Raw genomic sequence first — 72,089 nt, forward strand, 5'->3', positions numbered from 1 at the left:
AAAAGTGGAACATAGGTGAATACTCAAATTATAACATCACATTGTCATACATGTTGGTGGGAAGAAGACTGCAACTAACGTGTCAGCAATTTCTTCATGCACCAGATGCGAGGCAGATCCTGCTTCATTTCTGCCTTCAGCATGCACCTGTGGTAATTCAGAAGTTAGATTATCAATACTATTGTGTTGTTAATCGTGGTTATGTCGGAGTAAGTGCAGCTGGACAGCTGCACAATCGATTCATGAAGCTTGCTATTTTTATATCTGAACCTCGGCTTACCTTTTTGCTCTCGTTTTTTGCCTTGATCCTTCCTGGCACGTTAAAAATTTGCGTGTCGGGCACCCCAGGTTTTCACCAGACGATTTCGTGCCGAGATCCCAAATTGCCTCTGGAGTGGCGCGTAACCTATCATAACATTCGTGGATGAAATCCTTGGAGTGGAGCTTAGGAGACACCGCAGTCGCTGTCAGCCAAGAGCTTCGCACTGCTTCGCACTTTGGCAGCTTATAATAGGTAACACTTGAATGCTCCGACGCAATGTTCTAACAGCGTAGCACCGTCGCATTTTCGACAACTTCGCCGTGGCATATCACGTATCATAATGCTCCAGCCCATAAAAGGCAAGGTCAGAACAAGGAAGTGCACTTTCCAAACGACACCGTGCCACAAAAATATTCACATGCTTTGTTTCCGGCTTAGCAATAGCATAACAGCTGTTCGCTTATGTACGATTCACAGAGGACGAAACGAAAGAAGCCAAGCGGTCAAGCCAAGAGCTCATGCCAAGCCAAAGACAGATAAACCGAGAACAGTGACGTCCGTGCGCCAGTGCGCAGGGTTTGCCGACGGTTTGACTTGCTGGCGTGGGAACTAAAAAAAACTGTTTTCTAAAAAACTACGAACAGTTGGACCAAGATATTTCGCACACATATTCAGTGTTCGCTAATGAACACACAGCGCGAGTATCGCTCGGTTCCGCAGCACTTCAAAATCGGCATATCTGTCCTTTAACGTAAGTTAATCCAATGTAAGTTAAGCTAATGACAGTTTTTGTTACTTCTTCTTGAGGCTGTAATAAAGAATGCACCTCCAGCAATGAGCCACTTGGTAGCACTTCCCAGTACATAATTTTTTTAGCGCACACCCAGTGCAGTATTAAAGGACAACGGAAGCGAAATTTGTCCATTGCAAAAAAAGGGACCGAACAAGGTGTCAATATTACGTAGAATTATGGTGCCACTAGTATTTTGCGAGTACGTTGTACGGATGGGCATATTTTTGACGATTACGAGCGCGCTGGGTCGCCCACTCGACACGATCGCCCATGGAGCGCGCCCGCTGCCGCCAACCATTGCGGGAAAATCTGAGGAGTGCGTGACGTCAAATATCTCTCGCGCTCCATGTGCGGCTGCCCGGTGAACGGGATAAACACGGCGAATTCCGAATAACGCCTGAAGATGTTCGATTCGGAGATCTCGTGGAAGTCTGAAGGCGATATATCCTATGAGAGATGGGTTCGTGTGATGTTCCTAGGAAGTGAGGTTCCTAGAATAACTAAATGGGCTCTCCAGATGTGCCCATCGAGCAGGCCAGTCGTATACTTCTACGAGCATCTTCTTTGTGTGCGTATGAGCACCCCTGGAGAGACAACGGCCGTTTGAATGAATGGACAGCACGACATTGTTTGAACGCCCCCACCCAGAGCTAGGTCAACTGTTGACGAACCAACGTCTAGCACCAAGATATAGTGCGGAGAAAACTCTCTTTTTAGCAATTTCCCTGTTTTCCCGACTCTTCCCAAAGCAGGAAATAGCCGTGGCCTGCGGAGGCTAGCAGGGCACGTAAACTGAAGCGACAGATGGGAAGAGGGAAGGCGATCACGACTTCACACGAAACCGCCGATTCCAGGAAGCCGTTTCATTACTTGGCCGGCTTTTCCCTAAGCAAGGGATGTGAGTGGGAACGGCGATAGTAGAGTCTATAAAAGGGGAGCAGCTCCATAACTGGGGAAAAAAAAGAGAAGTGAGGGCGGACGACCACGATTCGTCACAGAACCGCCGGGAGCAACAAGTCATCGCTCGGACGGGGAACCCGGAACAACTGGTGTCGCAGGGCCCGACACGGACTTCAGACTGTGCAACCTCTCAACAAGCAGCTCGACAGCGTCCATCAACACTGTGCCGTCACAGATTGTGCCCCAAGGACAACGTCCAATTGTGGTGAGCCGGCAGCCTGTGCATAGATCTCTTGTGTTAGATTAAATCGTGTGCCCATTATTTACTGGTGTTGGCCTCGTTCCTTCCACAAACTACCCCAAAGGTACCCCTATCTCGTGTGCTGTCGTTCCTACCGGGAGCGGTCATCACATTCGTACATGCTTCTTCGTCTCCGTTCTTTCCCCGTAGCGGGAATCAGACGTATGCCGAAACGCCATGTGGAGGTAAAGATTTGTGCCTTCCGTTTTCGTGAAAATACAGAAGGGGCCGCTCCTTCTTTCAGCCTGATGTACTTCCTTGAGAAGCCGAGGCTAATGAGCACCTCTGGATCAGTTTTGAACCATTCGTCAACAATAGGTCTGCGCACTCCTTGTCTCGTTTCACCTGTCTAGAAGTAGGCATAGACGGATTCGCGGCGAGAATAAGATCCCTATCTTTCGGAAACAATTGAAACATGACAGTCCTAAAAAAAACTCAGACATCGGCGGAATTTGAGCTTCGCATCTCTCCATTGTCAGTCGAGCGCGCGAATGGCCAATACGGCCACGGAAACAACCCCAGACCGGTTGAGCATGTTTGTTCTGAAACATATCCCGGCCGAACGCAAGCTAAGGCAGCTAGCAATGTAAGCAGCATAGCTCTCACCCCTAGAGAGAATGAGATAACCTTCCTTCGTATGGATTTTGGGGGCCAGCCTCGGTAGTGTTGTCTTTGTAATAAACACCAGTCGATGTTTGAAGCTATGTTTGTGCTGTCTATCCGTGTGTCGCTCGTGCAAGGAGTTCGTGCAAGCATGTACAATTTTTCTTGTCGCGAAAATCAACCTCCGACCGCAACACAACCGCGAAATAGAAGGAACTCCAACAGGAGAGACAACGTGCGTCACTTCCGTGGTCTGCTATGGCGGCGCGCCGACGCTCACCATGGGCTCAGAGTGCTCCGCAGCCGAATTTTAAATCGCGATTGTGGCAGTATTTCAACTAATATACGTAAATCTAAGTCGAATTCCGGATTGTTTTGGTACACATCGCAATATGAGCTTATGCAATATGAGCTTTGCAGCTTATTTTCGCTTCCGTCGTCCTTTAACGAAACTGTTTCAAAAGTTCTTGCTATACTCAGCTACATATATTGTCAGTCAGTACTTCACTCTCAGTCGCTGCGGCATAATAGACAGACGTCATCTGTTCGTCTCGCAACGGCGAATGAAAGGTTTGCACGTAAATAAGAATGCAGATGTGGACATGTCCCCAAATAAGCGCCACTGGCGAAAATCAGTGCAACATTAGAGAGACCGAAGGCCCTATGAAATGGGAAACGCGCGGCGGCGTGCCACTCGAAAGTGGAGTCAGAGTGCAAGGCCGCAACGGCGAGACATGGGCACAGAAAAAAATTCGCTGCGTATACCCTACTAAAATAGTGCAACATATTTTTGCTGCTGGATTTAGGGGATTCGTTGGCCTTTCAGTTACCGCAAAATTATTGGAATAAGTATTGCAGCGGCTGGGGTATGCCATACCAAACATCGTCAATTTTCTGGTCTCGCCTAACTTTACTGACATCTCTTTCGGCAACCAAAACGGGTCAGAAAGGTTTTCTATATATTGAACGATAGAGGAACGATTGCACCATAAAAGCATACTTCATTTACGAATATCTGACCTGCCGTCGAGTAGCTATGAGCGCAAAATATGTGCAATTTTTGTCATATCTTCTGAATTTGGCATTTTTTTCTTCAGCGTCCCTTTAAGGTGACACCGTTTTCACTCCGTACAGGTATACTAGAGTGCCCGGAGTTTACGTGTGCTCGCGATCGGGGCTGTGACGCGCATTAATCAGTATGAATCAGTGAATCAGTAAGGCCGCAAAGTCGCGAGAAAAAATCACGTCGCGAAGACGGCGCCACCTTATCCCCTCTCCATCTGTGGCTGGTTGATCGTAGGAAGCTCCGGGAACCTGCTTTCGTCTTCGCTTGAAGCCGTTTCCAACATATATTATTTTCACTGAAATCAAAAAATGTCATCGGCGGACCCTGGTCGATTTAAAATGGAATTACCCTTCTCTTGCAGACACTTCGCTTTGTGTGAAAACCTGCTCTTTTGCGTATGCATGCTACCTGGAGCACAATGGGACTTCGGTCCTTATTGTGAAGGGGCTTATTATTTCATTCCCCACATCACCATTAGCAAAGGGGTAGAGTATCGCCCCTGGCGATGAAACTCCCCATTCATGATCTTTAGATAAAGTTGTTGTTATTACCTGAACCACTTGCTTTCTTTAAAGAAGGTAAGGTTTCTTCTACTACATTACGCCTTGTATTTCCGAGCTCCATGATGAAACTTGTTTATCTGAGATCCCAAGCGCGGGATGGGGTGGGGGAGGGGGGAGAGACGGTTGCGAACAATCGAGCTCATACACCGCTCTGGTCAGGACACTTCACTGATCCCCGTGGGATCAGTGCTAGGAACTAGGAACCAGCTAGGAACAGCTAGGAATCAGCTAGGAACACATCCAACAATGTGTTCCATCAATCGATGGAAACTGGCGGGTGAATTAGACAGAGCGAGAGGCATACGTACAAATTCAAACAGACCTCTATCACAAGTAAAGGCAGTTTTTGGGACATCCTCCCGGGCAACTTGGACTTCCAAAAATCCTCTACTACAGTCAAGCGTTTGAAACACAGTTGCATTGCATTGGGGTAAGTGCCCCTTACTGTTACTGCGTTAAGTCGACGGTAGTCGACGCATAACTTTGCCGTACCATCATGTTTCGGAGCCAGGACAACAGGAAATGCCCAAGGGCTCTCAGACCTTTGTACTGCACCGCTTTGGAGCATTTCGTCAAGAGCAGCGTCCAATAAGGCACGCTTATGAACACTCAATGGTCGTAGATTACAACGCCAGGGCCTAGTGTTACCGGTGTCTATGCTATGCTGTAACACAGTCGACTTACCCGGTTTTTCCGTAAAGATTCCGTCAAACTGCAGTAGTACTTGTTCAAGCTCACGGCGTTGCTCCTTAGGAACATCTAATGACCCCAAGGCCACGACAGTCGGCAGCCCAGACGTTTCAACCGACACTGCCACGGCTTGCTGTGCTGTGCAGTGGTCCCGTGCTGCGGCGAAGCGGAAATATCCCGACGAGCCGTGGTACAGACACATATCCTCCATTGGGCAGGTCCAACGCCAACTTCTGCCGGATAATGTAGTCTCTGCCTATGATAACAGGAACCACAAGGCCAGGGAGGTGCACGAAGCGCTGCTTTCGTCGTCTCCCGTCAAAACGAATCCTGAGCACAACTGCAGCCTGTGCTGGAACCGCGTCATTGCAAGCAAGAGGAAGAGTGACATGGATTGCAATTCCACATGCCGTGATACGTAATGCTCGTAAACACTGTCGCCGATAAGGGAAAGCGTATATAGCTCCCGTGTCGATAAGGGCGATGTAATCTCTACCCAATATTCGAAATGCCATGTTTGGTTTCTTGTCCTCGATGAAATCTGGGACAGAAAAAGCAAGAGGAGCCAAAGCATCTCTTTGCGTTATCCTACTGCTTGCAAAGCTAGTTTTTGACTGATCAAGGCCACGGGTGGCACATTACGGGGCCTTGGTCGTTGGCGCCGGCATTCTCGACGAAAATAGTCAGGGCTGCCGCAGTTCCAACAGCCGTTGGGCGTTTGTGGCTGCGGGGGCGCTTGATGATGCCGCTCCCGCTGCCGTGTGGTTTCGCTAGCTGGAAGGCCAGGTTGACCGCGAGTTCGGGGCGGAACGGGTCTGTCAAGGCTCGTTCCTGCAGGGATCGACCTCTGGTCGTAGAGGAAGGGATCTAGGGCTCGGTGGGATGACTCCGAATTGCAGGAATTACGGGGGCTGTCACCCAAACCTGCTGCATGCAGGAGTTCGGCCGAGGTGGCTCCTTCCGACCATGCACAGCGCACAGGAGGGTCGGTATTCGAGCTCTGCCAGTAGGTAACCCTGAATTGGACGAGCTTCTTGGGCCAGTGCCCCAAAGGTAGCAAAGCGATAGGCTCTTAAATAGGGCCGGAAGCGCGGGTGGCACTGACGGATAGCCCGTGCGACGCGCTGCTTTTCCGTAGCAGTGGGATCCGCTCTGCTGTACAGATCTAGCAGTGCCCGAACGAATTCGGATAACCTTTCCTAAGGATGTTGAGTACGCTTATGCAATTCCTCTAGGACACTGTAATCGTAATCCGGGGGAAAAAACTCGTTTTTGAACCGACGCTGGAAGTCCTGAAAGGACGTAAACTACGCTCGCAACCGAAGCCAGCGAGCGGCGTTTCCGACCAAAGCAACCTGCAGGATGGGTTGGATTAGATTCGCATACCCGTCTGATAGACGGTAAGGGCATCCAGAAAATCGGCAACAGACTTCTTATAGGTTTACCCCGAGAAGGTAGGCACCGGTACGTTAAGTCGCAGGGGTGCTTGTGTCTGCGGTTGCGAAACAGACCCGGCATCAAGGCATTGAACCACTATCGAACACAACTCCGTCATGCGTGACAGGAGTTTCGCCGTTGCAATGGCGTCTGACTGCGGCCCTGGTACTTCCGCCTTGTCATTCATTATCTCCGAGGGCACGTCCACTGGGTGGGAGCTGAAAGATTCAAAGAAACACAAAAACACACACGCAAACACGAAAAAGCTAATAGCAACGGAATGCTAACTACAAACTAAAACAACTACTATAAACTACGCAAAAACAAACAGTGCTGGGTGTTCCCCGCCGCGGAACAGGCGAGCTTGAACCCCAAACGTTGGGCGCCAGTTGTGGAAACCTAAGTTCCCACAACCCCGGGGCGTAAGCTCTTCCGTTCCGCGCGCTAAGGAACAAGCAATACAACAGATTCAATCAAACAACATGGGTTTATTTTACCTTCTATAAAAGCGTCCTGCGACAGGCGGTTCCTCCGGAACACCGTGCCGGAACGTAGAGGCTTCGTGCCTATGTATAGGCTACTGTCACGCCCCCCCCCCCCCTCCACCCCCGGTGGGCTGCCGCCTGAAGGACAGTCTTACCAGTCCTACAAAGTTTTACAGGCATCCATTACATCGGCGATGTAGACAGTCAGGGGGCGGTATATTAGACTGCCTTTAATCCGCGATGCCTTTGGTGACGATATTTATATGTTCCTGCCTTGATATATTGCGGTCTGCGCTTTCGCAAAGGGATCGCTTTTCGAGGTATTCGCGTTATGGGTCGTTGGCTTGCCCAGCAAGTCCAAGAATCGCTTTTTGTTGAACTAAATGTTGTGCGCGCATCGTACCATCACGAATTTCTTATAGTAAAAAAAATTACGTTTTGCGAATCATAGGTACGTCTTTGTGTCAATAAACTAGCAGATGTAAGAGTGCATAGGACCACATACAATACCAGACACGATCATCATTGGCATATACCAGCAATTAGAACGGAATACGGAAGGCAAATGTTGACATACAATGTCCCCCGTGTTTTAAACGATTAATTTTCCCTAGACTCACCACAATCCAAAATGTCAGGCTCTGGACTAAAAAAAATATTTTTGTAAGTACTTTTAGCAAATTCTAATACATAAAATCGTAAAACTGTATTACCCATCTATATATTTATGCAATATGTTCTTCAATATATTCTCTTTTTTTTGTTTCTGTGTAACTATTATCAATCCGGATGTGTATGTTCCTCTTTCCTGGTTGCTGTCACATTTGTATTGAGGGGGGTACGGACTCCCTCAAGCTACATTTTGTAGCTTTTTTTTTTCGTACCTCCCATTTCGTACGAAATGAACAATAAAGAAAGAAGAAAAAAAATACTATGGAAGGCGGTCCAGTTTTCCGGACTGTCATTCGTGGTTTTCCTGCCTTCCAGCCAGTGATCAATGTCTATGTTTCCTGCTCTCGAGAATACTGGGAGATCCCGTTGACAGGGGGTAGGTGGGTGATTTCATCTCAACTCAGGCAAGTTGGTCCGGACACCATGAGTGATTTTTATTGAAAAAATATATGTTGTAGCCTGACTGAGACTGAGAGTGGGACAGCAAGTATTTTTCTCTAGTCTCCGTAGTTGCCGAGAAAAAAAAAAATCCAGAAGAATATGGCGGGTCTGGCGCGCTCTCAGGCATAGCGATTTTGGCGTTCAATATCTGTCCAACGAACGCATTCACGGCTTTGATTTTTTTTCCACGCACTGTCAGCTATATTGGATTCAAGTGATTGGGTTCTGTTCTGGCGGGGATTTTGTTATTTTGCAGCTAAAAATACGCAAAGTTGGTGGTGACGACGAAAATCGTTCATATTCTTGCGGCTATTGAGGCACTTGTATACATCCCAGTGAAACTAGAAAGCCATCTCCATGTAGCGGAGACTGAGCTCTATAATTTGATATCAAATTTAGGAGTCTAGGCCAGGTTGGTGTCACCCATGGAGGCGTCTGCAACACGTGATATTTGAAAAAAATGTGGTTTTTGAGCGCTCATATCTAAAAAAATCCCACCTCGAAAATTCTTCAAACTTCGTAGGCACATCCTTCCGTACATGACGTTTGAGTGTGCAGAAAGTTGAATGCTTTTTCCTTGCACAATAAAAGTTAGAGCGTGCCAAAATGTCAGTGTCCGACTGTCGTGCGTGTAACAACCATGGAAGCGCTGCGAGAAGTTAACTGGTCGATAGTCACGTTTTTCTTGTGACAGCCGCCCGTGCTGCTCGTGCTGCTACTTGAGAACCCAAGGAGTCGAATATGTATTCTCCCAGGACGCCGAAGCAGCACGACGGTTTCACAAGGACACTACAGAGAAATGTAGATTGAGCGTATGTGTCACTGTTTGGGGGGGGGGGGGGGGGCGTACGTGCATGAAAATTCGATGTTTACTTCCAGCACTCTAGACCATGCTGGTAAAGATGAGTCACTATTTATTGACATTTGATTGATTACATTAGCAGTTGTGGCAAAGATAATCAGACTCGTGGACGTTACAATACTGTTCAGGCGTCAGAACGTTTGTCATCAACGCATCGTCCAACGAAGATACACGGGCGAAGTTCCTTTGAAAATTTATCTTCAGGCTCTGCCTGTTCATGTAGTTCGTGCAGTAGACACGGCCATTACTTAATTTCATGTTCATGGCGAAGGTACAGACGGCAAAGCGACGGCGAGTCGAAACAGTGTCAAAACACATCTGTTATAAACGAAATCACTGCCGGCAACAGCTAGAGGAACCACTCACTCTCGCAATGACACACCACTAACTTGCGTTTTGTATTTGAAGTCGGATACGGCTCCAGTGCCGGTGGTGCTAATCCTGTTATTCCTGTGCTTGCTGTTCATTAGCAGCGGCGACGGCTCCTGTCAACCGATGGACGTCTCCTTGGGCAGACGACAGGTGGGTAGTTTCATTTTAAATCGAACAACGTGTGAAAGTCGTATTTTTTAATTCGCCTAGAAAAAATATATGTTAGATGACAGCTCAAACGACGCAAATCGCGCCACGTGCGACGCTCGTGCGTGGTGTAGTTTGCGCGTGGGAGAGGAGGAAAGTCTGAGGCTGCTTGAGCGCGCCTTCTTCTGGACCGACTTTGACGGGATCTAGCACCGCTGATTTTTTGCCTAGGAACTGGAGGTTTTTTGTGATTTTAGGCTGCACCATAGACACTGTCGACAGCCACCCACAGAATTCTGAGGGCCACAGATTTTCTGTTAAAAAATGCCAAACTTCGCGTAAACGTTCAAAAAGGTCAAACTTTGTTAACAATTTACTTCATGACGGAACGTCTGAGGACATCGAGCTTAGTGCCATTCAATAGGACGTTGAAAGAACTTTCGTGCTGTATAAAGTTCATTTTTCTCAGTCCAGCGCTTTCTGTGTTATTAGCTTGAGAATCGCATATGGTAGGCGAAAATTGCCAATGTTGCATCTCAATGTTGCTTCTCAAAAATGCCAACTTTGATTTCCTAAGTGAGACAATCCCAAGTGAGACAATCTTTTATTTTTACCTGAGAGACGCCCAGCGATTTTTGTGGTCAGGCATGGTCCACGAGACTGCAGCCTTGCACGCCCCATCCACGAGCACGCGACCTTCAACCTCTTCTTTGCTACAGGTCTCCCGCTGACGGAGTAATCAATGACCACACTTCGTGAGCTTGCTGTAGTGTCCCCAGAGCATCACTTTACGTTTACCCAATGGTCTCCCAGTTCCGTCAGGCTCATTCAAACCGTGGGAGAGTACATGAGTTGCCTGTGCGCCCTTGACGAGAAGCCCCAGTCCGCGAAGATACCGACAAAGTAGTGAGAAGAAACGAAGCGCTTTGTAAAGATCTTTATCCAGTGGTAACATCGTAGCTTTTGTTTCAGGTTGCCGCCAGTCCCCCAGGCAGTGTGAAATTCACATTCTTTTCATTCGTAAAAGAACGTTATGGAAGTTTCGAAACACGTAAAATGTGCCCATTGCGAGACCCCTGCAGGTGACGGCTGCCACCATTGGATTAGTATCATCCGAAAGCTTTACAGGACCTTCCACGTGATATAAAGTGACTGGGTTCAAGCGCATTTTTCGTCCGCCTAGTATCGCAAAACCACGAGTGGTACGCGAAAATTTTGCATGTTCGATCTTAATTATTTCTAAAACGCCAGAATATTTTTCAGGATTAATTTCACAGGGGCAGAATTAAGCTTGTACTTTGCGCTGCTGGTAAGGTAGGTACCTTTTCTCTTTTTGATTGAGACGCTGGGCTACCTTTCTGTGGAGCGATTTTTCCACACAAAGGCGCTCCTCGTATGTTTACGAGCGCGCTTTGCTTTGTAGTCTTTGCTTTGTAATTCATTGCCCAGATGTTGCATTCCGTACTTATTTTGCACTTATGGTACGTATGTTTATTTTTTCCTTTGAGACGCTGGGCAATAGATTCGTGGGCGAGTTGAACTTGCTATTACGCCCTTTCATGGGAGTCGCACGCACGACGTGTGCGTATGCACGTGCGCATATTCACTATTCTCCTGCACATGTGCTTGAGGCAATGCACATACGCACGCTATGAGGCTGTCGTGCGAGTTAATATTAGGAATGCAGAACTACGGCCACAGGGGACAGAAAGTTACAACACGTGAGAATACAAATTTGTGGCCGCCTGGTTGCAGCCGTCTCTTAGCTTGGGCGCAATAAGTAATAGTTCCGAAGCTCTCCATGCTACCTTTAGTTAGTTTTATGGCCCCGTAGCGTTATTTCGGAACCACGACGAGTACTATATACAAAGCCCGTAAGACCGCTGCGATGACAGTATGTTGCTGCTCACAAGTATAACACGTTCGCCACCCACGAGCTGTGTCAGTGCCACCGTGGAATCAAAATTTCCGACAGAACAACGCACAACTAAAATCCCTCGTTTCCAGTAGCCGTAGGTACCTTAAACCCTCGGTGTGGTCTTCAGTAATCGTTTTGGCATCCATGCGCTTGAACCCAGTCACTTTATATCATGTGAAAGGTCATATCTAAACCTATCGGATGATGCTAATCCAATGGTTGCATCCATCACCTGCAGGGGTCTCGCAATGGGAACATTTTACGTTTTGCGAAACTTCCACAACGTTCTTTTGCCAATGAAAAGGATGTGACTTTCACACTGCTTGAGGGACTGGTGGCAACCTGAAACAAAAGCTACGATGTTACCACTGGATAAAGATCTCTACGAAGCGCATCGTTTCTTCTCACTACTTTGTCGGTATGTTCGAGGACTTCTCGTCAAGGGCGCAGGCAACTCATGCACTCTCCCACAGTTTGAATGAGCATGACGGACTGGGAGACCATTGGGTAAACGTAAAGTGATGCTCTGGGGACACTACAACAAGCTCACGAAGTGCGGTCATTGATTACTGCGTCAGCTGGAGACCTGTAGCAAAGAAGAGATTGAAGGTCGCGTGCTCGTACGTGGGGCGCGCAAGGCCGCAGCCTCGTGGACCCTGCCTGACAAAAAAAATCGCTGCGCATCTCTCGGATAAAAATAAAAGATTGTCTCACTTGGCGTCTAAAGTAGAGGCATGACGCCACCTTTTCAAAAATAATCAAAGAAATCGAAGATGGCATTTTCGAGAAAATTGAGATGCAACATTGGCAATTTTCGCCTACCATGTGCGATTCTCAAGCTAGTAACACAGAAAGCACTGGATTGAGAAAAATGAATACAGCACGAAAGGTCTTTCAACGTCCTATCGAATGGCACTAAGCTCGATGTCCTCAGACGTTCTGTCATGAAGCAAATTGGTAACACAATTTGGCCTTTTTGAACGTTCACGCCAAGTTTGGCATTTTTTAACAGAAACTCTGTGGCCCTCAGAGTTCTGTGGGTGGCTGTCGACAGTGTCTATGGTGCAGCCTATGATCACAAAAAACCTCCAGTTCCTAGGCATAAAATCAGCGGTGCTAGATCCCGCCAAAGTCAGTCCACAAGAAAGCGCGCCCAAGCAGCCTCAGACTTTCCTCCTCTTCCTCGCGGAAACTACCCCACGCACGAGCGTCGCACATGGTGCGATTTGCTTCGTTTCAGCTGTCATCTAACATATATTTTTTTCTGGGCGAATTAAAAAATACGACTTTCATCCGTTGTTCGATTTAAAATGAAACTACCCAGGTGCCACAGCCCGCTATCTCAAGGAGAACTCGAATATCGACCAGTGAACTTGTCGCAGCGCTTCCATCGTCATTACAGGCACCACAGTCCGACACTGATACTTTGGCGCGCTCTAACTTTTATCGTGCAAGGAAAAATACCTTCGAGTTTCTGTGCAGGCAAATATCATACACGGAAGCATGTGCCTACGAAGTTTGAAGAATTTTCGAGGAGGGGTTTTTTAGATATGAGCGCTCAAAAACCGCATTTTTTCAAATGTCACGTGTTGTAGACGCCGCCATGCGTGACAGCAACCTGGCCTAGACCCCTAAATTTGATACCAAATTATAGAGCTCAGTCTCCGCTACATGGAGATGCCTTTCTCGTTTCACTGGCATGTTCACAAGTGCCGATATAGCCGGAAGAATATGAGCAATTTTCGTCGTCGCCACCAACTTTGTATATTTTTAGCTGCAAAATAACAAAATCCCCGCCGGAACCGAAACAAAGCATTGGGAGCCAACATAGCTGACAGTGCGTGTAAAAAATTCAAAGCCGTGAACGCGTTTGTTGGACAGATACTGAACGCCGAAATCGCTATGCCTGAAAGCGCGCAAGACCTGCCATATTCTTCCGGATTTTTTTTCTCGGGAACTACGGAGACTAGAGAAAAAATACTTGCTGTCCCATTCTCAGTCTGAGTCAGGCTACAACATGTATTTTTTTCAATAAAAATCACTCATGGTGTCCGGACCACCTTGCCTGAGTTGAGATGGAATCACCCAGGTATAGTGGAGCTTCGAGGCGTACCGAACAGTCGTGGTGAGGTGGAGTTTACTTGGATCGATACCCCCTCCAATCCGATCCGATTACGTCGATCCCCCTCCCCACTTGTGGTGTTGGCTGTGTCTTCTGGAATGCTGAGATGTTGCTTGCCGGAATCTGAGCTCCATCGTGACACTGGCGATGCGCTGCCAAATGTTACGGAATAGATAACCAGCAGGTACAGGGGATCAGAGCACAGCTCCACCAAACTGATGAGTGGAGAAACTGATGAGCTTGAGAGATAGGTTTTAATCGGATGAACGTTCGCCGAAGTATGATTCCGCGACGAATGTGGGTGAATATGACGTAAGGTGACGAGTATGATAACTTGATAGCGACGATGATGGTGAATACGAGGCCATTTGGTCCAAACGATCCATTTTTATAGTTACAACCAAGTACCAGATGTACATATATGTTAAATGATGTCTGAGTACTCGGTGCTCTACCCTAAATAAATTGGTTTGTGAGTGTTCGCTATAGTCATGTCTATATTTTGTTGGTGTTTTTCCGATCGTTTTTCATTCCGATTTAAATTGCATTCGAAATGTCTTGCTCGTGTCTGTAGACCTGCGCATCCCACATCTAAGTCATATGACATTGTCTGTGTTGCAGTGCTACGCATTCCCATCAACCTACTACGGCTACCAGAACAATTTCCAATCTGATGATGTCTGCTACATTAACAAGGTGTACGGTGTTGAAAACAAACGTGCAATCATTGATTTCGCGTTCTTGAGAAATGGTTACATGTGAGTATTAGACCAATGTATGGGGGAAACCTTGTAGTTTTGCAGTGTGTATACAGATAGCTTCATCTTCTGACGTTGAGTATAAAATCGTGCAGACCATATGCTCACGAAATTCCGAAATATAAATAGAGCTGATCCTTACAAAGCGGAATTAGTGCTCGTATCAAAGTATTCCCGGACAGCCGTAGAAATCTCACGGAGACAGGCTTAAAAGGAAAGGCGGGGAGGAGGAGAGCAAAGAAAATGAATGGGGCTCTTCCCTCTTCCAATGAAGGCGCTCGGAGGAGGCGATATTGAATCAGCCGAGGGAATGTCACATATTTTTAGCCCATGAAAGCAGACGTAATTCCGAAAACTGTTGGTAACACTTTCTCCGCTGCCTCCGTTGGCTACGGATTTCGTAACTGCCCGCCCCTATCCAGGCATGTAGCCAAGGCTGGTCGGACAGGTCGAGGCAGCTGTAGTGGAGTGGAATGAGTGCTGTGCTGGGCGAAGGCTTCCGCGCCACCGGGCCCGCCGACAGTACGCGATTGAATTGCCTCTCACGGATTTCTGCCCAACTACTGGCCACGTGATAGCTCCAGTTCCGTTAGCCGAAGAGCATACATTTCACCCTTCTTGCATGCACTGCGTGACACCTTGATCAGCGCACAGAGCAAAGCGATGCCACATGTGGATCCGGTTTCTGAAATATGTACCCAAGCAGCACAATGTACTGAAAGTCGAGTGCAATAGGGGTGGACGGTATGTGTCTTATCAATGTTCTTTAGTTTCACGAGTCTGTTCAAGGCCTTCCACCTACCCGTCCACCCCTATTGCACTCGACTTTCAGTACATTTTGCTGCTTGGGTAATCTGTGCGTTATCTTAACGTTATCTCAGCCAGCAAGTTGACGTTGTGAAGGGCGCGTTTCAAGGTTTATCAAGCCAACTTAGATGTTTCGCAGTTTGCCGGTCGGGAGCCGGTAGTTTCATTTCTTTATCTTCTTTACGCTGCGTGATAAAGAGACATGCATTGTGTGAATGTGGTCTCCACATATATGGGAACACAAGCATGATTTCAATCCATGTTACACATTATTTATTACATTCTTTAACAAAGTTTTGTTTAACACTACGTGACTTATTCCAACAACTATCACCATATTTGCAGGTGAGATAATTTTTTCATTATCCCATCCTAAAAACAAGCTCTTAACCGCTGACAGCTGTGACTGCATGTGTGCTGTGTGTAACTTTAAGAACGATCACGTGGTATGTGTTGGTAGTTGACAGAAATATTTTGCAGCGGTTAACCACGTCGGCACTTTTCGTATACGTAACGTATATTGTAGGATTTCCCGTGCCATCGTAATGTAAACCCAAAAACTAAAAAAAAAAAAAAAAAAAAAACGCTCGTCGCTACAATAGACCTATACCTGTTTGTAAGCAAATGACGTCATAATGTTCGACAGCGCGTTCTAGCGAGTTCTAGCGAGTAGAACTACGTTCAAAGCTATTGGCGAACAAGGTCGCGCACGAAAGCCACGGTCTTGAGGGCATTACGATGGTCTCTGAAAAGGACGCGACCTTCGGTCCTACTTTTCTTTCAATAAGAGGCAGCCGAACAATTGCCCATTCGTGGAACCCAGCATTCCCCTTCCGATCTGTTTTGGTTTCGGTGTGTCTACCAACGTCATGATGACGTTTCTCGGATTTTTCTCGAACCAAGCACAGCTCAGATATTTGCGTCTACTAAATTTTGCGAATACTGAACTATAATTTGCCGCTGAATGACAGGAACCGTGACAAGCCGAGTACTTGTACCTACAGCATCTAATAAAAATATCAGTGAGGTGTAATCGACGCTTTTGTGCTTTTCCTTAAAACGCAATAGATGTTAATCCTGTAACAGTTACGATCCTGTGTTTGCAACCAAATTCTTCCATATTAAAGTAGTTTAGTCCTATGTTCAACGCGGCAACGTGAACGTTTTGAAGGTTGAAAGATCGAAGTCACTGAAAAGAAAAAAGTGTGAAATGTGTTCCAGACTCAGAACATCAATTTCTCATGTTTTGAACGTGTTCATTAAAAGCAGGAGTAATGCACACAGACTATATACAGTTCCTTGGGGGCACTAACACGGAATAAAAAACAGACTATATACAAAAAACACAAGCGTACATTTAAAACTACGCACGAACAATTCGTTATTAACTGTATGTGTGAAAATTAGAGTTCGGGGTAACTCGTTACAAGTAACACGTTACTGTAACTAAGTTACTTTTTTTGTAACTTTTAACTCTGTATTTTGCGCCGTGATAACTTTCAGAGGAACTCGTTTCTTTTTCAGGTAACTTTGCCAAAGTAACTTAAGTTACGTTCCAAGTTACTTTTAATGCGCTTTGTACTCACGTCCAGATATTTTCTTGCTTTCTCTCCGGTTCCTTCATCGCATTTTTTGCCATAAAACGTGATATTCAATCAATGACAGTATTTTACTCACGAAGTAAGAACCGGTGCCATTGAAATGAAGCTGAACCATTGTGCGCCCACAGGGAGTAAGATGCAAAGCGTTCCAATACACCTCTACGAGAGAAACGTCAACATGACGTTGATAGACAGACTGAAACCGAAACAAATCGGAAGGAGAGTGCTGGGTTCCACGAACGCACAGTTGTTCGCTGCACCCCATTGAAAGAAAAGGAGGACCGAAGGTCGTGTCCCTTTCAGGGACCATCGTAATCCCCTCAGGACCGTGGCTTTCGTGCGCGACCTTGTTCACCTCTAGCTTCGTGCGTAGTTCAACTCTACAAAATTTGTGGCGCTGTCGAACACTATGACGTCAATTGTTTACAAACAGGGAGAAGTCGATTGTTGGGCATAAACGAAAACGATCTAAGGGCGTTGCACTCCTCCGCAGGTAGCTTAAGGTTCAACTCAACTGCTCACGCGCGCTGCACCTGCGTAATACTATTTTCTGTCCGAAGTAACCTGGAAATAACTCGCTCTTTTTTTTAAGTAACACCGTAACTGCGAGTTACATATCAGGCTGAAGAATTTCGTTATTAACTTAGTTACATTTCGTGCACGGTAACTTAACTTGTAACGAGTTCTTTTTGACGGGTAGCTTCTCAATCTATGGGTACAAGTTTCTCCGGAAAATGTGTTCTGGGAGCGACGTTGAATCTGGTATGCTCAGTGTCGAGATTTCGGCGCACGTTAAAGGACCCTCAGGTGGGCACAATTAATCCACAGACTCGACCACTGTGGCGTCCCTCATGATCACAGTTTTCTCACGACGTAAAGCCCTGAGTTATTAGCTACATTAGTCAGCAATTACATTTCGTGTGATAGCGGATAATTTGCCGACATAAAGTAATTAATATTTACATGCTTCTGGCCATTTTTTGACTGTTGATGAGCGATGTACGTTCATGCTACTGCAGTATAGCTGCATTTCATCACATGTAATGGCCTACAAAATGTAGATTTGTGTTATATCGATCGACACATGTTCACGCAGAACACACGCTTAAATTCAATTTAGTATGGACCTAATGGACGACCAGATAGACAACAAAGCAGGTTATGGGTTGGGACACATGAAAACATGGCTTAGCTTTTCCTCATTTCCAAAAAGAGAGCGAAAAAGAGCAACGGTGTAAGGAGAGCTCAGGGGTGTCCCACGTGGTTGTACCTACAGACGTCCATTTTACTTTGGGATACTTTAGCGCTGCAGTTATAGTACTCACACACGGACATCGTCAAACTAGCTAAATAAATGATTAAATTTTCAGTACTACCTCGTTTGTTTTTGTGGACTACAGATGTCATATCAAGGTACACGTGTGCAAAGGCACACGTGTGTGGCCTACGGCGCAATTTTTACTATTTTTTTTTTTCATTATTTCTGTTGCGACAGTCTGCATAGTTTTTGTTGGGTCTGTGGCATACCGGGAGAACTTCATATACATCTGTAAAAAAGTGAGGTTCGCTTTGCAATTTTCAAAGTTCAATTGAAAAACAAATTTCCCTCAATTAAAAATTGTCCAAAGCCTTCCTAAATGGTGGCGAAAGTTTCCAGAAGATAATTGCCGGTAAAAAGGTAATTCGCGAGTACGTCTCCAGTTAGAATTTTTTTATCACTTTAGGTAAAACACCCTGTATATGTTCGACACACTGAAGGTTACTTCCAGATAGCACGGGAGAGAACGAGGAAGCCAAAGTCGATAATGAAATATTGCTTGACCGAAACAGTGTGTTCTGGACATGCATGCGGAACAGTATGGAACAGTTGAGCATTACGTATCCGCCTGCCACGTCATGCCGTGCACAGTTCTAGACAAATGTTAGCGAATACGGGAACATATTCATTTTCCTACGATACCATTACCGCAAGCGGGACATGTTCAGAGGGTTGGACGAGTGCCCTGGTAGTGACTCATCGCGGTAGTTTCAGTGTCTTTGAAAAGGAGTTCTCGCCAAAGGGCAGACTTCTGTGACATAATAAGCTCGCGTCGTGTTCGAGGTCACGGTAGATTATCTAGCTCATACAAGCACCATCAGACGTGAACTGAAGTCTGCCAGTTCCATGGTCTATAGCCCCCAGTTTCAATATGGGAAACATCGCTCCTGACCCGATACAGACTTCCCTCCAATATATTTATAATTGATCACATCTCTCCTTTTGTGCAGCTTCAAGCGATACCAGCAGTTGGCAATATTGAGCTCAGACCCTGGATACAACGTCAGCAATATTAAGAATTTTCCATGTGAGTAAAGAAACCCAACAGGCAAAAATTGGAAAAGTCTAGCACTCGCAAGCGAATAAGATAAGTATGTGAAGAGATTAAAACATTTAAATAATTTATTTTACAAGCTTTCGGACGGAGTCCGTACTGAGGAAGAACGGACTCCGTCCGAAAGCTTGTAAAATAAATTATTTAAGAGTTTCAATCTCTTTGAATGCTGGTTATGTGAGTAAAGACAAGGGAATGGTTATTTCATACATGAGATTTCATGTGTGAGGTTCTGCATGCAAATATCATGGATGATTTCGCGGTGCTGCACATCGTGTGAATCCGGACGATTACCTGAACCTTGTTGCAATTAGGAGTCAATCTTATCTGAAGAGACGTATGCGATTCGTGGCATGAAAAAAAAAGGGAAACAAGTGCGCTGAAAGTGTGCAATCAATTACGGTTATTGTGCCATCATGGTCATCGTCGATCATCGATGCCAGAAAAACGCTGGTTTCTAAATGCGACTGTTGTGCTCCAGCTATCCTTGGTCTCGCTTGTGTGGAATATACATTTCTCCGTGGTACGCACCGCCACACATTGAGCATTACACTTGTGTGTTTGAAGTGATAGTTCGTTCTTAAAGCATCAATTCGTGGAATTTTGTCGCTAGTAGTATTTCACTGCGCCGCCGAATCACGGCTTTACTTTGCACTGGCTTGAGTGTTACGGTTTTTTGCTACAAGTGGGACAGTTATTGAGATTAGAAATCCTTGCAAACCACATGGACCACCACGTCCACTGAACAGATATTTGGATGCTGCATCGCTGAAATTAGTCTGAAAGATCAAGTATTGAGCGTTCTTGTAGAAAGAATTTAAGCATTATTTGAGCACATGTTGGGTGAGTTCTGTACAACTCAGTTCTCCGTGGAACTTCTGTGTCCCTTCGTTTGAATTTTTACCCACCTGTGTGCGTTAAGTGCAGCATATCTGGAAAGCATGCCACGCGAACAATGGAACGATTTCGTACGACCTCAACGTGGACCGGGACGTGAGCTGAATAAAATTAAAAAAAAGGAAAGGAAAAGTTTATTAGCGGTAATTCCTCCTGTTCTATAATTCTACAATCATATTAGTGTAACTGAATGACATTATCCAAGTAATAAATTGAGCAATGGTTGATAGTTCATTTGTAGCGACCTATTAGACCCTTTGCATGACAAGGCTGCTTCCGGCCAGATTTCGCTCAAATGTTGTATGGTTTAGAGAAGGGTTCCTGTTGAAGAGGTATGGGTCTCTAGATAGACCTTCTTTAAAGATGGTCTATTAACCGAGGAAACAAATTTGCTAAACAATTCTTTAGCAAATTTGTTTCCTCGGTTAATAACTTGCAAAGTTGAGTTTAGGATGTCCGTCATAAACACCTTCTTTCTTACTTGCGACTGCAGATCCAGGCGAAAACTATCCCTTGCGGGCCCTGTACTTCAAGTGTGGCAGTTGCGTCATTTGGAATCCCATCGTCCCAGGCCGTGAGTACCTGTCGTGTTAGTTCTAATGTGTTGTTCTGAGTAGAGCCATACACTTTTTTTTAAACAATAGAGATACCTTATCCTGCGGTGCAGATGTCGTCAGAGCTTTGAACGTGCTGAGTGACACAACAGTTCTTGTCCGAGGAAGGATCGTTGGTCCTATATCCCACGTAGGAAACACAACACAGGAAGACACACACGCCACTTGTAGATGAACCTGAGCTAAGTCTTCCTATATTGGACGAACTGAATACTAAGTATTTTAAAAGGATCCAGTGAATGGTTTAAAACTTGTTCCCCCATCCTCATGGGCACTTCGTGACGGATTGCCTTCAAAGCCCCCAATGCAAAAGCACTCGACTTAGCTCTTCCCATTATGGCCGTCAACTGTATCAAACAAACAAGGAGCAGCATAAGAGAGGGACAGGTGCAATATAGTTGACAAAAAGGAAATATCCCTCCCACAAGGGTTCCACATCCGCGAACGCCTTGGTCTGGTTATAACTGCAGTTACCCATACTATTCAGAAAATACATTTGCTGCAGGGCGGGAAGGGAATCCGCCGACAGCTTAAGGAAAGTCATCCCCGCATCGTGTACATGTTATCCTTGTCCTTTTATTCTCGCTCCCTCCCCCCGCTCCCCTCTTCTGTTTCTTGTTTTTGAACGTGTAAAACAGTGGGTGTAAAACAGTCCCAGATTTATATGTAAGTGGTAGGGCCTAACTTCGTCAACTGTGCCATATTCCTTTATAACGTCATAGGACACTGTGCAGAGATACAGCCATTTGTTGTGCCATTTGTGAAGGCAGGAATTCAAAAAGACGAAGAAGGAGCACGTGAGACAGAAGAATTGATATTCGACGTGAAAAACCTTTTTTTTTTTCTGTACTTCTAAGTCTAAAAGTGTTATCTATTTTTTTTTCTTCTACATTGCTTTTGGAGTATATCAAATTATCTTTTATTTTTCGCATTGTTCCTTCTATAATTATCCGTCACTTTTCGGTACGTAACGCAGATGATACTCTATATACAGTTATGGGAGTGGTTCTTTGATGGAATTCCCTAGTCTTTCGGTGTTTTTTTTACGTTTTGTGCAGTATTTTTCATGCGGATTTGCAGTGAATGCGGACACCTATTTTCCCGGATCACTCGCCATGGCTGCAGATTTTCCCTTCTTTTTTCCCTACTCATTTTTCATTTCGTTTTTTTTTTCTTTTTACTGCGAGAATTCTGTTCCTCGATTAGTTTCTTCTACCATCAGTAGTGTGCGGACAGATTTACTAATGAGAAATGCAAATGTATCTAAGCTTGCGTGAGCAGGCAGTTGTAATAAATAACATCCCGTCTAATCTCGCATGTGTCAAATTAGGGGTTCCACAAGGCAGCATATTAGGCCCTTTACTTTTTAATATATACATTAATAACATAGTCAGCACTCTTCCAATAATTAATGGCTCTTCCACATTGGATACTATTATATACGCAGACGATACAACATTACTTTTTTCCGGGCAATCAGTAACAGAAATTGAAGCATTAGCAAATAACGCGTTGCAGAATTTGAAAACGTGTTCGGTTTGTAATTCATTACGTATCAATAAAACCAATGCCAAAACAAAGCTTTTTCGCCCGAAAAATAAAGTTGTTAGTGATAATGTTACACTCTACTATGATAATAAAAGCTCGAGATAGCATATTCCTTAAAAACTTGAGGGGTGATATTTTCAGACAATTTGAATGGGAACACGCACGTGAAATACACTAAAAAGAAACTAGCTGGCGGGTCATTCCAGCTCAAACGTCCCAATGGCGTGGCTCGACGATCGCCGATTTTCGCGAAAAAAATATATGTCCATCTCACTGACGTACATGCGTTCTCTGTGAAATATTTCTTTCGGGATCCGCTAGGGGGCTACGAACTTCCGCTCCGAACCGAAAGGCGTAATGCGTTTGATCAGGCGCAGAGGGTGAACGGGTTTACATATCTGAAAAATTCTAACGAGACGCGCTTCCGAAAAGTTTACACTAGTTATCAAGGGATTTGCAGTCGCCGCGAGTGGAGAAATAGCGAGCTACGCTTCCGCGAAAGAGGCGCTAAATCGAACAAATTCAACGCTTTTATAAAACAAAACACCATGAGCAGAAATTGCTAAGTTACATTTTTTTATTTGTATATAGGGGCCTACCAGTATATTCCACCAAAAAAGTTTGACGCCACCAGGAAATTAAACTGTTAAACTGTAACAAAATGCGAAAGTCAGTAGTTTTAGGAAAAATTGAAAACTTTGCCGAAGAAAAGGTGGCACTGGCGGACGCGCTAAAGAAACGAAATTTCCGCAAAAATGTAACGCAGTTTCCCAGTTATAAGTACACACAATTTCTCTAGGGTGTTTTGTGTTATACGACCGCGACGAATTTTTAAGTTCACCCTGGTGCGCCTCTCGCGACGCGACGCACGGGATGGGCTTCCTGGCGGCAAATTTCAAACCGTTACTCAGCTCTGATGCACGATTAAGCATTTATGACACTGACTGGTCAGGGAATAACAATAAAGCAAACAAGCGGCTTGCGGCTTGCCCAACACCTATTTGCGGCCCCCATAAACGGGGCTTTTGCGGCTAACCAGACGTGCCCGTTACTCAAAAAAGAAAAAAAAAGTAATTGATTACAGTTACCAAATACAGGACTCCGAATGTAATTGAGTAACGAGTAGAAAAGTAACGCGTTACTCCGGTCGTTATTCTGCATTTACCCCAATTATACCACTCTTTTTCTGCCTCAGAAAAAAGAAGAAAAGAAAAGAAAAGAGAGCAGAACATCTGAAATAACACTGAAAACAAAGACGAATAGGGCACGTAAAGATCTATACCCAGGCAGCACAATGTACTGAAAGTCGAGTGCAATAGGGGTGGACGGTATGTGTCTTATCAATGTACCTTAGTTTCAAGAGTCTGTTCCAGGTCTTCCACCTACCCGTCCACCCATATTGCACTCGACTTTCAGTACATTGTGCTGCTTTGGTCTGTACGTCCGTAGTTTGGTCCGTACGTCTGCTGTCGCCCGGAAAGACGTTGACGCGATTGCATTGCGTGGAACTTCCCAATGACTCACTACACCTCCAAAGCTACCACAAAGATACCACCACACTGGTGTTGGAAGAGATTAGAGAAAGAGAGACCCTGAAATTCCAGAACAAAGGCTGGCAACGTAATGAATTACTAAGTAATCGATTACTCAGAAATGTAATTCATTACTCAAAAAACGACTTTGACATTCACATAACTGATTACCCGAAAAATTACTCAAAAACGTAATTGATTACAAGTAACGCAATTACTAGTAACGAATTAAGCGCACGTCTGCGGCTAACCCGTTCCAAAGCTGCGGAGTTAACCTTCTCATACGAAAATGAGCATGTTGCCGATTTCCGTGTCTTTTTATTTAGTTTCTCAGCCCCGAGTCAGATTACAGCTGACTAGAAAAAAGGAAGGGAAAAGAATACATAATTCACATTTCAGTGCGATTCTGCTTAGAGCAGGTGGACATCGCTTATTCACGCAAGAACCGTACAAGGGTTCCATCATTCTATCAGAGGTGTCTCAGAGTGTCTCACGTGTACCTATGGCAGAGACATCAAGCACTTATTCCGAGCTTGAGGAACGTGATGTAATGGCATTCCTGTACGTAAGTACAAGAATGTATGTATCTGACTTGGGGCTAAGAAAATAAATAAATAACAAGAAACGGAAATCAGCAACATTCTCATTTTCGTATCAGAGGGTTAACTCCGCAGCTTTGGAACGGGTTACCCGCCGAAGCCTCTTTTATAAGGGCCGCAAATGGGTGTTGGGGAAACCTTGCTTGCTTTATTATTATTCCCTGGGCAGGACAACCGTCAGTGTCACAAATGCTTAATCGTGCATCAGAGTTGAGTAACGGTTTCAAATTTGTCGAGGCCAGTGTTTCTGCACTGACTTTTGTGCGGAAAGGAGGAGGGCGCCGCAAGGAAGCCCATCCCGTGCGTCGCGTCGCGAGAGGCGCACCAGGGTGAACTTAAAAATTCAATGAAAAATGGCTAGGAAGCAAGCGAGCTGGTGAAGATGATGCATAATGTAAAACCCCGAGACTAGGCCGTTTGAAACTTCGTGTTGTGCCTGTCCTTTCGTGTTCCCTATTCTCGGGGTCTTACATTATGCTTAAAGGTACCGAAAAGTGAAAAATAACCCCCATATTTTTGCCCACTGTCGTGCACAACATCGTTGTTTGATAAGACACAGAGCGCATTACTTCTCAATTCGGCATATTTTTTTACGTATAAATATTTTGAAGATTGCCGGAACATGGACGGTGCTGCCAGCGAACGGCGAAAAAGAGCAACTTGGGTTTCGGGTCAGGGCTCCCAGGGACTGGTCAACCCTTACCACGTGAGAGTTGATTTTGTAGAGAACAAAGTTCACGCACATTATCTTACAGCTAAACGACATTTTAAAAATGACGCTCACTTCCATAGCTTTTACGTTAATAAAGCATTCAGCTACTTCGCCGCTACGACCTACGATCCGCCGCGCCATCTGCAAGGCCGTCTGTGTTATCGCGTTTATTGTTTACGTCGTGGGTGGTCGTGTTGGTCGCGCGAAGAGAAGTGAATGACATGTTCGTCGTGGTTGTGTCAATTATTCGAGAGACCTACCTGGTGTAGTTTTGGTGTTCGGGGATGCAAAAATCATGTTTGTTCACCATCGGCGGCGGGCGTCTTCTACCACAAGATTCAACAGGAGAGTGCGCGAAAGCGAATGTGGTTCGAGACACTCGGTTATGAGATGTAGCAGTCGTGTCGTGTGTGCTGTTCTCATTTTGCTGCCGATGACTACGAAGATGCCGTAGAAGGCGAATTGCGAAGACGTCCTAAGCACACTGATGCTCAGTACCCAGTGATTTTGCTTCACCGAGGTGACGAGTTCACCACAACGTCTTAGGTATGTACAGGCGTCACACATATATAAATTATAATATAGCGACAACGTATTCCATTTCACTTATGTTGTCTTACTTGTCCCGTACTCAACATTGTCAACATCAACAAATTTAATTTTAGGGGCCTTCCAGTGTTGAAGTGGCGCAAGACTGCTTCGTGTGTGTGTGATCTAGGCACTGAAGTTGACATGACAGAAATAGATGAAAGCAGGTATGCAAAGTCCACAGATGGAAACACTAGATTTGTTACGTGTTGCAGACTTTGCGACACTTTTTTTAGTCTTTGGACAGGTGCAGAACATTAGTATGACGTCAACAAGGGGAGAAGAAACCGATCAGAACTACTAGCTTGTTTGAAGGGTATAAGAATACTTCCTGTTGAGATGTAGTTATGACTTTATGACTAAGGAACGCTAATTAATTTCTAGAGATGCATCCTCTACACTGGAATGTCCAGTGAAACAGCGAACGTTCGTTGTCTTTGAAGCCCCACTACTGGAATTGTTCAATGTGTGTCAGAGCTGCAGTGAGCCATGCAAGGTTACCACATCATATTGGTCCTAAATTTGCAGAGTTCCCCTAGCTAGGACGCAACTGTCATTTCTCTTTATTGCTTTTCGATCCTACCTTCTCAGAGATTAATGTGGTTCACCATACACTGCATGGCACTGCCTTTCTCTATACTCATGCTTTCGGTTTCTTGTTCTGTTGAATAAATCTTCACTTGAGTTTGCAGCCATCATCACGCTGTCTACTGTGTTTGCCCCTCATCAATATTGATGTGCTGTAACGGTATAGCACATCAACATGGCAACAACCTACCAAACAACCTTGCCTAGTCCTACTTTTGGATGGAAACTACACGATGTGGTAACATCCACATATATAAAGTTTTAGTCGACGGAGATTTGCTGTTTTTGTACAACCTTCATTGTACATTTCTTTTGTCTCACTTAGCATGCCTGGAGAAATGTCCTGATCTTCATCAAGATGACAGGTCATTGTTCGATCTGCAGCATTATTGTTCCTGTAATCTTTTCGCCAACAGAGAATACAAAAGTGAAGAAATGGTAAAATATAACTAGCTCGTTAAATTCAAAAGGGAAAAACAAAACTGTTTATACTTCTCTTGTTTATTTTGTTGCAGGTTTTACAACTCTATCAAGTACGTCTAAACAGCAGGAAGTCCTACTCTGTTTCCTAAATCCCTGGACAATAAAAAAGAAAAATATAGTTTGAGTTGTGACAAAATGTTGCTTCTGCTCTTATATTATATTTCAATTAAATGTTACGATGCATTTGTAGTGTACACTGAAGCCAGTTTCAATTTGCAGGGCTGTCAAAAGTACTTTACAAAAGTACATCTCAATTACAGTAACAGAGAACTTATGCAATAAATTATTTAGCCATTTTGGAGTACTATGCACACCAATGGTGCATGGTTAACTTTGAACCCAGATCAAGGGTTAATAATACTTGAAGTCAGCCCTCAAGTCCTCCTTTACAAATGTTAGTTGGTGACGTGATAATGAATCAGTTACAAGTACTCCGTTTGGCAAAACAGAGTTAAGTGTTAAATCCCAATCTTGGTTCAATTATTAGTTGACATTTGGAAACGTGGTCACTAAGAAGTATACTAAAAGGTTATGAACACAGTTCAGCTGAATGACCACTGATGAAAATGATCTTACTCACTCCTCACATATACAATTGAGACATGAGTATAACCTACAAATACATCTATGCCCAGAGGTTATTTAACCCTCCAGGAACAAACTAGTAATTATAATATGCTGTGACAGCAAACAAAAAGCAATGAGAAAAACTTGCAGCAAACAAGAAATGAAAATCTGCTGATAACATTTCTACAGGTCAACGCACTGATGGGAAAGCATCCCTAATAGCATGCATGACGCAGATCGAGATCCAGTGGAGTACTTTCTATTGTATTTCCTCGGAGCACCCCATATCCTTCTTGTGAATGGCCGACAGGTGGTATAACGAAATTTCCTGCAGAAATAAGGGTTTTCCGTCCAGTTTGCCGTTCAAGTAGCGCGTAAAGACCACACGGCGCTGCCGTGTATGTTGCCATGCTCTTCGGTTTCTCGGATGTATGTAAAAGACACTTGCAGTACTTCGGCGTCAAGGCACAGTATTTCGAAATATTCGTTAGTTCTGATGCAATCGTCTGTCTGCTTTTCACACGCATACTCTACCTCTCGGCAGCAAAAACCGTAGTATCCGTCGGTTTGCATTTCACACATGAACACCTGCACGACGAAAAACCAGCGCTTGTTTCGGCTTACACAAGTGCTTCCCCCTGATACATGGAAATTTCACAAAGCAGTCCATGTTCATATATGGTTCATATGGCACGGTGAGCTACTGCTGAGGACGAATGTGACTCCGATTGATCTCTGGACGAGGAATCTTCTGCTGCGAAGAACACACTTTCCAGCACGCTAACGCACGAACAACAGTTCTGTGTGAGCGACAGTTCTCGAATGTGAAATTCATGCGCACTCATGTTCAAGAGGCTCGACATTCTCGACGTAGAAAGTGGTCACAAATGCCCACACCAGCTCGCTTGCCTACTCACCCTTATGCCATTTTCGTTTTCGCCGGATTAGCGCCCGGAAGTGCGCGTATTACATGCGTCCTCGACAGATGGCGCGGGGTCATGCATTTGTTGACAGACTGCACGGTTTCCTACTAGGTCCCTGGACATGCAATTATGGAAAATTCGGTTACAGAAAAACTACTGCGACTTCAGCGGAGTTCTTTGATATTCGAACTTTTGAAGGTTAAGCTTTTCGCTGAACATAAAGTTTCGATAGGTTTATATTCACTTTTCGGTCCCTTTAATATTCTGGCGTCAAACTTTTTGGTGGAATGTACTGGTATAGGCCTCTGCAAATAAAAAATATAACTCAGCAATTTCTGCTCATTGTGTTTTTTTTTAGAAAAAAAAATGTTGAATTCGTTCGATTTTGCGCCGTTTTTGCTGAAGCGTAGCTCGCTAGTTCTCCGCTCGCGGCGACTCTAAATCCTATGATAATTGGGTTGAACTTTTCGGAAGCGCGTCCCGCTTGAATTTTTCAGATATGGAAAGCCCTTCACCCTCTGCGCCTGCTCAAACGCATCACGGTTTTGGGTTCGGAGCGGAAGTTCGAAGCCCCCTTGCGGCGATTCCGGGCGGATCCCGAAAGAAACATTTCACACAGTACGTCTGTACGTCAGTGAGAAGGGTATACAGGGTGTCCGGTGAGAAAGTGTCGTTAAATTTCTAAAAATAGGTTTAACTTCAGAAAATTATGAAACTACTTGGAGTACACACACACGGACTTTTGCCACAGATTCAGGCCGTTTGCATTCGCGTCACACATTAATTAGGCTAATTTTGCTAATTGAAATCGATAATTAGCCAACAAAAGTTAACGTTTTTCTTGATGAATTCGGAAGCCAATGGCCATAGCACACTATTCCAACCGAAATCACAGTTTCTTTTTTTTTCTGAAGATTTGTACAAAACTTTGGCAGCCGCAAAACCGTCACTTGGCAAGGCGTGTTCCATGAAATTAGCGTTTGCGTAAATGCTGGCTCTGCCTTTATCGAGACAAAGTGGAAACAGCCACACCCGATCGAGGCCATTACCGCGGTAACCGATGTTACCAGTGTCTGGGGACTGACGGTATGCACGTTGATAAGGGCGGATGGCGTGATTATGTTCTTGTTCGCGTAGGAGGGAGGGTATTTGGATGGAGCGAAAAGTTCCGCAAACGTAAATATCAGCAAGCGCACCTCGCACGGGGACGATTTTGTGGCTGTCAAATTTTTGTACAAATCTTCAGGAAAAAAAATGTGATTTCGGTTGGGATAGTATGCTATGGCCATTGGCTCCAGAATTCATCAAGAAAAACGTTAACTTTTGTTGGCTAATTTTCGAGTTCAGTTACCAAAATTAGCTTAATTAATATGTGACGCGAACGCAAACGGCCTGAATCTGTGGCAAAAGTATGTGTTTGTGTATTCCAAGTAGTCAAACCTATTTTAAAAAATTTAATGACACTTTCTCACCGGACACCCTGTATATTTTTTTCACAAGAATCGGCGATGGTCGAGCCACGCCATTGGGACGCTTGAGGTGGAATGACCATGGTGTAAATGGAATATGAAGCAGGTATCGTTATTTCTTACGTGAAAACGCAAAACTCCAGGTATATAATTCCTTGTCTTTTTTTTTTTTTTGAGATATAACTATTGCTTCCTAGTTTGGGGCACAACTACTACCGGAAATATAAATGAAATGCAAACGGTACAAAAGAGAGCGTTGAGAGTGCTTGCTGGCATCGGTTCTTCTTTACCTAATGTAGATTTATTCAAATATTACAGTGTCATTCCTATATCCAACTTCTATAAGTATAGATTAACACTGATACACTCAGCATGTACTCGTAATAATAACTAAGCTTCTTAAAATTATGTAATTTAAATAAGCAAGTGTCTAATTATTCATTTCGTAGTGAGCAGTGGTGTACACCTTTGTGTAGAACAAACTACGGCAAACAATCGCTACAATATACGTCCGCTTCGATTTGTAATCAATATGTTAGAATTACACCGGATCCTTTATTAATTACACGAAGGAACACCACTAGCTTCATTCTAAACATGGATTAATCACTTTTTCCTCATTGTATTTAATTTTGTTGCCTCGTTACTTGATTTTGTAATCTGCTAATTTGTATATTGTTATTTTGTATTGTTACTCTGTCATTTTGTACTGTTGCTGTACGGCGTACATTGGGAGGGGAGCCCTAGTCAAACCTCCTCGGCTTTTTGCTTCCCCTTCCAGCCGAAAGGAAAATAAACATTAAATTGAAAAAAAAAATATATGGCATATTTTGGTTTGAGACGTGCCTGTGGCACAACCTTGCAATTTTGCTTCACCACAGAGAGAAATTATTGTCAAATTTTTTAATTGGAGTGCTTTTCATTGTAACTTGTAATGTTTCTGCATTCTTAGATGTGTAAATTATGCACCGTTTTTAGAATTTCCACGAGTCATTGTGGGGAATCATTTTTACCCTACACCGCATAATGTGCCATGTATGATACATATACGAAATTGGCTCACGCTCGCCTGAAAACCTCGCAGATTTGTTTAAATTTTAAATATTCTTATTTCAATGGAACAACTGCATTGACCAACCATTTTTATTGAAAAGAAAAATAAATAAACACAGGGTTAAGGGTAGACGCACCCAAGATTGCGTGGTCGTCCGCAGAAAACTCACGGGGGTAACGTGACCTCTCTTGCGAAAATATAACATCGTCGTCGTGTGTGGCGGCCTATCTGTCGCCGCCATAGACAACGGCGAAAACGACGTGGCAATCAGTCAGTAACGATGAAAGATGGAAGTCACTGAAAAGGTTCAGTCAGTAAAAAAATCAATGAGTTCTACCGGCATGGTCGTGACCTGAGGCCACGAACATCTTCTCGCTGGGACATTCCATCACCGGCGGTGAGGAATCGTGTGGAGAAAGACCATCCTCTCTCCAGTTGTTCGGTGTGTGATCGCATCTCGAGATCGACTGTGATCGCCATTGCATTATAACAACTATGTCAAGGATTGATTCAGACACATATCCAACACCACCAGACACCAAACACCAACAGACACCAAAGCCAAAATAAAGTTCTTGTTGTTGTTCAGGCACATATGACGCTGAATATCGCGTTACAATTGCGTAACCGTCGTATCCATTGCTGGTAACGTCACTTTCCAATGGCTCACCGAAAACTATCAAAGGTGACCAATATCTGACAACTTTTATTTAAACTTCTGCGACAGCGTGCATCGCTTACGCACAAGTAGAAGCACAAGAGACGAGATCGCAAAGCAGCATGCTATACTTACATTCTCATATTTCAGTTATACTGACTGCAGTTAAACTTTGCGCCGAGCTCTACTAATTTTCGCAAAGTTTGCATTCAACACAAGGGGCATAAAAGATATTCCCACGAGAACAATAACAGGAAATTGATCGCTAGTGCTTGCATGTTGGAAAACTACAGTGGTCCATCCAATATATGACGGCGGAGTAGAGTCAACACTGGGAGAAACGCCACGCATTGCTGCTTCTTATCAACAACGCCAAATGTGCCCGAGTACACCTTGTTCGGCACACAGCTGTTGAGATGGTACCTAGTGTATGTACTTCACAATAGTAATCATACATGACCGCGAACAGCAGTGTCGCAGAACGCTGATTACTTCAGGGGGCAAGACAGAGAATTGCATGCACCCCCGGCAAACCAAAAACCATAACTGTGATGAACCCCGAAACACGCAGTGGGGCGATGCGTTCGTTCCCGGTAGGAATGCCAATTCCCTAAAAAAACTCCGAAAAACGCACAACTTGAGCACCTGAGTAACGTTCCTGCAAGCTACCCGCGGATCACCCGCGCGATCAAGCTGGGATGGTACTGCGTGCGTCTCTTGAGGTATTGCAGTGAAGCATGCATGCAGCCCAGAGATCGCGGTAGCACCTCCTCCCGCTACCCGCCCACTGCCGGGGCTCGGGATGGCGAAGAGCACTGAAACTACTGCTTTCGAATATCAGCAAACCATATTTATTTCCTAAGCACAAATGGCCTTGTACACAACACGTACTACAAACGAGAGTACATAAACACTCTGTTGGAAAAACCTCTGAGACACAGTGGAGGTGCAAGGTTCTACCTATTCCCGCTTCACAAACACATTCACAAACTTCTCTCATCTCTCTCGGAAGAGAAAATAGTAAATGGGTGGGTTGAACAGCAAACTGAGAAATGTTTGTATACAGGGTGTCCTTGCGAATGTGAACCACGGTTTTAAAACAGGCGAAGCTTCTACGCGAACAGCAGCTGCTGAACCTTGTTAACAGCGTGATCTGCTTACCCGTTTTTCCCCTCAATGCTGCTAATAAATAACTAAGGGTAACAAAGCAAACTTTTTCGCTTATTATATAGGGTCGATGTGTCAACCAGAAGGTTTAGACTCCGTTGAGAAACACCTACCCCCGCGTCTCAGTCAAAGTATGCCTTTTTTTTTTCTTTTTTCAAGATAAACGCACCGCGTTACAACCTGGAAATCCACCCACAGAAAAGGTTGACATTTTTTCACCTACGCGTGGACGCTATTCTATTGAAACGCACAAAGCTCTAGTAAAACAGATTGTCACTTCTGATATAATTTATTATTGTGGTAATTGCGCGATCTTTTTGCTGCGAACATCGTCTACGCAAGGCATGCATTGGAGCAAACACATGGAATTGCGTCCCGGTGCGCCTTGTCTGCTAGAGGGTGGTTCGATGCTGGTTTGCCGAATAATTTAGGATGTTGCATGGCTGAATTACGCCGAACATGGTGTTCGTTGTTCGGCTCACCAAATGACGCGACGTGAGGAAAGGAGTCGAGGACAGGCAGCAGGAAGAATAGCCTGCCAGAAATGCGTGCCCGATGAGCTTGGCTGGTCACGAGGAGCGTGGCCTAGCATCGTCGTCAGCTACAGGTACCCCCCCCCCCCTGGACCGTAAACCGGCGAGGAATGAGACGGACAGAAGGTGGGCCGGATGCCCAATGCACCGAACCTGGCGGATGGACCGGTGCAGGCGGGCAGGGGGACGAGGCGCGAGAAAGTTCGGGCACCGGGGTGATGGCAGACAAAAAGGCAGGCTTCACACGGTCCACCGAGACCACTTCGAGCCGATGAGGAAGCCTAATGGTGTTGGTCTGCGCTTGACGAGAGTGGACGGGAAAAGGGCCGTCGTACGGGGGTTGGAGCGGTTTACGAACCGCGTCCTGCCGAAGAAACACATGTGTTGCGGAATGAAGAACCAGAGGAATGATGACGGGACGGGACGAAGAGGACCGTGTGGGCAGTGGTCGCAAGTCAGCACAGTACGACTGCAGGCGTGTGGCGTAGTCAAGAAGGTCAGGAGCGGGTTGGGCAAGAGTTGCATGGTCAAAGAATTCTCCTGGTAGTCTAAACGGCGCGCCATGTACGAGCTCAGCAGGTGAGACAGGCGCGTCTGACTTGATGGCAGCCCTGACGCCAAGGAGAATTAGGGGTAGGCGTTGCACCCAGTGGCTGGGGTCGTCATGTGCGCGCAGGCGGTCTTCAGAGTGCGGTGGAGTCCTTCCACGAGGCCGTTGGCGCAAGGGAGATAAGCCGTCGTCTGTCGATGTTGGGAACCAAGAAAACGGCACATCTCTGCGAACAGACGGGAGATGAACTGGCGGCCTCTGTCGGTGGTAATCATAGCGGGCGCGCCGAAGCGGGCCACCCAAGAAGACGCGCACCACCGTGTCAGCAGTTATGTTGGCAATGGGAATGGCCTCCGGCCAGCGGGTGAAACGGTCAATGCAGGTGAAAAGGTAGGCTTTGCCGGCAGATAGGGGAAGGGGACCCACCAAGGCCAGGTGAACATGACGGAAACGAGCATCGGGTGTAGGAAACGGTGATGGAGGCGAAAGAGCCAAACATAGGCGGGCCCAATCGCGGACGTCTCGGTTCATCGAGGGCCAGACAAGGCGAGTTGCAATGAGCTTTTGAGTGGCCTTGATTCCTGTGTGGTGCAGGGAGACGTCGAAGATGTCTCGTCGAAAATCTTGCGGAATGAGGGGGCGTGGGCTGCCGGTGGAAACGTCGCATACCAAATGGTAAGGCGTTCCAGGGAAGGGAACTTTGCGGATGGACAGAGATTGAGGGCATGCAATGAGGTCTTGGATGGCAGCATCGTGGTCTTGAGCCTGCGCAATTGAAGCGTAGTCGACAGTGGTCAGGAACGAGATGGCGGAAATCCGTGCCCGTGAGAGAGCGTCCGCCGCGACGTTGCTGGTGCCAGGGAGGTGTCGAATATCTGTGGTGAATTCGGAGATGTACGCGAGATGGCGCAACTCCCGAGGCGAATGAGATGATGAACCAGATGAGATGGCGTACGTAAAGGGCTTGTGATCAGTGTAGACCGTGAAATTGCGTCCTTCCAGAAAGTTGCGGAACTGCTTGATGGCGAGATATGTGGCAAGCAATTCACGGCCAAACGTACTATACCGGGCCTCTGCCGGCTTCAAGGGCTTTGAAAAGAAGGCGAGTGGCTGAAGCTGTTCGTCCGGGGTGACTTGATGGAGGGCACCACCAACAGTTTCCGAGGACGCGTCGACGGTAAGGATGATAGGGGCGTCGGGAATCGGGTGAGTGAGGAGCGCAGCCTCGGCGAGGGCACGCTTGATGCTGAGGAAGGCTGTGTGGCGGGAGCCACATTGCCAAGCCACATGTGCCAAGCATCTGCTGTGCTGACGTTGGCATCTAAGCAAGAGATGACATTTTTTTACGTCAAAGCACGTGATTGTTTCATGAGTACAGAATGTCAGAAATGTGTTTACAGATTTGGAAATATGTGCAACATGAATGGAATGGAAAAGAAGAAAAATTGAGATGTAGGCACTCGTTAAGGGCACCAGCTACTCACGCACAATATCTGGGAGAAAGAAAAAGAAAGACAAAGAAAGACATTAATGACAGAGGGAATCGTATGCTTGGTGTAGTACGCGTTCCTTTGTTTTTTTCTTTTCTTTTTTATGATCCTGACTACGGAATTATGATATGCAATGCATTTCTAACCTACAGGAAACTGTTCCTACCATGTGCAGGATATACACTGCTGCAGTACGGGGGAGAGGCCGCTCATCTTGTTGATTTCTGCTTGGGATACGCACAGCTGAAATGGTTTGCTTTGTTAGTTCACCATACAACAGTCAACGCATCACAATATCGCTTGGGAGCATCTCTATCGGCATACCATACTGTGAAGTTTGTACGTCTGGTTGCCTTATTGGCTGGGACTGAGACAGCTGGGGTGACTGCCTCACTGGCTGAAGTAAACGCTCATCCATTTTCCTCGTCTGCTACTGCATCGTTGCATACCTGGCGGACTGTGTGGGACTCTGTGACAATATCGAAGACGATATCAAGCGCATAAAGTGTCAATGTCATCCAGAGGTTCTGAAATTTGGATTGGATTGGCTTGCCGACCATGCCGAAAGCATCTTTAAAAACGTTTTGTACGGCTGGAAATACATAATTCTGCGTACCGCGATGGGAAATTTAGGGTCCGGATGCACAGCTTCATTCACTGCATGATGAATACCTTAATTTTACCAGCGTTAAAGTACAACACATTCAATGTAAGGCCACGAAACAGTGGAATGAATCGTACGGTGAGAATAAGGTTGCCACATAGGTGGAGGCGTACGCCACATCATGGATTGGTCGGCGCTTTTCGATGCTGCAGCAGAGACAGCGTGACAGCATTTCTCTTTTTTTCAACAAAGAGTGATCGTATTCTGTAACAGTGCCTCACTTAACATACGAGGGCCAGGTCTTTCAGAGTGGAGAAACAGTCATGGTGCAGAAGTTTGCGTGACAGAATTTTCTACAACGAACACTGTACTGACTCAACGCTTCCTAAATTGTGGTAATAAAGAGTAATTTACCTTGAACGTTGCTCAAGTCCATGTATGTCAGTGGATAGCATCCTTCAGAATTGCACTCTGACAGATCATCTGTACAAGCGCCCATGCACTTTAGTCATCGGCACTTTGCGATCGGTAACGCCTGTTCCGTACAAGCGTCGCTCAAATGAGCCGTATCTGAACCTCGCTGGTGTAACACATGTATTTCTCCTTCTGTAGCTTCAGCGGAAGCGTCTTGATAAATGTCCCTGACATGCGAACCACTTGTTTGAGAACTGCGGGATAGAAACGCGCCGTGTTCCAAGAGCACTGAACCGCTGTTACTTGTATCATCATGCCCTGACTGAGGGTACCGGCTACCCTCGTTGGCGTCACATTGTTAGTCTCGCCGCTGTACCTACGGAACGTATTGCTTGCAGGCTCTCACACACGGGGACAGTGACATTTCGTCGAAATGTGCATGATGGCATCCACATTTTTTGGCACCTCAGCGTACAGCCTGGTTCCAGAGGGGTGTCTCTTCTTCCAGCTACACTCACAAGGAGTCAAACAAATGAACATTTGCCGCTAGTAGTCATCTTAGCTCCGCACAGTGGCAAATGATGGACTTCCGAAATTCGCTCGCAATTGTAACATCACACCACAGTACCTCTAGCCTGCAACCCGGAGGAGCTTGCTAACGGTTTGAACGTTTGAACCTCGCTTCCGCTGGTCGCCTGGAAGCAGCGCAAGTCGCGTATCTTTATTAAAACTACAAAATACTGGATGTTGCTATGCGAAAACATGAAGAATGAAATTGATAAATTTTACATCGTGTTCGGTAACGATTACATTAAGGATCACGTAGTAATGTTACAAAATGCAGCCGCAGTTGCGTACCGCGCAAGCGTAGTTGGAGGCGCGGAGGGTTCGCGGCGTCTGCATTCTCGCAGGCAGCTCTCACAGGGATGAATATGGGACGATTTCCTATTGCTCGCTCTCGGAGATCCGGAGGACGACGCATGGATCAACTCATCCCGATGAGGCCGTGAGATGAAAGCGGGATGATCTGGAAATCATATGTGTTTGCTGGGGCTACAGACACAAAAATCATTTTGTCCATGACGGTGATCCCCGAAGCTCGGGAACAAAAATGACGCACACGTACACATTTTTTTTCGTTTTCTGTTACCTGCGAGGCTTATCAACACGCCGGCACGTATAAGCCAATTGTGGTTGCTCCAGCTGAAATTGACCTACGTGGTATCCCACACCGTGTTACGCGATGGCTCAAATTGGGCAAGTATAACAACTGATGACTGAATAATGACTACTCTCCGTTACTGTACGCTCTGTACTCTTAATGTTACTCTCGTTGTTATTGCAATGCGTCGAGGGGCCAGCTATAGGTAAATAGACTCTACTTCAGCAAAGTGTCATTACATATAGAAGTCCATACGAAATATCATCAATCATTTTCGTTTCTGTGTCTTTTCGACTCTTCTTTCATTTTCCTGCTGTAGAAAGAAAGAAAGAAAATTTCTTCTGTGCACGGTTGCTGGCAAAGCGTCCACCAACCCATGTAAAACCTTCCGATAGAGAACACACTTTCGGCTTGTTTTACAATTCTCGGAGATTGGCTTAACGCCAGGACGGATGATAGAAGCCGCAGCTCAACAAAAGAGCACACGTAGAGAGCACCACTGTATTACATCTGTCGATAAAATACTTATCTTGAATAACGCATAATGTACTCATAGGCGGCGAGAATGAACATGTTTGCACAAATGCGTCCATCCATCAATATATTTAACACCAGCGTACCGTGCACTAAGATCACTGAGACTGCCAAATATGAGCGTTGTCACTTGCCCCAATCCGTGTTTCTTTATTTATTTTATTTATTTACATGTACTGCAGTCTCAATGGAGACAATTGCAGGAGTGCCTGAAAGAACTGGTTAGAAGGTAGCTCGCGAGCAGAACCTTCAAGAGCATTCCAATCATCAACACACCTCGCAAAAAAGCTAAACTTGAAGCAATCAACTCTATAGGAAAAAGGAACGATATTTAACGCGTGCGCACTTCTTAGAGAGGAAGGACCAGCAAAGGAGAGATAATGATCACTCGGTATTCTTACGTTCTGATTTACGATAGCGTGAAATGTCCTCATACGAACCGCTTGGAATCTAGTCTCGAGTGGACTTAGAGAAAGCCCCGGAAGCGCAGCACTGGGTGAGAACATGGGATGATACCTGGATAAAATAAAGCGCACGGCCTTCTTCTAAACAGATTCCAGTTTTATAATGTCAGATCTACGGTACGGTCCCCACACTTCACATGCGTATTCCAGAACGGGACGAATTATGGTCTTATATGCTAGCAGTTTAGTTTCTGTGTTTGCAGACTTCAGTGATCTTCTCAAATATCCAAGTTTCTTCATTGCCTTAGAACAAACATCATCTATGTGCTCAGACCAAGAAAGCTTAGCATTCAAGGTAACCCCTAAATATTTGTAGTAATTTACTTTGCTTATCGATATCCCATCGATTTTGTACTCATATAACAATTGCGACCTGCGACAAGTGAAACTCATAGTTGCGCATTTACTGAAATTAATGGACATGCCCCATTGATCACACCACCTTTTAATTTTATTAAGAGATTCTTGAAGCAGGATTTGATCGCTGCTAGAATTAACCGTTGTATACACGACGCAGTCATCAGCGTATAATCTCATCTTTGCTGGTACCCCCTTTACAATATCGTTGATGAATAAAGAAAAAAGCAGTGGCCCCAGAACGGATCCTTGAGGTACTCCAGAAAGAACAGGCGTTTCATTAGACATACAGCCATTGTACAAGACATTCTGCGTGCGGCCAAAAAGGTAATCTTCAATCCATGCAGCAATAACATCGTTGTTAAACAAGCGTCTTAATAAATACATTAGCTTAAAGCTCAGCTACGCCGATTTTCGAGTGTTACAGAATGGAATGGTACTCACACGATGTGTTCATAAGGGAACACTGATTATGTATGCAAAATAGTTATCCAAAACTCCTCGCGGTTTTCCGAAAAAGTGAATTTTTAGTTTCACTGACATCCCGTCTTGTGGCCCGCAAACCCTGTGTCGACGACACATTCGTGGTCCGCCAGCGCTCCGGCTTGGCATGACTTTTGGCTTGGTTTCTTCCGCCAAGCCGGCCAGTTTCTTCTGCCGAGCCGTCTGCTGCGCAGATTCACATTGGGGAAGTGATAAACAGTTAGCTATTAGGGAGCCAGTATATTTCTGGACTTCACTAAACCCACGAGGAACGTGAGTTTTGCTTCCTTCGACTGCAAAGCATTTGCTAGGCCAGTACAGACTTCCTGGTGTGATTCGTGTTCTGTGCTGCGTGCCGAGAATGCGTGAGCGTTTTGCTCCCGTCTGCAAGAACACTTCAGCATGCAGTTCCAATGTTTCAAACCACAATTTTCCGAAAGGCGAAAGAGAAATCTATTGACTGCAACAATCGGTTACAACTCCGACTGGGTGCCACCTTGGAAAGCAGCGGTTTGATCTGTTTATCTGGCTCATATGAATGTTACGGAAGCAATGCGCAACTTGTTTCACAAGAAGCCGAAGATGTCTCGTCCGGGATGCTGTGCTAACCTTATCTGCAGCAGGAGATTGCAGGGGCAGGACTAGGCAGCAGATAAAGGTAAGACGCGTAATGCTAAGTCAGTCATGCGGTGCAAATTGCATCACGTAGAAGAGAAAGATACGCTATCTGTCAGTTACTGCTTCATCCTTTAGAGATTACGCCCCAGCGGGTGTATTCTCAGTACAGATTTGGAATTGCCTTATTTGTTAAATGATTTCACAGGCTTTCTGGCACCACCGAAAAGCTTGCACTCCACGTCTCAACTTTCAAGCTGATGGCTGGTCAAGCAGGTTTCAAGCTGAAGGCTGTCACCAGTGCCAACCAAACGCCCCTTCAAAGTTCCTCTGTTTTTGTTGACGGAACAGTGACACCTGGTACTGAGACATTTCATTTTCTGATTAATCAAATGCATTCCATCACTTGTGCTCGATTTTTGTGTTCGTATACCCTTGCTGTTGCTCGCTAGCTTAGAGCAACCATGCCTGAGGTGCTAGCGCTTTCAGAGTACATTTAAGCAGTATCATCGTGTCATATGCACGGCAGCACATCTTGTGTATTTTGAGTAAGGTATAAATTCAATGTTGGCTCAGCTGTTGTATTTTGGTCACAAATAAGGTGTTCTTCCAGAGCGCTCAAGGGCAGTTCAAGGAGTTTCATGTGTGCAACAGCACATACTTTTTCTCAGTTTTGACTAAGGTAAATCGAAATCTTCCAGTTGATGTCTTTCGGTCATAAATTATGTTTTTCTAGACATTCAAACAGCATCATGTGTGCAACGGTACATACTTTTTCTCAGGTGAAGTAAGGTAAATCTGTCCGCCGTGGTGTTCTGGCAGTGCAGCAGAAGCTTGTGTTGCATTCAAGTGGTATCATGTATACAAAAACTTGTTTTATGCCTTTGTGTAGCTGCTGTACTAATATTGTGAGTACAGAGACATTCCAGCTATTGTTTGTATCATCTGCAGCAGTATATTGATAATGTTAATTATTCAATGACTTCAGCTAACATTTACATTCTTACTTCCAGGTAAACCTGTCACGCAGATGCCCTACCCCTTGGTATGCATAGTTCAAGATTGTACGGAAACAATCCACCTGGAGCATTATTCTTCAATTGGCAGTGGCATTACTATCACAACACACCACATACTGCATGTCTATGGCGTGTGTACAATGCATCGAACCTATTCTCAAGTACAGGCCAGGTGGTACGCAATTACAACATGAAACAACTGACACAGAGACCGTAAAGTCATGCCTTTTCCTCCGCACCTCGGGTTTCATGTTATTATCCTCACATGCAGCTCAATCCGCCTGTGCTGTGCAGCATGAGCAAAAGCATATATTGTTTGTGGTCACATGACACGGAACATAAATACAGTGAAACCTTCCTATGTTGGACGCCCGCAGTGCAGCCGAAGCATCTCCTACATGTAGAGGTGTCAGAGTTACAGAATATGACGGCAACAAAAAGTGGAAGAGATCACAGCTGTGAGAAATGTCCCTCTTCTCAATTTAAGGTCCTTTGTGGTACCTGGTGGTGGTGCCTGGTAGTGGATACCTCTACCCACTCTTCACTGATAATTATTACTGATTTTAGTATATTCAATTCCGTTCAGATTCTACGCAATGGCATTACCTCTGGAGCTTTTCTAGCAGCAAGGACTTGTCTCTGAAGCGTCAGCCCACTTCTCATAGCTTTGGTGCAGTGCTCGTTCAAAGACTCTAGACAAACTGAAGACAAGTGCTCACATAAAGAATTACAATGTACACTGACAGCACTTGTTTTTGGACTCTAAAAACTAAAGCAACAAAATGCTGAGACCAGTATAGGGGAAAAAGGGGGCAAAAGTCAAAGCCACTGGCTCATTTTGGTGCAAAGATGGGCCGATATTGAGGTAATGTGGCCAGGGTTTTGTCAGACTTTGCAGTGAAAACCGTATCCTACTTCCAAGATAGGGAGGTGTCCAACATAGAAAATTTCGTCCCCACGTAGTTTCAATGGGAGCCTGCCCGTGCAATGAAATCATGGGGAGTTGTCCGAGGTAGGGAGGTGTCCGACTTTGGAGGTTTTACTGTACTGTAGAGCATTCTACATCATGTAATCTAACAGTTGTTCACGTTTGGATATTTTAACCATGGAATTTACCCTGCATGCACCATACCATGTCCAAACACGAACAACTGCTAGAGAGCAGCATGTATTGTTTCCGTATAGCACTTATGGCTTGCGTCCTGTGATCGGAAACAGTGGTGTCTTTTTTCTGCTATAACCAGTAAACTACAGTAAAGATTTAAAAATACTGTGTCATACCATAAAGCACTATGGGAAATGGCAGTTTGTAAAACTAGAGAAGACTATCATTAGAATGGGGGACATGTTCTACGGTGAAATTTTTTACAGTATGTGCTGTACCACGTAATGCACTGCAGGCCTATCACAGTACAGTATGGTAACACTCTGAATACTGATTTGCTCAAAAAAGGAATGTGTGCGTTTCTTGTACTAACTTCCCCTTATGCAAGGTTGTAGAAAAATGTTTTCAGCTAATGGGGAGGGAGAGGACATCATTCTGGAGTCTCGACCTACAATGTGTCGTGTGTGAACGTCATTTTGAAGAGTGTAGGTGGTACAAGACTGTGTTCCCACATTCTTGGCAGTGTTGACTAATAACCATAATAAAGTAGGGGGTACATTTGTTGCTTCATATATTTGTGTCATGGCAAAGTATGTAGAGATACATCTGTCTCAACATGCAGGTGACAAAACTGCTTTTTATGCCTAAACTATGACAAATAGTTGTCTGTTCAGCACCACTAATCATGTGCTGGCCTCCATGACATGTCTGTGACATTCCAAAGTGATTAACATGTCCCATAGATGTGTGCAATGCTGAAGATGACTGTGTACCTTCTATGGATTCTTGATTCAAGAAAAGTACTGTGTGATTTGCTAACAGCGCCTGGCTGTACCTTCACAATTCTACATAAAAATATGTAAAGTTTGCCGAAGGAAACATCATGAATGTCCATAGCGAAAAACCCTGAGACGAGGGATAGGAAGGGACATACACAATGCCTCAACATAGCGTGTTTATGTCCCTTCTTGTATCTCCTCTTCAGGTCTCGCCATCATGGACACTATCATCAGCTCGCTTGCTGTTGAACCGTTCTTTCAACGATAAGGGTCACTTTCATGGACTGGACGGCAGCCAACATGCTGTCAATAAAAATAATGGAAAGAGCTGAATATGATCCTTAGGCTGTGCGTGGTCATTGCTTTCTGACAAATGGTGACTTAGAATTTCAGGACAGTGCCTGCAGTGGTAGTATTCTTGTGTTCTCACCCTTGACGCCCATTGTGTGTCATCGGTCACCTGTAACCTGCTGATATGCACATAGCTAAAACAAAGTATATTTGTGTTTCTTTGAACACAGTTGGTACAGCACATTGTTTTTTACATGTTCTTTGGAAAATATAAATAAAAATTCTCTACTCTGCAAGTCTCCTGTCAGCTCTACAGAGCAGCTTCGAATTTCACTAGAAGCCACGTGTGAAACCTAGACCAAACTAGTGGTGAAGGTCCATATAGGTCATAGATAGATACTATTATTATTATTATATCATAGGTCAGGCTTAGGTCCTGGTTGGTAGCAACGCATTTGAACCTTATTAAAAATTGGTGCAGGAGGTGACCAACATAACTAAATACACCAACTGACTCTCACAAATTTTGTGGTGTTATACTTTTGAAACAACATTAATACGCTGCAGTGGTCTTTTCTCCTTTGTTCCTTTTAACCTAGAAATATTAGGTCTTCGGCATCACCAGCCTTAGTTGCTGAGCATGCAGTTATTTACGTTGAGCACTGCAGTTTCATATTTGTTTCTCTGGACAAGCAAGCCCGCTTCCCCATTTTGATAAGAGTCTTTCTGCTTTGACAGGGCATTTGTGGACAAGGAAAACATTTGGAGTATTGTGTATTTTGCTATGAAGGCAGAGGACACCATCAACCATTTCCACCAAGGTTATTAAATTTGTGATAAAGTACATATACCTTTTGTCACTGACTAATTTGGTGGCAAAGTTACTTGAGTGGCAGTTGTGCAATTTTAAGCACATGTTTAAAAAAAATAGGATATCGGAAGTGCTGACTGGTTGAACATGTGGAGTACCCAATATAATAATTAGGGGTTTACGTAACGAGACAACTGAGTGTGGAATACACAGCACAGTGTAATGTTCCTTATTCTGGCAATGTTAGCATGGTTCAAGAAGTGGGAAATGTTGCACTACCCTTAACGTCTGTTGGGCCCAGCAAACAGGATACACATACCCTGATCTGAAGACACTATGCCTAACTCAAAAGCAATATGAGATCGACCCGTACGTGTTTATTTGCTAAACTATTATGAATGAAATAGTGTGCACTCAAGTAAACATGCAAAAAATACGTATAAGGGCTCTCGACCTATATGCCGCGATGCGCTCTACGAGATAAACAACACACTACAAAACTACATCCAACACTTTTTGTTCAGGGCAACTCTAATGAGCACTTTCATATAGCCGACGAATGGTTCAACGAATGCAGTTCGAGTGGTCATGATACATTCCTACGTCGTTCATTGCAGTCGCGCTATGATGCTGCACAATATATGTATCTCGTGTAACAAGCCTGGCAACCGCACGATGTGCATGGGCAAAATACGGCCTTTTTTCTTTGAAGACCAGTCAAACGATCACCAAGTCTCACGTTGTTGCTCAATCGCTCCCATTCCTGCACTTGTAGTAAAAGCAGCAAACGGGTTGACGTGAATGGCAGCTGAACGGTCGAACTGCGAAGTTCTCGAGCACATAATCACAATTTCACGCCGAAAATGATGTTGAGGTGAGTTCGCGGTTGTTATTTCCATCGTTCAATAGTTCTCGGGATTACCTGGGACGAAACGCTCATCGTAGCCGGCGGCCATAACTGGATTTCCTCGCAAACGGGAGAAGACGCCAGGGAAGTCAGAGAAAGCCTCAGCTTTCATCCAATCAGACGCACGATTCTCTATCTACGTAGATGGAGCAGGTTTATCCCATCTACGCCACAAAAATGGCTGCGCCCATGGCTTGTTTTGGTTTCTTTGATGAATTAATATTCGTAATAGGAAGACAAAATTGAGAAACGAAGGTGCGTTTCGGGGGCAGTTGGATGTGCTCGTTCTGAATATCACAACCGTTTCAACACATCGGGAAATCGGCGTAGCTGACCTTTAAGGTGACAGACACGATCAAACACTTTACTAAAATCTATAAATACAACATCAGTTTGACTATTAGCGTTAATTCCGGAAGCTAAGCTATGAACAAATTCAATGATCTGGGTGACTGCGGAGTATCCTCTACGAAAACCATGTTGAGACTGAGACAAAAGAGAGTGTGATTCAAAAAAGCTAGTAATATGGTTGCACAGTATGTGTTCAAACATTTTACAGGTACAAGCACTCAACGATATCGGACGGTAATTTGTAAATAGTTGCTTATCACCACTCTTAAAAACAGGGATAACAGAAGCCTTCTTCCAAATATTAGGTACTGTGCCAGAACAAAGAGACTTGGTAAATATTATGTGTAAATATTTAGAAACCCATTCAGCATATCTCACAAAGAATGTATTCGGAATCGTGTCGGGGCCACTACTTTTCTTGCAGTCTACTTTCAATAACTGATTGCAAATGCCAGAAGCAGAGAAATAAATGTTGCTGATCTCAGGGATCGTAGACGCGTCTGAGAAATCAGGCTCATTCGCAAAACCATTCCCTCGGTTAAAAACTGAGGAGAAATATTCATTGAAGTGATTTGCAATTGCATAATCATCTGAACATGGAATGTCACCCACTATGAATGATTTAGGCGATTGCTCCTTGGGAGTGCCAGAACTTCCTGGGGTTAGATCGCAAAAAATTAGACAAAGAAGTGTTAAAGTAAAAATGTTTAGCAGCTTCCATTTTACTTTTGAGCTCCTGCACTAAAGAGATAAACAGGTCATGTGAATAATTCAGCGAACCTCTAATACGCGATCGCCTTAACCTCCCGAGGCGACGTTTAAGATGCAAGATCTCTCGTGTTATCCAAGGTTTTCCAGTAACATGCTTTTTAAACTTTACTGGGACAAAGCGAGAGATACAAGAAGCGACAATCTTCTGAAGTTCCTCATATAAGGTGTTGATATCAGATGTAGTGCTCACTGTTACAAAATTGTTTAAGGCAAAGGAGAGCTCATCTATGATCGCCGCGTCATCGGCATTGGGGAAATCCAGAACTTGGGTTACCCTTCTCTTAACTGAGGGAACTCTAAGATTGACACGCACTAAAACAGCTTGGTGGTCAGAAAGACCTTCAACGATGTCACAGGTGTAGCCCTTGACAACAATATTGGATGTAAGAAACACCAAGTCCAGAATTGATGACGTACCGAGCTGTGTACGGGTTGGGCAGTTGACAATCTGGACAAGGAATCACTGGACACCAGTGGACACCAAATCACGGCCGAGAGCCCGCATTAGACCTGTACGTTAAACAAGTAAGCAACGACATCCTTCGAGGTATTTCCCAAAGCTCGCGTGGTCACAACCTCACTAAAACACAGCGTGACATCATCAAAGCGCTAGCTGACAGAGATGATATCATTATCAAGCCCGCAGATAAGGGTGGGAGTATCGTCATCTGGCCCACAGATATATATATTTCTGAAGCTCATAGGCAACTCAACAATACGCAAACACTACCTCAAACTGGACCATGACCCAACAGAGGAGTACACGGCGCTAATAACCCATACCATACAGGACCTCCACGAACGAAAGCTCATCACACGTGATGACCTCAGATATCTCACCCCATCAAACACAGGCACAGGTCGTTTCTATTTACTGCCCAAAATCCACAAGGTACACGCCAACGAGCTCTATACGGCTGACATCCCCGGCAGGCCAATTGTATCTAATAACAACACACCAACAGAAAGGCTCTCGAAATTCCTGGACCACTATTTAAACCATATTCCGACAACACTGCCATCGCATGTACAAGACACGCCCCACCTCCTCAGAATAATCAGAGACATAAACAACACTCGAACATTTGGTAGGGACACAGTACTAGCCACGCTGGATGTGACATCACTGTATACTAACATCCCACACAACGACGGAATCACAGCCCTCTGCAATACCCTTTCTACAACAAACACCAGAAAAGACACGGAAACCATACTCGCTCTAATAGACTTGGTCCTTAAGAGGACATACCACCCCCTGTTTTCTATGTGAACTTTGCATAGGTTTTGTGGCTGAACTACGAGACAGATCGGAATGCGGAAACTTTCATCGGAAAGGTGACGTCAAGATCTCTTAACTCTGGGAACTGAAATATCGCTCTAGCGTTATAATTTTCTTTAAAAAAAGAAAAAGAAACGAATTTTGTCGCTACAGCTTCAAAAAATTCAAATAAATAAATGAAAGCAAATAAAAACAATCCGCTTCTGAGGTTAACCGGGGACATGTTTCAGGATTCAAATCACTCGTTTTTTGTGTGTTTTTAGCATTCTGTTTTTCCGAAAAAGAATTAAAAGTGAGTACAGGCATGCATCCAAGGCGTTTACCACTGATTCCGGAAGATTCCGTCCGCTCGCAGCGCCCGAACGGACTCCGCCTGTAAGCCTCCGCGTATTGCGCAGCAGTTGATGCGCAGCAGTCCGTGGTTTCGGTTCGTCCTGAAGTGACCAATTCGTGGCTAAGTTACGCGTTTTTTTTTCACTTTCTTGTCCTGTTCATTTGCTCTGTGTCCTTGTGTGTTTTTTGCGTGTTATAGTATTTACCCATTATGGCTCGAAGTCACGTCTACGGACAACGGAAACGTAAGAAGAAGGACTTTGCGAATTTACGTGGTAGAGGCAGGCATGTGACGGAGCCTGCGGATTTGAGAGATTTCAGTAATGCAGGATGCTCCAGCCGTGCTGTTCCGAGTGATCGTTGCACTTCGACGACTCCACATCGCGCAGATACCCTTGTGCTTGGTGCAAACGTTCATACAAGAACAAGTACGACGCTCTTTCTAGCTTGGTAAGTAAATATTGTTATCTACACTAAATAAAGGATTTATCTTGCACACCGCTTGGCAGACGGGATATACAGGAAGTCTCTGGCCACCATTTGTGGAAAGAACACTATGAGCATTTATTTGGAGGAAAAAGTTGACCCCTCTTGTGCTAGTAGTGGCACTGCTGTCTTTTGGTAAACACACTTACTAGAGTGGTATACATCCTGTGGCATTAGTTTGTACGATACGCGTACAGATGCATAATTCCTAGAAACATTGTCATTGGAGGTAGAGTTTTGTGGAATACAATCCTGACATTTCTTCGTTTTTGCAGGCTGTAATTGTTGGGTACCGCACAAAGAAAGTACTGTTCCTAGGCGTCCGGAACAAATTTTGTACACTGTGCGCAAGTTGCAAGCCAGGGCGAGCCCAAAAAAGCATCTGTGCTTCAAGAACTGGGACAGCAGCTCTACCAGTAAGGATATCGTCGTTGAAGGCTTCAGGCGCAGCATTGAGTTGCAGGGGGTAAAGTTCTTGCAGTTGATCGCTGACGGTGATTCGAGCACATACAAGTCAATTCTTGAAGCTGCACCGTACCAGCATCAGGTAGTTCAGAAGATAGAATGTCGCAACCACCTTCTTCGAAACTATGTAAGTCGTCTTCGAGATATTGCTTTGGCAAAGAGAACAACCCCCATTCCCGTATCGCTGAAGAAGCTACTTCTGGATAATGCTGTTCGACTAAGAGTTGGAGTTGCTAGGGCTATTCACTATCGCAAAGAGCAGGCCGAGTTCAGCAAACAAGATCAGATTCGGAACCTGGTGGCTGATATCCGTAGTGGGCGACCCCATGTGTTCGGCGACCACGCAAAATGTTCGGGTTACTTTTGCAGTGGTCCAAAAGAAGGGGAAGTCAATCACGTCCCAGAGCCCAGGAAATGTGGACTTTTCAATGAATTCCTCGTAGCGATGAGTCGTTTGGCAAACAATGGTAGCAGCTTGATCCTTGACGTTAACAATAATGCTGCAGAGCATTTCAATTCTCTCGTTGCAAAGTTTTCTGGCGGTAAAAGAATAAACTTTTCCCAGAGGGGATCATTCGGAATGCGGGCTTCAGGAGCTGTCGTGTCTTTCAACTCTAAGCAGTACCATCGTGCTGTACATAAGGCAGTGTGCAACACCAGCCCTGGGAAGTATGCAAAAAGCAGCTGCTCGTGCTGCTTGCATAAGGCATCGGAGTTCTGGGGCTGCTCGCTGTAAGCGTTCACTTGAAAGTGCGCCTTGCAAGCGTGCTTCCAGCGACAACCACTATGGTTCCATAGTGGATGCTCCAGACATGAACCACGATGACTATGTTGAAGCTGCTGCGGCGTACAAGGATTCCCTTGTGCTCTCCCAACCAGATGCAGAGCAGCTCGAGGCTGATACTCGAGGTCAAGAAGGGAGAACTTTGTGGATGCAGGGGAGGCGAAAGCGACTCACCGCTTCTAATTTTGGCAAGGTATGCAAGATGCGAGATGCAACGAGCAGTGCAAGTACTGTTCGTTCCTTGCTCTATGGTCATTTTGACACTGAGGCTCTCCGATATGGTCGCGACACTGAGCCCATTGCAAATGCTAAGCTGCAGGATGAGTTAGTGGTGACTGTTTCACCATGCGGCCTTGTTGTTGATCAGGAGTTTGCATACCTTGCTGCAACACCTGATTGGCTTGTCGGTGACGACACTGTCGTGGAAGGGAAGTGCCCTTATTCGGCTCGGTCCCTTACCCCTGTGGAGGGAGTGCGGGCAAAAAAAATTCACCTTTTGCACTATTGATAACTCTGGTAATATTTCGTTGAAGGAAAACCATGACTACCACTATCAGGTGCAGGGACAGCTCTACATCACTCGACGTCAGTTTTGCCTTTTTGTGGTATATTCTGGTGAGGAAATTTTTGTCCAGAAGATCGAGAGAAATGATGGCTTCTGGAGCAAAATGATTGGCCACCTTCAACTGTTCTACTCGCATAACCTTCTACCGGAGTTCGTTGACCCTCGTCAGTCCCGTGAGCTGCAGCTCAGAGATAACAAGAAGAGTGACCATCAGGTTGCCTCGCTCTGTGATGCCGCCAAAACAACTTCCAATCAGGGCGATTCATCCAGAAAGAGACGGAAGACTGGTAAAGATAACTAACCTGCCGCTGTTCTGTAATTATGGCTAGACTGTGGATTTACGTGCGGCTCCACCTTTGCCAAGTGTTTTAATGCTTATTCATCCATTTTGCTTCATAATTTACTGAATGTTTTTCCATATACATGTCTTCGACTTTGGCTCAGGCTGCATATCTTCACGTTTGTGTTTCATATTTAAGTTACCTTTTTCCATTTTTACTGTGCATATCTGTGCATATTTTTCAATTTTCCTAAATATTTATATTAATATATTTCTATGTATAAATCCACAGACTAGTCGTGGGATGCTTGTCATATTTTAAACATGGCGTAAGAGTGAGAAATCTGAATCCAGCCATCAGCACGTGAGGATCTAAGTATGAGAATGGTGCACAATCTCCCAACCGTAGAACCGTCTTCCCCGGCATTGTTGAAACACGTCCACACGTTGATGCTATATGTGTGAGGCCATCGTGGTATTCTGCCTTGGCTTGAGTGTATGAAAATATAGCAAAGCTGTCCCCAAACCGTCGTTCTTCCCAGGCATGGTTGAAACACGTCCACACGTTGATGCTATATGTGTGAGGCCATCGTGGTATTCTGCCTTGGCTTGAGTGCATGAAGATATAGCAAGCCTGTCCCCAAACCGTCGTTCTTCCCAGGCATGGTTGAAACACGTCCACACGTTGATGCTATATGTGTGAGGCAATCATGGTATTCTGCCTTGGCTTGAGTTTACGAAGATATAGCAAAGCTGTCCCCAAACCGTCGTTCCTCCCAGGCATGGTTGAAACACGTCCACACGTTGATGCTATATGTGTGAGGCCATCATGGTATTCTACCTTGGCTTGAGTTGAGTGTATGAAAATTGTGGAAAGAAACATGAATGGTATTCCTAGCACTTTTGAAGCTCCACCAGCCTGTTCAGATGTCGACATCCTGAGTATTAATCCATTTTGATATTTTGACAAGGTCGGTAAGTATCATAAATGTGCAGAGCTGTCTTCCAACTGTCGCCAGTTCCCCGCATTGTTGAGCACGAGCAACATCCCAACATGTCGCTCTGCGTTACGTCCTCTTGCCATCTTGCCTTTACTTGGGTGTCACTTCAACATATGAAAATTGCCTTTTCAGATTCAAGTATCCAGTACTACTGCAAATATGATGGCAGGACGCCCAAAGGTCAAACTTCCTAAGTGTTACTGTCTTTATCTGTCATTTGAAAATTTCCCACTCTCTCCCTGATTATGAAGCACCTGCCAGTGTTGTACCTGGTTCAGCATTATGTGGCCAATGATGAATGGTGCCCTGTTTGACATTTTTTTCCCATAAACACACACTCTGAGACCTTAGCTGCCAACTGACAAGCATGGCAAAAGCAGATATCAGTTGCTACTTCATTGCTCAAAAAGGAAACTCGTTGCTGAGTAACACGTTCCAAGTTTTTACTATTCCCATATTATGAATCTGGCTCTGTCCACCAGGATGCTATATGTTGATGCCGTATGTGCGAGACCTTCATGTCAAAGTGCGCCTACATGCAGCGGACTGTATGGTACTTCATTATGTGTGTATGCCACATCGCCAATGATGAAATGTGCTGTTGGATACTGTATCCACGAATGAACTTTCTGAGGCTACAAGCATGAGCTGATACGCATAAGTAATGCAGAAAACGTGACGATGTATACATGCTGCGTTCTTCAATAAAATATCTCCAATCTACCAATAGTGAACACATGCTACTGATTTCTTTTTAATCTTTCGGGTGCTGGCTGTCTAGGGTTTTCTGCTTGCAGGAATCTGTGAACCAGTGGTTACTAACAACGGCTATTGGTCACCTTGACCAGATTTCATCTGAAGAAAAACTTGAGACTGGGGGAACACTGCAAACACATCTGTACGGACCACAATACGAATTTGAGGAGAAATACATTTTTTCCCTTGAAAAGCTTGCTATGAAGCATAATATATTTTATTAACCAAAACATATCGCACGAGTTGCACCCGTAGGAAAATACCCAGCCATCTCATTCAGGCTACAGTGGGCATCAGTGACTCGCACTCATAGTGGCAAGCAACGCAGTAGTCTTTCAATTTCAAATTTCACACGCATTATCATGCACCACCTCGCTGTGTTTAGAGTTTCTGCTCCAGGAAATATCACGGGGAGGGGGGCATATGTGCCCTGGACCAACTTCTAAGGAAACTACTGGTCTCAGGGTGCCTAGGATAACGAGCAGACAGCCCAGCCGGAAGCTGGCAGACGGCATGAAGCCATTACAAAATCGCCATCGGAACGATGATAGTTGTTTACAAAATTTTATCGGACAGGTCTTGCGTAAGATGTGGGCCATTTGTACACTAATCATGGGGCAAAGTATGCGATGGCAGGAGGTACAGGTTACAAAAAGCTTTGGCTACGTTGCTGCTGCTGACAGAAGTGAGCATAGGATTGGGGATCAGATGACGTGGTTGTTATAATACAGCAGGTAATGGTGGTAACATCGTTCTGTGTCGTCATGACATGGCGGCTAAAATGGTGAGCGTTCACCACGGTGAGCGCACAGGCCTGCATGCACTCGTGGGGTGTCCCTTAGCACAACACTCTTCACGCGACTCCATTGGCTTGAGTACGATGCCACGACGCGGACCCGGTGCTTTCAGCCATGGTCCATAGCGTTTCACGAGGGCTGTGCGGAGGATGCCTGCTAGGCACGATAACCCCCGTCCCGTCGAAATGTGATAGCCATCCCGTGAAAGCATCCCCTCTTTCACCTCCTTGTTCCTGGTAAAGACCTTGTGCTGGAAAAGATATTTGAACATATATACGGAATGTTTTTACAAACAGCACTTCACAAAGACAGCAATACAAATAAACCGGAATTCCTGGTAGGCATGTGCCAGTACTTCGTACGCATTTTATTTTCGGAAAAATTGCGCGATAAAAAGCAACTGGAAACTAGCTTTGTGATACTTGAATTACAAACAGGTACCGCATGAAGACCAGCACCTGTTTGTAATTCAAAGGTAGCACCACAAAGGTAGCCCCAGTTACTTTTTGTCGCACTGTTTTTCCAAAACTAACGAGCATACTGTATAAAATACCTGCCATGACCACCAGGAAGTTCCAGAGTTAGCGTTCGAGAAGCGACTACTCACGTCAATGCTCAACACCGTAGCGTCACCGGCACGGACAGCTGGAATCGTGCGCAGCATCGCGTTATATCCCTGAATTATGTCAGAAAGTTCAGGCCGCCTTGTCAGTGGCATCAGCTTATACAGGAATATATGCTCCGCGTAGCCTTTCGCCACCTCAACGGTATCCTGTGATAGAAGGCAATTCATGGAAATGAATCTTCCCTGGCGTGTCAGAGGGAATGGGTTTTAGCAGCACAGAGATTGAAATCGTTGCAATCTGTACTTACTGAGACTTCCCGCAAAACAGCTGCGGCACTCTTCCCATCCTGGATACCATTGCCACCGATATACATGACGATCCAGTCTACTGCTAGGTGCAGTCGATGGATTTTTTCTCTCAGACGGGCCGCTGTAGCTCCGGGATAGCTAAAAGTGACGATTTCCACGTCAGCGTCCACGAACTGTCGCGCGTCATAAACTTCAGCTGGCTACTGCCAACCAACGCGCCTTTCATTGTTTATGTTTCTCTGGGATCACAATGCGTGATGCGGCGAACTGTGAAGTCAGCTGAAAATGAAATCCGCACCCAACCTGACCCGACCAGCAGGGGCTGCGGCGCCTTTGTTTACTTATTATTTGGTATGATCTTTTCTCTTCGTTGTTGTTGCTGTAGTCGTTGCTTGTTCGTGGCCGACCCGCCAGCAGTGCTTGCGCCAAAAACGCTGCCCGCAACAGTCTCGCTACCCGCGCGGGTGTCAATAATATCACCCGCAACCGACCCGCTAACCGCGGGAAACTCCAAGCCGGGATCCGCACCGCAGGATAGAGCGGGTCGTGCAGAACCCTGCACTACGCCTGAAAACTCCGCACTTCGGCTTTCCTCTTGATCAGCGTCTCACTCTGCTTCACGGAGAGAGCGGTGTCGTGTGTACGCGGTTGCTCCTCTCTGGCTTTGTTGAAGGACGCTCCTTCTGCTGTCGAAACGCGCCCACCACGCCTGTGGGCCCCAACGTGTGTGAGTGCATGTGTGTGGAATTTGGAGTAGCAGGCTGTAGCTATCTGGCTGACATCTCCTAACCCATATGAAGAAGAAGAACCGAGACCCGTTACACGAAATAGGCATGAAAATGGACACAAACATTCAGCTGTCGAGTCTCATGAAGTCTGTTGACGTACATGCCGCACCATGGTATGTGTTGTGCTGTCAAGTCCGAACCTGGCACGGGCGAAAAACGTAAAGCCCGGCCCGACAAGGCCCGCGCAATGCTCTAAAGGATGAGTGCGAAACCCTATCGAAATTTGCTAGCAGTCCTGTGCGAGCGCACCGGCCTTGAGTTCTATTATGAAATAATGCGAGCCGATTGAGGGAGCGCTTTCACGACACCAATCGACAGCAGGGAACGTCATGGTTCAACAGCGTAAATGCCACTGTCAAGAAAAGCAGGGATGTTTTGCAACGGGATGTTGCAGTGTCATATGACCGTCGACAACCCCGCGTCCTTTCTGGATACCGTTGCCTCTGACAAAAATCGCTATTCAGCTCAACTGGAGTCCCCCGATACTCTCAGGGACACGTGATCCTGTGACACCACGAAAACTGAAAACTACGATCACCATATCACGAATAGACACCTCCACGGACAGTCTCTGCGTATCGGGTGAAAAGCTTTAGCCCGCTGCTACCGATCAGAGCAATCTTCATCCACGAGAAAGCGAGGTGGTAACGGCGGTACGCGACAGTCACACGGCATGTTCGAGACAACCAAATCCACCGCGCAAAAGGAAATCGGGGAAAGGAGGAAATCGAAAAATAAAGGAAACACAACCCAGCTCATAGGTCTCCGCCTGTCACGTGGGCTTGTCGTGTCCTCCAATCAGAGACGCGATGGACTTCTTACAAAGTCGGAGGAGTGAGAAGGGCGCGTGTGGCGCCATCTATCGCAGATAAAAGTTCATTTTTGAGTTGAGACCTATGTGATATGTCCTCTTAAACTGAACTACTTCGAGTTCAATGGCGAATACTACCTACAAGTACACGGTACAAGTATGGGCACACCTGTTGCACCCACATACGCAAATATCTTCATGGGGTTCTTAGAAAACAAAGTTTCAGCGCCCTCTCATTAAAACCCACGGTGTACCTTCGATACATCGATGATATACTGATAATATGGGAACACGGGGAACATGAATTTCAAAAGTTCATAGATCTACTGAACACCGCGCATAGCAACATAAAGTTCACATCACAACAGTCAACTCACTTAATTAACTTCCTCGACACCACAATATCACTAGCAACGGCAACCTCATCACTACCCTGTACAAAAAGCCAACTGACAAACAACAATACCTTCACTTCAAGAGTCACCACCCGCGTCACTGTAAGGTTGGAATTCCTAATGGGCAGAGTGTAAGACTACGCAGAATGTGTTCAAACGACACAGATTATGCTGAGAAGCTTGACGAACTATGCAGTACACTTGCCCAAAGGGACTATCCAGACTCCCTCCTAACCGAATTCCGTCGCAAGGCACTCACACTCGATCGAGACGAGGTTCTGGAAAACCGAAAAAATCCTGACGCGTGCCAAATAAGCTTCATCACAAGATATTCCAACGCACTTCCAAACATCAAAGCCATTCCACAGAAGCACGAGCCCCTCCTCCAATGCAGTGACCGACTTAGCAATATATTCACAAATCCCATACAGGTGACATACCGACGCGCAAAAAACCTGGCAGACTCCTTGGTCAATGCCAAAATCAGCAAAACGAGCACCCCGTACACGGGAACACGACCCTGCAACCTCCCGCGCTGCAAAACATGCAAGTACGTTCAACACGCTAACTCCATCAAAAGCACTGCGAGCAATTACACCCACCCCGGTTAACCACGCATTCACATGCACAATCTCCAATATCATATACTGCATTGAATGCGGCGACTACTCTATGCAATACATTGGTGAAACCGGCCAACAAATGAACAACCGCCTTACCGGACACAGAACCGACACGTCCAACAAACTCCCCAAAGCAGTCGCCGAACACTTTAACGTTCCTGGTCACAATTCTGACAACATTAAACTGTATATTCAAGAAACCGGGTTTAGATCCACACGTGACAGACGTGATAGGGAGTCTTATCTCATATACAAGTTCAACGCTCTTCACCCGTCCGGTATCAACAAATCACAAGGCACCCTAGAAACACTTCACAAATAAAATATGATTTTCCCTTCTACCTCCATTATCATCTGCTATGTTCTGCATGGCCACTGCTTTCTACTTTCTTTGTTGTATGCCACAACTTTGTATTACAAAAAAAAAAAAAAAAAAAAAAAAACCTTTGCTGGTTCTGGAATTTTCCCCGCGTAACCACTAACCTCCTTATCTTTCGCTATGCTTGCCAATTCTTGCCTGTTGTCCCGTTTCGTCCACGTGTTCGTGAACCTTCCATTTTTCTGTAACCGGTCTGTAGCCTAGATCACTACGTTCACATAATCCCCTCCACACTCTAACAAAGCAGCCATTCACTCCGGCCGTAGAAGCCCGTACGGAACCTTTCTTCCCTCCGGGCTGTTGACCCACAATTCGCACGAACCTTTAAACACGTCACACCTAACCCTTTAAATACCATGCCAATGATGAGGACGGTGCCCAGAAGAAGAACAGTCTCTGTTCGAAATATCGGCGGCTTCTGTCCTGAGGCAACTCCCTTCCTACGTACAAGGTCTAAGGTTGTCGCAAGATCGATTAGAGACTGCCCTATGACACCATCACGTAAACCAGGTCTAAATGTGTTCCAACATATAGAAGGCAAATTAAAGTCACCCATTAAAATTAACTTGCAGCGAGACAAGTGGTTAAGATGAATATATTCAGTAATTGACTAAAACACGTCAGGGGGCGAAACTGGGGAGCGATAAATACAAGCAATGACAAGGCACAACTCTTTTGTGCGTACCTTGCACCAGACAGCATCTAAAGGCGGCAGGGGTGTAACTTGAAACGTATCTTTAATCAACAAGGCAGTTCCACCTCCACGTGTTTCTCTGTCAGATCGGAAACATGAAAAACCGTTAGGAACAAATTCGGCATCAAGTACTTCATTCGTCAACCAGTTTTCAGTAATTGCTGTTATATCTGGAGCATGCGAAAAAACTAGATGCTGCAATCCTAACCCTTTGTGTGCAATGCTTCTGGCATTTACATTCAACAATGACAAAGAATCCACACCAATGTGTCAATCACGCGAGGAAGAGCTTGAAACTTCATTACGCATGGGGCGGGACAAGACGCGCTTGTTTACAGTGTCGTCCCACATGAAACAGTTATTGTTGACATAAAGGCGGTTATATCTCAGCTTGACACTATCTCCTCTTTGCCTATCTTCCTCTGCACTAAGCCACAACTTGCCCCGAACATCACGGACACGTTTCGAGAAATCTTTTATTCGTAACGTACTGCCTTTCAACTTGTGGGAATTGCGCAATACCTCGATCGTCTCGCGGAAGTCAGCGATCTTCATAATGATAGGTCGTATGCAGCCACTTTTAACATTACCAAGACGGTGGCACCGTTCAATACCACGAACGGTCAGACCAAGCTTGCTACTGAACAACTGAATTACAGCCTCGGTCAGCGAAGACGACGACTCATCTTTAGACTTCTCAAGGCCAAACAGCAAGATATTATTTCTACGCTGTCTATTCTCTAGATCATCGACTGCCCGTTCTAAAGCAGATATACTTCTCTTAAAGTCGCGAACCATATCACTGCATCTCTGGACATCCTCAACAATACCCTTAGAGCATGCGGCAAATCTTTCTAATTCCTTTAACCTATTGTCGAAACTGTCTAACTTGGCATGAATTCGATTTTGATTTGCAGTCAAGTCATGAAGGGACGAGGACATTTCTGTTTGTCCTTGTACAAGCTTTTGTAATATATCCTGTAAATTCTCATCCAGTATGGGATCGCCTGCCTGCTGCGCTCCCTTACCCTTATGGCCAGCGTTTTCCTCTACATCACCAGCAAGTAACAGCAAATCAACAAAGGCAGAATAACACTCATGCAGATACAACACAGCAGCGTGTGGGGCTGGCAGCAGTATCAAAAAACGGTCATCTCGGTCAAGCATTGATCATATGAATGAGCATTTACCTGTAAGATAACGTAGAATTTCATGAGAGGCATGCTCGCGCTGCTGCCTAAAAGCCCACTGAAGATGTCACGCTGGAAGTGTCCTTTTAACGGTACACAGAGGGCGCTGGTGCACAGATGCCGAAGACGAGAGACCCAAATATTATCAGCCGACATCATTGGGGAACCATAAAACAAGTCAAACACTGCACATGTCTTGAACGATGCATCCTCTTCACAGTGGTCACGAAGAACTGGTTCCAGAGGAAAGTTGACTGCCTCCGAGAACTTCGGATCTGCTGTTCCCGAGTATGATAGCAGCTGTAAGATAACGTAGAATTTCATGAGAGGCATGCTCGCGCTGCTGCCTAAAAGCCCATACACAAGCCCACCCACAGTGTTCTTCGATCGACAAGCGAATAATATTCAGTTGAACCTAGGTATAAGATGCAAGCTAGCTGACCTAAATTAGGTGTGTTCCACATTACCTGGAGTCTGCGGTGCAGATGGACTAGGCGTACAGTCTCCGACGGGGGTAATATCGCGGACAGTATGCATTCTGACATATGAGCATTACAACGCATTATCTCTTCCTTAGTCTCGTTCACTCCTAGGCTCGGGATTTTTACCGTGTTGAGGCTAGTCGAGCCACAAATAGATTGAATCTATTGAAATATTTTTCTGTTCTATTCCTTCCAGCGGGTACTTGCTACCTTGATGTGGTGAATCCGGATAACGTGGACCCATGTTGCCTGGAGATGTACGACTATCTCTGTGGCCCGACCAAGACCGTCACCTACGATAGATACACGTGTTCTGAAGTTTATAGCGGAGTGGAGTAGGACGTACAAAGCTGCTGTAAAATATTTTTTAAATAAAATTGGTGATATGCGAAAACTTCATATACGGATCTAATACAGAACCCTCCCCCATTGTAATTAACCATTGTAAAACATTGTAAATTCAACGTAGAAAACACGTTGAAAATCAACCAATTGAACTTCATCATGGCGAACATTGATTCGAGCGAGGAAATGTCGCCGCGAAAACACGTTATATTAAAGGGGCACTAAAATGCAAAAACAACTTGCTCTCAAATGAAGGTCCGTGCTTCAATTAGTACAAACCAAACAGTTAGTTCACACAACGCTACCGTTTAGAAGACGCCATGCAAACAGAGCTGCCTTTGGCGGCAACGAATGGGATCTCCAGGAGGCAAAGATTGGCGACATCCAATGAGACAGCACAAGAAGCGCGCGCATACCTATCGAGCGCGTGTAGATATGGAACGGGTCCAACCATAGTGTTCTGTATATGTGCGCCATGATGCACACTGCTGCATTTTTCAATACCGATTCAATGAATCGTAGCCCACAACAGTTCTCGCAAATGTTCCACTGACAACATTTATCTTTACGTCCTTCGGACAGCGACGCTAGTCCGCTTTGCAACGCGCACTATATTTTTAACCGTGCACGCGCGTGCACGCGCATGTTAGACTAAAAACACCGATGCACGGGCTGAAGCGTCGTTCACTGTTTAGCGCCGAAGCAAGAAAGAGTCCGGCATAACTATTATTGTGGCTTCGAAACGGAATCAAAGTTTTGAATTATGATAACAAGTACGAAATTAACATAGCGTGTAACGTAATTTGAAATGAACTTGTTTTTGCATTTTAGTGCCCCTTTAAAGGCCAAAGTCCATGGAGCAAATTTTTGCAAAGAAGTTCGCGCGGCAGACTGCCACGCGCGTTCCGCCGACAGTTGTTCGCCTGCACTATCTTCGTCGGACGAAAAACTAGCGACGGCGTCGGAAAATCTTGCTCTGATGTCACTGTTGCCAGAGTACAAGGTGAAAGCTTAGTGAATTTAGTTGTTCGAAAAATGTACTTAACGTCATAAATTTTGCAACCAAGTCCAACAACTGTCTAAAAACGTGTGCCCAGTAATGTTCCGAAAGGCATATTCAAATGGCCCTCTTTTGGCGCACTCAAATCGAGAGTATGAGCGGAGCGGTCACTAAACAACGAAAAGCAACTTTGGAGCGCTACACTGCTCACTCCCTGATGCCGCTTCATGTTGTCTACTCGTGTAGTGCACCGACGGAGGACACCTTGACTTAGTTTGAAGCGACAGTAACGTTGGAAGGGACGACTATGGTTGCGAAGACATCTCCTTGTAACAGCAAATGATATACAGAAGATGGGAAGTTGTAAGAGACGTCACAAGAGCTGTTTACTGCGAAGCCATACATGCCGTGAACAAGTATGGATTAAAGCACCGCACTTCCGGAGAAGAACAGCGGATATCCGCATGGATCTTGCCCACTAATATATACAAAATACAAAAGCACGATAACAGTTTTTTGACACCCATTACAGAACGTCCACCCCTGAGCGAAGCTCGCAGCTTTTCGCTGTGCATTCGCTCCATGGAGATTGACCTTAAGACCGACCAATCAACGCATATTTAACGTAACCGAAACACGGTACATACGTTAAAGAGATCACGAAAGGATGTTCGACAAGCATACGATCATTTTCAATTTCTTCTTCTGCACTAAAGCTGCTGCTGCTGATGATTATGATGATCCGGCTTTTCCTGGCGCACGAGCGACGAAGACCGCAACTGTACTAAAGCATTCGCCCTGTAAAATATCAAATTGAAAATCGTTCAGACAGCGAAAATATGCGACATTAACCACGCGTGTGAACGGCCGCTGCTACGACTCGCATGAGAGGCAAACTGCCGATTGGCGGGCGGTATTTTGCGATCAACTTGCAAAATTTGCAAGCAAGCTTGCACACTTCGCCATGAAATATGTTGAAATTTAACCTGGAGCTAAGATCGTGTCTAATCGTTGTCGCAGAATCCTATACCAGAAGTGTAACGTAGCCCTTGATTGTCAACATGGTTACCGGAGCACGTTTTCCTGCTGAGCTTCTTCGTCAGAAAATGCTTTGTCGGTGGCCTTTTGGACCTGTGTACGGAACGTTTCCTAGACGCTGTGTGCGTCGCATAATGTCTTCCTCCATCGCTTACAATTTGTGTATCGACTTATATATCTACTGATTTGGACGGCAGGTATACGACGTCGTTGTTGTTCAAACATAAATGATGCACCAACGAGGTCTCGAGGGTGTGTGTACTCCAGGTCGTCTACACTTGGCTGAGAGAACTGGACGTTGATGACATAAGCTCGCTTCGAAAGGATATATCCGGTGGTCATGGCCCGCTATTTTTGCGTGGTAACTGCACCCCCGGGGCACTGAATACGGTTAAAAGTCCATGTGTCTATGATAGTAAGGGATCATTAAAACCTTTCCGGCAGAGTACTCGGGATTTGTGAAAATCGTTTCATGGTCCCTCTAATGCAACGCATACGAATCTTAAAAAAGTGAAAAAAAAAAAACATAAGACATACGTTTTAGTGGAAATCAGCACATTTCGGCGTGTTTTCCTTTCTTTTACTTTCAGCTTCTTCGACCACACGTCATTTCATTCTGCTTCTGCTTTTTTGTGTGCCAACACCCACAGCGGAATACGCCCACAACGTTTTCAAAAAAGAAAAAAAGCGAGACAGAATCCTCGAATGCTGTTTGTCTGTGCATCAAGTTGAAGGGTGATGTGTCTATGTTTAATTTAATTCCACAGGCAAACAACACGGAAGCGAAGAATTGCTTGGAGTGTGAAGTCAGCATTAACATGACGTCTGTGTTTCTTACTGCCCAGTCAACACACTATTGTAAATTCGACCTAGAAAGGACGTTGGATATCAACAGAATGAATGATGAATGAACGATGAAAGTGAACGTGAAATCATGATGTCACATGTCCGCACGGAAACCCATTAATTTAACAAGTACCGAACAAGTGCACCCAACGTATATAAAATGCAATTTATGTGTGGATACAACACACCAGACTGCACGACATGAGAGCATAACTGCGCTAGACAACGTTTCTCCAACGCTCTCATGACGATACAAATTACACGATCAATGTAATTTTACATTTATTTTAGTATTTCCCATTAAAGGGGAACAACACAGGTCGAGGAACATTATCCGATCATTATGCTCAATTAAAGAACGTAGCTCACGATATCCAAATGACAAATTCTTTTGCTTCTATCGAGCGTCTTTAACGCGAAACAATAGATTTCAAAGAGCATAATGCGTGTGAGTATCTCCTTATCCTTGGAATCGGATCACTTCATCATGTTCCAACGTATTCGCCGCGAGATCAACCACAGTTGCACTCATGCGGCGAAACGAAGAAAGCGGCCTTACTGTGGACTGCGCCCGATTTCGTCTGCTCAGTGCGCATGATGATGCATTGAGTTGCCTGCCGGCGAAGATGGAAAGCGTGAGGGGCGGTTTTGTTGACGGTAAGTAGCAGTGTTGTCATATTGTCTCTGAGTCCTAAGATGTGTATATAACTTTGTAACTGATGTATAAATCCGTGGGATATGCGGCCAGCGACAGTTCGGTGGAAAGGAGCCAGCTGAAGAGTCGACGAGATACTCCAAAAAACCGCGAGGCGTGGAGCACACAGATGTGCGAGGCGCTATCATAATAATGCGCTTAATGTCCAGGAAGGCCGATACAACGATCCGCCGATGAGCACAAGCATGTTGGACTGTAAGACTAGGTCGAGAACTGCATCCATGGAACTTCGGTAGCGACGAAATCCAGCCATTTCTTGAGGGAACGCACCTTTTTTTTTGTTTTTTTTTATGCCACAAGTCGAGGCGATGCAAAACCATTCTCTCCATCAGTTTTCTCATACCGATTGTCAGGCTCACAGGGCGAGAGTGACCTTTTGGTTATTACAATACAATATTTGTCTGCAGAGCAAAACAGAGAGCACAAAGTGCATCTCACAGATACGCGCGCCTACGCAAGGCATCCACAGACGGCCGCCGGCTTTTTTTTTTTTTCGATTTATAGCTACAGCCCAGCGCATTCGTCTTGCTTTCTCCCATGGAACCCGCAACATTTTATGTCCCTTGACAGACGAGTTAGAGCATCCGTATGCAGAACATCCGACCATAGTGAGACAGGGGAACGAGATGAACACAGGCGCGATACATGCGTATTTCCAAATCTCGAACCGGAAGTACTGAGTCACGTGGGATGAACTGGCTCGCTACGTCACTGCCGGCAAAAACGACATCCACCTATTGTACGGGCTCTCTTTTTGGCCCCGGTTACGTCAGCGACGTTGCATAATGCCAAGTAAGCGGCGTTGGTGCATGCCAGAGGTGGGGAGTAATGCATTACAAAGTAATGCATTACTGGTAATGCATTACTTTTGAGTAATGAGTAATGGTAATGAATTACATTTTGCCAGCAAGTAATGAGTAATGGTAATGCATTACATTTTGACTGAGTAATGCAGGGTGGCATTACTCATTACTTTTGTCGAATGTTCATTGCGCCACGCGAAGATTTGGAACATCCATGTTTTCTTCAACCCGCCTGAGCACAGGGCAACAAGGAAAGAGAAAGGCGCAGCCTTGGGGAATTCTGCAAGAGTTCAACAGTTGGCGGTGTGTGTCACAAGTGTCTACATGATGATATCACCGATTTTCTCCTGTGTGCATTTGGAGTAAAGGATAATCAGTGAAATATAAACATAGCCTCTATGAAGGTAACACGTAATTATTGCTGTAGTGATTCACTGTTTTGGTATGGTACTGTGTTAGTTTCTTTTGTGCTGTCAGAGGTAGTTTTTCTGCCATTTTTTCTGTAGGCTGGGCTTCATCCGCCTGCTTCATAATGCTAGAAAAGGCATCTGCAATAAATCTTATCTATAGTCATTGCCTATCAGACTAGCTTCTGCGGGGATTTAGTGGCACCAATTTGGGGATACTCGGGTGGCTATTGCCTATAGCCAAAAAAAAAAAAAGCAAGGGAAAGACTTATGCATAGCATCTTTGAGGCTTATGCCCTAAAATGTAAATGTAATGCCAGAGTAATGCCATTACTTCGTTAAAGTAATGACATTACTAATGCATTACTGATATCCAAAAAGTAATGAGTAATGTAATGGATTAGTTTTTTATGCAAGTAATGAGTAATGGTAATGCATTACAAAATAAAAGTAATTTCCCCACCTCTGGCCATGCTCGTCGTACCTAAAAGGTCACAAGGTATCTGGTCGTGTCTGAGGGCTGAAGTTTCTCTTGGATCGTTGATGGCGTTCGGATAACACGCGATAATGAACAGCATTTTGTGTGTGAATCGTTTGCTACACTTGCGCTGGCAGGTATGACATGTGAGCTGTACTTTTTCAATGAATGAAATCGTCTTCTGCTCGGCAGCTGTTCACAACAAGCACCCATCTCCGTGGTTTTTGCTGACGCGAGACGTGGGCCTCTAGCGATTAACCGCGTTGTATTGGTTGTATCGCCATCACCAGTGGAAAGCGTCTGGTGGTTGCTTGGCGTTGCAGTTATATTTACATGTTTGCAATGTGACAACAAGTGCTTTGTGAAATGCGACTGTGATATTTGGAAGATGTCCCCCTTTGTTGCTCGATTTGTTTGCACAAATTGTCGTAGAAGACTGGGTTGTCTAATGTTTATTTTTACTTTGTTTCAACCTTCGTCATCATTAGTTACTATTATTATTCAAAGCAGCTTCACACCTTCAAGCGATTCTGAGTTACTCTGCATTGCTCGGTCGGCTGGCTGTATTTCCTTCCTTGTTGTTTGCCTAAAAATATGTTTCACGCAAGAATTCATGTTTTAGAGGTATTCGGTGTCGAGCTCGTCGTAAATCTGAACATTTAGCATTAGCACCCACCATGCCTACAGAAAGTCAACTGCAGTGTATTCTGCAAGAGTATTCTGCACATTGTATATATTTCTGGCAAACTGTTTGTTGTTTAATACAATAATTGTTCAACCATGTTTCCAATACTGTTCAGTACATCTACAACCCCGAGAATTATATGAAGAATCAAAATTATTTGTCAAATAGCCGCGGCGTTGCACTTTCAACACAAAAAAATCGAACCACGCCGGTGCACTGTAAGCGGCAGTAAAAAATCGGGAAGTTGTTAAAATTCGACAAAACGCACATTTTTGACCGAAAAATTCTGTGTGAGGAGGTCGGGATAGAAGCGTGATCAAGGTGTCATTCGGTGCACCGTCTTTCTAGCAAGAAGTAGAAAAAAATCTCAGAGGTACTTTTTGTTAAACTCAAATATTAATTTTTTAATTGAAGGTAACTTCGCAAACGTGTATGCGCGCTACGGCTCAGCGTACCGAATGTGCAACTGAGCGGGTCACTTACAAAACACTGGACGGAAAGAAAACACTAGGCATTCGCATTATTGAAGAGCAAATAACGGTTGCAAACACGTGTTTGCCTCCTTCGAGACCCGATGCTTGTGCAGTGAGAGCTCATCAAGCTGGCCATCTTGCGCTCTCACAAAACTTTTAGCCAGCTGGCGGTGGTGCTAAGTGAGAGATCAGTAAAGAATGGGGTTAGGGCTACATTCAGGCTTCACGGATGCCAGACGCCGTGTGGCGTCTGGCATCCGTCAGTCGAGTCGTTGACATGACTAGAGTAATCACGACATGAACAGTGACCAAGTACTGCCTGTACCGAACACCAGCGGAGAATGCTTTCACCAGTAAGTGCCTTAGATGTGCCATTGTCCCTTTCTTCTTCCTTTTTTTTTTGCATGTGTGTGTGAACTCATTCCGGTACTGGGAAGAGAACATTTTAGCTGTCCACTCCTCTTGGACGTATATAAATCTTACTTAGTAGCTGTGACGTACGATCTTTTCGCTTTGTGCGGCAACAGTTGAGACGTACGTATGTAAGAGAAAAAAAATTGTGAGTCACGGGTTCTGTCTCTTTTGATATCGGATACGCTATTTCCTGGCATTTATGTTGTGTACAAAGCTATGATGCTTGGTTGTTCAGGTCAGGTATAACGTCTATTAAACCTTATAAAACCTTCGTTTAAATGTTTATAAAACCTTCATTCCTTCCTCAGGTGTTCCACAGGGCTCCACCTTAGGACCCTTATTGTTTAATATTTATGCTAACGACTTAATATCTGTTATAAAACACTGTGAATTACTTCAGTTCGCAGATGATGTTAAGCTGTTTTGTTCGGTAGCCAGCACAGCACATTGTCAAAGGATCCAAGATGATATCAATTATCTTGTGAAATGGTGTCGCCATAACGGCCTCGTGTTGAACTCGCAGAAATCACATGTTATGACTTACACAATGAAGCTATCGCCAATTACTTATGCTTACGGTATAGAAACTGTAAACATTCATCGTGAATCTGCTGTACGTGATTTAGGTGTGACGTTTGACAGCAGACTCGCGTTTGGAGATCACACTGTTGTTGTTACCAACAAGCCCCCTACAACACACTGTCATCCCACGGCTATCCTAAAGCTGTCAGACGGGGACAGGAATGGCATCCCTGGGATGTCAAAATCTGATCCTCAGAGTATCATAATACTGCCACTTTGGCATATGGGATGACGTCCCCGAGGCTGTCCCTCGCTCATCATCAGGGACCAATTTAGGACAGTTTAAGTACACATGGAGGAGAAAGCTTACCCTCACTCCCCTGCTTGGATATGTTTTACTTTGCTATTTCTGGCATGCACACCCACCAAGCGCTTACAGGAGTTACATCAAACTGCAATGACACCAAAGTTATGGCAGCATTTTTATTCTTCCGGTGATAAAAACTGTTGAGGCACTCTTCACACTCGAATATTCTTTGGCAGACAGTCCCGATAAAATGACTTAGCGCTGTGTCAAAAGTATCAAATAGCACCATACAAAGATCCATGACAAATATTAAAGTACAGGAGAATTGCAGATAAATGTGTCACATTTTGACATTTTGGGCCGTTGCAAGCTACATGCTCAATGGGGGAAGCCCCTACGTCCCACATTTACATGTGAGAAAAACCTAAAAACACTCAACTGGTGCGTATGAAATTGTAGCCATACAGAACTTCGTTCTCCGTGCATTTCCTATGGCCTCTACAGATGTGAACATAGCCATCCGTAAAGAGTGGTCTTAAGTGACCGCTTAAGAGCGCCACCGATGTACAGATCCTAATCCCAGGTAGAATATGTGCACCTTCCAGGTGAAAAATGTAGTGCAGCAAGTAGCTGGCTGTCGCTGCACACAACTATTCACAGACTGCAAAGTTTACATCTGTATGGGCTATAGGAAAAACACAGAGTGTAGTTTGGACAGATGTAATGACCCACACCCGAGAACAAGGAATTCTCTGTGGGTTTCAGTTTACGTCAGAACCTCTTCCGTTAGGAGCTACTTTCTTGCAGGCTGAAGTGCGTCTGATAATCACCCCATACAACCAAATAAATTATGACCCCAAAACTTTCTAGGTAACACACATCATCACCATATAAATGTAGAGCATATAAAAGCAAAGTACTCCAAAAGCCGGGAGACGACATAACTGGACAAAAAAGTAGAGAACTCCGACTTAACATAACAAAATAACAAGTTTTACTCAGACGTTTCGTCCGTCATGCGACGGACATCATCAGTGCCAAACTGAATGTGAGAGGTCATACAACCGATCGCTATTTCTTTATTTATTTTTTATTTAGAACATCCTATCAGCCCAAGGGCTACAATAGGAGTGGCAGCAGAACAATGATACAATGCAATATAATTCTACTCAAGAAGTATATCTAATGCTGATACGAAAGTGTCAACGCTAGCACAGTTTATCACAAATAAAGGTAACCGGTTCTACTCGCGAATCGTACGAGGGAAAAATGAATAACGGAAGCAATCAGAGTGAAAACTGAACTCAGTGAAAAGTTTATCATGAGCTCGCCGAAGTGGGTGACCGAGCAGCGGTTTCAGATACTTTGACCTGTCGATACTTAACATACCACTGTGAATTTTATAGAGAAATTTCAGTCGGTTCATGTCAAACCGTTTAGACATAGTTGGAATACCAGCCCTAACACGTAATCCAGAAACAGACACTGTCGAACGATACTCATTGTAGATGAAGCGCAAACCTCTATTCTGTATTTTTTTCAATTTTCTGCATTGCGGACTTAGTGTACGGGTGCCAGATAGAGCTTGCGTCCTCCACAATGGGTCAAACTAACATTTTGTATGCAATAAGTTTCGTGCCCGATGTAGCGTGTCTTAACGACCGTTTAAGAAAACAAAGCTTTTTAAATGCTTTTTCAGCTACCATGTCCACATGTAAATTATATTACATATTTGGCTCAAAATGGACACCGAGGTACTTGAAATTACTGACGCGATTCAATAGGACACCATTAATAGAGTAATCGTAGATGGACTTCTGCTTTCTACGACAGACACTCATCACAACACTTTTTGCAATATTAATAGACATTTGCCATTCGTCACACCACTTAACAACATCCGCGATACAACTGTTAAGTTTGATTTGATCTGCAACGTCCATTATATCGGTATAAATCACATCATCATCAGCATAAAGTCTAATATGAATCCCTTTGTCACATAGACTTGTCAGTTCATCAATATAAAGAAGAAATAATAACGGACCCAAAACGGAACCCTGAGGTACTCCGGACGCACCTGGCAGTGCACAAGATCCCCCCTCTGACAACTGCACGTATTGGGAGCGGCCTGTAAGGTAGGCCCAAAGCCAGTTCAAAATTTGGTCGTTAAAGAGGTGCTTTATCTCATACAGTAACTTGTTAGCTCGCAAACAAAGATGGGGACCCAGGAAGCTTCTAGAGTCGTGGCACATACGTGGTGACCCCGCGGTTTGTAACAAAAACCGTGGCCCCCTTCCCGAACAATACTCACATCTCATTAAATAGCGATCGGTTGTATAATCCCTCATTCAGTTTGGCACTGATGATGTCCGTCGCATGACGGACGAAACGTCTGAGTAAAACTTGTTATTTTGTTATGTTAAGTCAGAGTTCTCTACATTTTTGTCTAGCATATAAAAGAAAAAGTTGCTGCAATGCCAAAAACTGGCAAGTTTGTTGCAGTCGTATACATACAAGAAGTTTTAGAGTACACACTAAGGACCTCGAAGGCATCAACGTCTGTAGATTAAACAGTGACTAGGTTAGTGACTAGTCTATCATGCACCAAAAAGCTGTGCACAGTAGGGATAAATTGAACACAAAAGTTCTGCGCTCATGAACTTGATACGTGAACGATGCTGCTATCACGTGTTAAACTGGAGCTCAACTGGAGCTTTTGTGGGACATCAAGCTTCTCCCACTGTGCAGAAGTCACTGCAAGGTTACAAGCTTCTACAGGGTTAATTACAGATATTACAATACTCAGTATTCGTACAACATACAATAATCTACAATGCAGCATCATGTGTTGCAGGTATGTTGGCACTACTGCAAAGTGGCAGTGTGATACAGGAGCACGCACTTTTTGTACTCAATATTTCACTGCACTCAAACAGCCTAACATGTCATAGGGCTTTATTTCCTCTCTTTCCTCTCAAGCACGAACTATGGCGCAACATTCTTCTTTGCTGCCTTCTTGGTCATTCTTTCCGGAGCATGTCGCAACCATGTCTGCACTGCCTTTTCAGTATCAGCGATGGTGCCAGTGTCGCTCATTTTGTTGATAGCACCTGCATAGATAAGTGCAAACATCAGAAAAATCAGAAAAGCCGCACTATATGCACCATTGTGAACCAACATTTTGACATTTCAAAGATTAGTGCTCTGTCCGTGTAAGCACTTTCTCATATGACTAGGACTCTCTATCAGTTGTACTGGTAAGTCAAAAGCAACGTTGTCCACAAATGCACAAAACGTTATTCGCTTTCAAGCCAAAGAGCTTCGCTTCAAGTCTCCTGAACCCGAAGAACTTTTGCTCGAATTCACTTGCGAGATCCCAGCCTGCTGTGAAGGCACCAGTATAACAAATCTGCCATCTAGGGCTTGCTCAGAAATTTTGGCACGAATGTGCTTATAATATCAATCACCTGAAAATCAGATTCAAGGACAAGAATCATCAGTGAAGGCGACGAAAGCAACAGAGATAGGCAGAGAACGTCAGACTTTAATCATATCTCTGTTACTTCCATATTCGCTGTTGTCATGTGCACCAACTGGCCCCGCTCGTCTTTTATTTATAGAGTTATCGACTCTTACAAGTTGGTGGACAATTTTCTGTCACCAATTAACATAAGATAAACTGTACGAGTACAAAGCCCAATGATAATGCCATGACCACTGCTAAAGCTTGGACAGAATACTTTTTTTCTTTGGCCTTGGGGGCCACGCAGGCCACTGCAACCCTATTCTACAGTATCTACGCAGGGTGTTCCATGAGTTGATGTCAGTGAATTCCTAACAATAGGTTTCACTTCAAAAAATTATGACACTTTCAATACACTTGTACAGATTTTAGCCATAGATTTGAGCCCTTTTGCATTTCAATCATGCATAATTGAGCTAATTTTGTTCTTTAAGCTTGCGTATTAGCCAAGCACAAGTAGCATTTTTCTGCATAATACGGAAGCCTATTGCCATAGCTAAGGCCCCTGGTTTTCTGCTGCGGCAAATTCAAAATTCTGCGGCACTGACTCGTAAATTCCGCTATTTTCCACGCCATGCACGCAACGGCTGCTTCAAATGTTTTCTGGGATAATGTGGAACAAAATATATATTTTCATAAAATTACAGGTTCAAAGCCCTGTTGTGGTTGCATATTACATACACGATATCTTGTGTTCTCCTCTGAGAAAGAGTGCCGTCTGTCTCCCGCAATCATTTTATACCTGCTGAAATATCTTTCGGCATCTACAGAGTTTATAGGAACTTTATAGGAAGATTATAGCAAGGAGCTCACAATACACGCCCGTGGAAGTTACATCTTTAGGACACCCTTTTTGTTTCTGGGCAGAAGGCATTATTTAAGAGTCTGTAAGGGCATACTCCCAAACATCAAATCAAAATCCTCCACTGCTACCGTTAAACTGCACACGGGAGGGACGCCGCCCCTTCCTCAGGCGGAGTATGTACTTGAAACTTGGGCTTCAGTGAAATTCAGTGCCAAACCAAGGATTCTGCGATATTTCGCGGAACCACGGACAACCCGGGACCTTAGGCATAGCACATCATTCTAATCAAGATCACAGGGTTTTACACAACATTGCTACAGAAATTTTATAGCCAAAAATCAAATCTATCACTGGGCTATGCTTGGTGAAATTTGCATTTGCAGAACTCCTGCAGTGATGGAAGTGTCTGAAAGTGTTCTGGCACAGGAAAAAGGTCTGTGTGCCTCGGTCAGTATTGATGACGTGGAATGTGCGCTTTCCATGTTAATCTCAGTTATTTTCTGACCAGTTATCTTAGTTTCTTCAGTTATTTCCACGTTAATTTCTACTCAATTTAGAGCCGCGAGCCTAGCGTTGTGAGCCTAGCTACTTCCAACAATCCAGTGCAGAGTGGACATGAACTGTGTCCACATATGCATTGTGTTTCGTTGTCGATGAGCCTAGCTATCCTCGAAGTCAGCGCAGTGATCGTGAACAACAGGTCTATACAGTATCTTTAGGGACGTGCAAAGCTACCATTAGGAATCAAAAAGTGGTCGTCATGTGGAGATCCTCTCATACATGTCAGCTTGGATATAGATGAACATAGCAAAATGCAAGCTAGCTGTTGTATGCTTAATGTTGGCACGCGTCTCCGAGCTGGGGGGAAACACAAAAGATAATACAAAAGGAACAGCGCGATCGTTGGGGCATCGCACGACAGTGCGTAT

Source organism: Ornithodoros turicata, chromosome 1, assembly GCF_037126465.1.
Source record: "Ornithodoros turicata isolate Travis chromosome 1, ASM3712646v1, whole genome shotgun sequence".
Classification (NCBI taxonomy): domain Eukaryota; kingdom Metazoa; phylum Arthropoda; class Arachnida; order Ixodida; family Argasidae; genus Ornithodoros; species Ornithodoros turicata.